At 40.4% G+C, this 72,089-nt stretch overlaps 2 protein-coding genes across 3 annotated transcripts in view; one reads left to right on the forward strand and one right to left on the reverse strand.

Annotated features, from left to right (window-relative positions):
• AKAP3 (A-kinase anchoring protein 3) overlaps positions 1 to 15,593 on the reverse strand; it is a 26,483-nt gene extending 10,890 nt beyond the window's left edge. Inside the window, exons 1-2 of the mRNA XM_008704890.2 lie at positions 15,478 to 15,593; positions 7,476 to 9,800 (exon numbers count right to left, since the gene is read on the reverse strand). Coding sequence (XP_008703112.1) covers positions 7,476 to 9,800; positions 15,478 to 15,573 — 2,421 coding nt within the window. The 5' untranslated portion in view covers positions 15,574 to 15,593. The remainder of the gene's footprint in view (positions 1 to 7,475; positions 9,801 to 15,477) is intronic.
• An 8,388-nt stretch (positions 15,594 to 23,981) lies between these two features.
• NDUFA9 (NADH:ubiquinone oxidoreductase subunit A9) lies at positions 23,982 to 58,612 on the forward strand. Of its 2 annotated transcripts, XM_008704892.2 has the most exons (12): positions 24,049 to 24,130; positions 27,022 to 27,093; positions 31,293 to 31,463; positions 31,825 to 31,922; positions 35,740 to 35,831; positions 36,963 to 37,104; positions 42,273 to 42,375; positions 46,611 to 46,678; positions 47,859 to 47,935; positions 53,048 to 53,143; positions 55,464 to 55,530; positions 58,319 to 58,612. In XM_008704892.2, the coding sequence occupies exons 1-12, from the start codon at positions 24,082 to 24,084 to the stop codon at positions 58,487 to 58,489; spliced, it is 1,206 nt and encodes a 401-aa protein (XP_008703114.2). In that variant the 5' UTR covers positions 24,049 to 24,081; the 3' UTR covers positions 58,490 to 58,612. The 2 variants fall into 2 exon arrangements, with proteins under 2 accessions (XP_008703115.2, XP_008703114.2); XM_008704893.2 differs by lacking the exon at positions 27,022 to 27,093 and having other exon boundaries at positions 23,982 to 24,130.
• Positions 58,613 to 72,089: the final 13,477 nt, after the last annotated feature.

The following is a 72,089-nucleotide window of genomic DNA, read 5'->3' on the forward strand; positions in this document are numbered from 1 at the left end:
AACTTTACTAACCTGGGGAAGGAAACAGACATCCAGCTCCAGGAAGCAAGGAAAGTTCCATATAAAATAAACCCAGAGAGATAATTTAATTTATAATTAAAATGTTAAAATTTAAAGATAAAGAGAGAATATTAAAACAGCAAGAAAAAAAACAAACCACTTTTCTCTTAGAAAAGAAAATAGAAGGGAGCCCCCATAAGACTATTGGTAGATTTTTCAGCAAAAACTTTTCAGGCCAGAAGGGAATGGTATGATATATTCAAAGTGCTGGAGGAAAAATCTTCCAATGGAGAAGAGTCTACCTTGTAAGGTTATCAATCAAAATTGAAGGGGAGATAGAGAGTTTCCCAGAAAAGCAAAAAACTAAAAAAGTTCATTACCACTAAACTAGCCTTATAAGAAATGTTAAAGGAACTTCTTTAAGCTAAAAACAAAAGGCACTAACTAGTAACAAGAAAACATATGAAAGTAAAACTCTCACTGGTAAATGCAAATGTAAGTAAAGGTAGTGTATTAACTACTTATAAAGGTAATATAAAAGTTAAAAGATGTCTTGAGGAACCTCCATACTGTTTTCCAGAGTGGCTGTACCAGCTTGCATTCCCACCAACAGTGGAAGAGGGTGGAACATAAGGAATAGTGAAGAGGACCACAGGGGAAGGGAGGGAAAACCAAATGGCAAGAAATCAGAGAGGGAGACTAACCATGAAAGACTCTGGACTCTGGGAAACAAACTGAGGGTTACGGAGGGGAGGGAGGGGGATGGGGTAACAGGGTGATGGGTATTAAGGAGGGCAGGTGTGGGGATGAGCACTGGTTGTTATACCCAACTAATGAATTGTTGAACATTACATCAAAAACTAATGATGTACTGTATGGTGACTAACATCACCATACAGTACATCCTGGTTTTTGATGTAAAGTTCGATGATTCATTAGTTGTGTATAACACCCAGTGCACCATGCAACACGTGCCCTCCTCCCTACCCATCATAAAAAAATTTTTAAAAAACACAAAAGTAGCAAAATTAACTGTAACTATAATAATAGTTAAGGGACATACAAAATAAAATGATGCAAAATAGGACATCAAAAATAAATTGAACATGGTGGAGAGTAAAAGTGTAGAATTTTGAAAATGCAGAATTTTATTTTATTTTAATTTTTTAAAGATTTTATTTATCTATGTGACAGAGAGACAGCCAGCGAGAGAGGGAACACATCAGGGGAGAGGGAGAGGAAGAAGCAGGCTCCCAGCCGAGGAGCCCGATATGGGACTTGATCCCGTAACACCGGGATCACGCCCTGAGCCGAAGGCAGACACTCAACGACTGCACTACCCAGGTGGCCCTGAAAATGCAGAATTTTAAAAAGGTGCGCAAACTTAAGATGCTATCAACTTAAAATAGACTGTTGTATATATAGGATTTTACATGCAAACCTCATGGTAACCATAATGCAAAAATCTATAATAGATGCATATAAGACAATGAGAAAGAAATCTAAACATAACACTAAAGAAAATCACTAAACCACAAGAGAAGAAAGCAAGAGAAGAAAGGAACAGAGAAGAAGTTCAAAAACAGAAAGTAATCAACAAAATGGATAAGAAAATCAAGACCCATCTCTTTGTTGCCTACAAGAGATTCACTTCTTCTAAGGACTCACACATGGGGCTCAAATAAAATCAGAAATGAAAGAGGAGAAGTTTCAATTGATACCACAGAAATAAAAAGGATCATAAGAGACTACTTTGAATAATTACATGCCAACAAACTGAACAATCTAGAAGGAATGGACAAATTCCTAGAAACATATAATCTTTCAAGGCCGGATCATGAAGAAAATCTGAATAGACCGATTACGAGCAAGGAGATTGAGTCAGTAATTAAAAACTTCTCAAAAAACAAAAGTCTAGGACCAGATGGCTTCACTGATGAATTCTACCAGACATTCAAAAAGATTTAATACCTATCTTTCTCAAACTCTTCCAAAAAATTGAAGAGAACACTCCAAACTCATTTTACAAGGCCAGCATTATCCTGATGCCAAAACCAGATAAGGCACCAGAAAAAAGGAAAATCAGAGGCCAATATCCCTAATGAACAAAGATGCAAAATCCTCAACAAAATATTAGTAAACCAAATTCAACAGTACAATAAAAGAATCATATACCATGCTCAAGTTTATTCCAAGGATGCTAGGATGGCTCAACATTTGCAAATCCATCAATATGATATACCACACTAACAAAATGAAGTATAAAAATTATATGATCTCAATAGATGCAGAAAAAAACATGTGACCAAATTTAATATCCAGTTATGAAAAAAAAACACTCAACAAAGTGGGTGTATGAGGAACCTACCCCAATATAATGAAGGCTATATATGACAAGCCCACAGCTAATACCATACTCAATGTTGAACAGCTGAAAGCTTTTCCTCTAAGATCAGAAACAAGATAAAGCAGCCCACACTTGGACCTTTTTCAACATATTATTGGAAGTCCTAGCCACAGCAGTTAGGCAAGAAAAAGAAATGAAGGGCATCCAAATCAGAAAAGAAGAAACAAAATTGTCTCTAATTACAGATGACATGGTAATATGTATAGAAAACCCTAAAGACTCCAACAAAAACCTGTTAGAACTAATATACGAATTCAGTAAAGTTGCAGGAAAAAAAAATCAATATACAGAAATCTGTTTTGTTTTTATACAATAATAACAAACTATCAAAAAAAGAAATTAAAATTCTTTAAAAGAATTTAAAGAATTAAAAATCCCATTTACAATTGCATCAAGAAGAATAAAATACCTAGAAATAAATTTAACCAAGAAAGTGAAAAAACTGTGAAATGAAAATTATAAGACACTGATAAAAGAAATTGAAGATGACACAAATAAATGTAAAGATATTCTGTGCTCATGGATTGGAAGACCTAACATTGTTAAAAATGTCCATACTACCCAAAACAACTACAGATTAAATACAATATATCAAAACCCCAGTGGTATTTTTCACAAAACTAGAATAATTCTAAAATTTGTACAGAACCATAAAAGACTCCAAATAGCCAAAGCAGTCTTGAGAAAGAAAAAAACAAATCTGGATGTATCATGTTCCCTGATTTTAAACTACAAAGCTATAGTAATTAAAAGAGTATGGCATTGCCATTAAAAACAGACATATACACCAATGGAACAGAATAGAGAGCCCATAAATAAACCTGTGTGTATATATATATATATCTATATATATAGTCAATTTATAAAAAGAAGCCTGGAATATGCAGCAGGGAAAGGACAGTTTTATTTAATAAATGGTGCTGAGAAAATTGGACAGCCACATGTAAAAGTATGAACCTAGACCACTATCTTACACCATGTAAAAAATTAACTCAAAATGGATTAAATACTTGAATGTAAGACCTGAAACCATAAAATTCCTAGGAGAAAACATAGGCAGTAAGCTCCATGACATTGGTCTTAGCAATTTTTTTTTGAGTCTGACTCCAAAGGCAAGGCAAACAAAAGCAAAAATAAACAAATAGGACTACATCAAACAAACTTCTGCAGAGCAATGGAAACCATCAATAAAATGAAAAGGCTGAATGGGAGAAGGTATTTACAAATTTACAAATTACACATCTGATAAGGGTGTAATTCCAAAACATATGAAGAGCTTATACAACTCAACAACAAAAAACAAGCAACCTGATTAAAAATAAGTCATACTTCAAGCTATATTACAAAGCTGTGATCATCAAGACATCATGGTATTGGCACAAAAACAGATACATAGATCAATGCAACAGAATAGGGAGCCCATAAATGGACCCTCAACTCTATGGTCAACTAATATTCGACAAAGCAGGAAAGAATATCCAATGGAAAAAAGACAGTCTCTTCAATAAATGGTGATGGGAAAATTGGACAGTCACATGCAGAAGAATGAAACTGGACCATTCTCTTAAACCATACACAAAGATAAACTCAAAATGGATGAAAGACTTCCATGTGAGACAGGAATCCATCAAAATCCTAGAAAAGAACATAGGCAGTAACCTCCTTGCCATCAGCCACAACAACTTCTTTCAAGGCGTGTTTCTAAAGGCAAGGGAAACAAAAACAAAAATGAACTTTTGGGACTTTATCAAGATAAAAAGCTTCTGCATAGCAAAGGAAACAGTCAACAAAGCTAAGAGGCAACCCATGGAATGGGAGAAGATATTTACAAATGACATTTCAGATGAAGGACTGGTATCCAAGATCTAAAAAGAACTTATCAAACTCAACACCCCCAAAAAACAAATAATCTAGTCAAGAAATGGGCAGAAGACATGAACAGACACTTCTCCAAAGAAGACATACAAATGGCTAACAGACAGATGAAAAAATGCTTAACATCATTAGCCTTCAGTGAAATACAAATCAAAACCACAATGAGATACCACCTTACACCAGTTAGAAGGTCAAAAATTAACAAGACAGGAAACAACAAATGTTGGCGAGGATGTGGAGAAAGGGGAACACTCTTACACTCTTGGTGGGAATACAAACTGGTACAGCCACTCTGCAAAACAGTATGGAGTTTCCTCAAGATGTTAAAAATAGAGCTACCCTATGGCCCAGCAACTGGACTACTAGGTATTCACCCCAAAGATACAAATGTAATTAAAAGAATGGGCACATGCACCCAAATGTTCATAGCAGCAATGTCTACAATAGCCTAACTGTGGAAGAAGCCAAGATGCCCTTCAAGAGATGAATGGATAAAGAAGATGTGGTTCATGTATACAATGGAATATTAGGGCATCAGAATGGATGAATATCCACTCCGGGAAATAAACTGAGGGTTACAGAGGGGAGGGGGTGGAGGGATGTAACAAGGTGATGGGTATTAAGGAGGGCATGTATTATGATGAGCATGGGGTGTTATACCCAACTAATGAATCACTGAATATTACATCAAAAACTAATGACATACTATATGTTGGCTAACTGAACATAATAAAAAAAATAAGTCAGACAGAGAAAGATAAATATTACATGATTTCATTTATATGTGGAGTCAAAAAAACCAAAACAAATGAATAAGCAAACAAACAAAAACTAAACAGATGCTTAAATACAGAGAAAAAACTGAGTATTGCCAGAGGGAAAGAAGTTGGAGGATGGACAAAATTGGTGAAAGAGATTAAAAGGTACAAATTCCAGTTATAAATTCATGGAGATGAAAAGTCCAGCATGGGGAATGTAGTCAATAACACTGTGATAACCTTGCATGTGAAAGATGCTGACTATACTTACTATGGTGAGCACTGAGTAATGTATAGAATTGTAAAATTACTACTTTGTACACCTGAAACTAATACACTGTGTGTCAACTATATTCAATAATAATACATTTAAAAATACTGTAACAAAAAATGGGCAGAAGATCTGAATAGACCTTTTTTTTGAAAGAAGACAGATTGCCAACAGGCACATGAAAAGATGCTCAATATTACTAATTATCGGGAAAAAGCAAATCAAAACCACAATAAAATATCACCTCACAACTGTCAGATGGCTATTACAAAAAAAAAAAGGTAAGAAATAACAAATGCTGGAGAAGATGTGGAGAAAAAGAAGTCCTCATACACTGTTGGTGGAAATGTAAATTGGTGCAGCCACTGTGGCAAATAGTATGGAGATTCTTCAAAAAATTAAAAGTAGAACTACCATATGATCCAGCAATTCCACTTCTGGGTATTTATCTGTAGAATACAAACACACAAATTTGAAAAGCTATATGTACCTCTATGTTTATTGCAACATTTTTTACAGAAGCCAAGATGTGGAAATACCCCAAGTGTCCTTTGATGGATAAGTGGATAAAGAAGGTGTGGGCCCTGTGTGTGTGTGTGTGTGTGTGTGTGTGTGTGTGTGTGTAATGGAATACCACTCAGCCATAAAAAAATGAGAAAATCTTGCCAGTTGTGACAACTTGTGGGTGGCCCTTGGGGGTGTTATGCTAAGTGAAATAAGTCAGACAGAGAAAGATAAATGCTGTATGATTTCACTTATGTGTGGAATCTAGAAGACAAAACAAACGAATAAAACAAAACAAAACAAACTCATAAATACAGAGAACAGCCTGGTGGTTACCAGAGGGAAATTGGATTGGGGTGGGTGAAATGGGTCAAGATCTGAATTGTGGGGTGATGAACTAGACCTATGGTGATGATCACTTTGTAGTATATACAGATATTGAATTATAATGTACACCTGAAACTGATATACAGGCATAAACTTGTTTCATTGTGTTTTGCTTTATTGCACTTTGCAGATACTGCGTTTTTTACAAAGTGAGGGTTTGTGACAACCCTGCACCAAGTGAGTCTATTGGTGCTATTTTTCCAAGAGCATTTGCTCACTCTGGGTCTCTGGGTCATATTTTGACAATTCTTGCAATATTTCAAACATTTTCATTCTTATTATATTTGTTGTAGTGACCTTGACTAGTGATTATATTTGCTAAAAGCTCAGATGATTGTTAACATTTTTAGCAATAAAGCACTTTTCAGTTTAAGTATGCACTTAAAGAAATAATTCATTGCACACTGGGAAACCAAAACATTCATTTGACTTTGCCTTATTGCAGTGGTCTGGAACAGAATCCTCAATGCCTTTGAGGCCTGCCTGTAAAGTTATATACCAATTTTACCAGACACACGCACAATTCTCTTCAGTAAGCAGTTCCAAGGCCTCACTGGGAAGAACAAGGAGTTAGAAGGCATGCACTTACCTTTATCAGTAATAACAGTGATAAATTGATTTTCCATCTGCCTTATTCTTTAGTCTTACTTCTCAATTGACAGAACTTAGAGTAAGGGGAAGAGGGATGTTATTTATTGAATCCTGTCAAATCCCCAACCCTTCCTAGACAACCAGCTGAGAGAATAATGACAAGTTTGAAAGGGTGTAAACCTAGATTCTTTACCCTAACCTCCCACCCCCTCAGTACATTCCCGGGATGCCTCCAGCAGCTCCTTCTGATTCTTAAGACAACATGCTGTTCTACCCAAATTTCAGCCTGAGGCTCACACTTTTGTTTGACTCGTTTGCTAAATCTCTTAGAGGTTTTTCATCTGTGCATTCCTATCAATATATGCAGAAAAAATCAGATTTGATTTATCACATATCATACACATGATAAATCAATATCACATTACACATATATACAAACATATCCATCCATATATATACACATATATAAACATATCCTTCTTTTTTCCTTTTGATATGCCTCTTATTGGGCAAAATCCAATTTTACTTTATCCATTATCTCTGCTAAGAGCCATCTTCAAATTCTCACTGTCCTCCTCCTCCTCTTCTGGTAGCTATCTTCCCATTCAGAAAGCAACAGAACTTAAAACCCTAATTAACCCCTAATAAATCGTCCCAAATTCCTCTGACTCTACTTGCTTACCTTCTCTTGGATTCCTTCATCGTCACCAGCAAAGTACAAAATAGGGACATTGAGTTCAGAGGCGGCTACCCACTGAAGTACGGCTTGGAGTTGCTTGTTCTGAACTGTATCACTTAGGCTATGATTGCTGACAATCACTTTGGGTGCTGCACATCCTTCAGGAGGCTGCCCTGATATACCTCTCAATTCATTATGGATAGCTTGATAGGCATTCTGCAGGAGAGTCTCTGCTGTCCCTGTGCCCTTCACTGGCAAGCACTCATATAAACTATCTGGGAAGGCAGAAGTTGGCCTGCTCGCATCCCCAGACTTATCATCTCCCAGCTCTGCCAAAGGAGAGTCACAGGATTTGGCTATAATGAGACATAACTTCATCACTGAGTCCATAAGATGTTCTACCATTTGTCCATTCATGTGGCCATCTAGCTGGCTAGCAACCATCTTGGTCAACCCAGCAAAGGTACCACCAGCCTCATCGCCTTCACTTAATTTGACGGGAGAAGGGGTTACAGGTCTTTCACACTGGTGGCTATATTCTTCCTTAATTGGCTGTTCTGGCACCTTGGGTTCAGAGCTATGGTCATTCTTGAAAATGGTCTCACCTAGTAAATTCCGGATGAAGTTAAAGAAAACACTCATTAGATCCTTCTTTTCTGCTTCTTCTTGGTCACCTCCCATTTGAGGAGATTTAGGGCTGGGCTCATCAGAAACTGTAGGGGACTTGTTGGCAGGCAAGTTGGTGCTGCCAGCAGCTTCAAGGAAGCTCTGTGCATCCATGCTTCCTCCCTGGGCCAGGTGATATTGAATCAGAAGTAAGGCAGATACAATCAGGTCCTTGGCCCAGGAGTCTGAATCACACATAAAATTCTCAGGTTTCTCTTGGTGGTGCATAGGGGGGGTGAGGTTGCAAGTATCCAGAGGATATCCCAGAGGAATGTCTGGTACAGGCTTGTACTGTTTGTTGGGAGCTGCAAATGTTGCCCTTTGGAAACCTGGAGATTTTCCTTCTTTTTGTTGATTTTTGTGCCAAAAGGTCAATCCCTCTTTGATAATGTGTTCACCCAGAGTTTCGGCACAAGACTTCTCCTTCTCTGGTTTGGATGCAGGAGAGTACATTTTTTCCCTCAATTTACCTTCAGATTTCATGGTTGCAAAGTTTACATTTTGGTTTTTAGGGTCACCCATTCCTTTCATCGACACAAGGGAGTAACTCTCAGACTTGTCCTTAGTTTTCCTTATATTTTCAGGAGGTTTCTTTGCAAACATTACAGTGTATAGCTTTCCCAGCATGGCATCCATGATATCTGTGGCCTTCTGGCTTCCGTGAGAGAATAAACTTCTTTTTACAGCTGAGACAAAGTCTGAATCAGTCATGAGGGTCCCTGTGACATTGTGGAGGTTCTTCATGAAGGAGTCAATAAGATCTGAGACGACCTCTTTTGCATGCTTGAGCAGTACCTTCTTTAGCAAAATGGTGGCAATGGTTGTATCCTTCACTTGGATTCTCAGTGTCTTCATGATGGAAACCATCATATCAGATACCACACTGTTAGCATAGGTCATGATCCCTTGACTAACAGAAGCTGTAAAGTCATCAGGTCTTTCTTGCCCTCTAAACATCCTTCTCTCCCCAGGTAAGGACCTTCCACCCTCTTTGGCATCACCTGCATTACGAGATTCAAACACCTCCTTGTAGAAGAAAGACTTCTTAGAAGCAGGCTTGTCATCTGGACCCTTGCTTTCCTTGGTGCTCTCCTTGATCTTCAGAGTGGTCTTATATTTCAAATTTGGGGGACTCTGTAATAATCCTGAGGCTCTGTCACCAGAGCCTGGAGCCTTATCTGAGGTAGCATTCTTGGAACATGCAGAGACAGTCTCGTTCACTAGTTCTGATGCCACCATACTCAAGCTTTTCTTGGGTGTGTGTTCATCTCCCATGTACAATGACTGATGGACACATTTGTTTTCAGAGCCATCTATCCTCTCATTGATCTCCTTGCGGGCCATGGCTATGACTAGATTTGTGAGGCGATTAGCATAGAAGGAAACTTCATCTACTGAACTCCCATTACCAAGTTGGACACTGCGGCCCTGAATGGGGTTCTCTCTGTGAGTCATCTCGAAATGCAATCTTCCTGGACTGCCCTTGGTGGTGGTATTGTAATAGTCCACAGAGAAACCCTTGCGGGGGTCTCCTAAGTCACTCATTTCCCTGCTCAGTGAGGATTCTCCAGGCTTGAACTTAATATCTTGGAACCCTGCTGTACTTTTTTCCAGGTCTCTGCGGAGCCAGCTGAGCACTCTGATAGGATCAGTTGACGCTTCCTTAAAAACAGACAAGGATTCATCCGACTATAACAAAGTAAAGATATGGAACATTCAGGACAACCTCAAAGATTAGTTACAAAAATGGTCACCTTTCTCAAGGCTTAACTGCTTTATCACCACAATAAAAGTAATCAACATTTATTAGGTACTTAGTATGTATCAGGCACTGTTCCAGTATTTTAAGACTATTATTTCACTTAGCAGTATTCTTTTTATTAAAAAAAGATTTTATGTGTTTATTAGAGAGAGAGAGTATGAGTGACAGAGAGGGGCAGATGGAGAGGGAGAAGCAGACTCCCCACAGAGCAGGGCTCCATCTCCATTTTCTGATTCTAATTCTCTTGGAGCTATGTTACAACTTTGTAGATAACTGATAGCAATGCAATATAATTCTTGTTTATACATGTTAATTCTGACCAGAGAAGGTTGTACTGTAGAAAAGGTCAGTTTTGCCCCCATTTGTACATTCACTTCAATATTTCTAATCTATATATGTGGTTCTTCTCTTTGATTCTCCTTTGAACCTCACCAGTTCCTTGTTAATGATTACAACGTTTACCATGAGTTTATTTTAATTTGATTAATTTGAGAGAGAAATTTAACTAATTAAATTAACTATAAGAAAATTAGAGAAATAGAAAAATTAGAAAAATAGAGAAAATTAATTAATTAACTAATTAATTTGAAGTAGGCTCCACATCCAGCATCGAGTCCAACGCAGGGCTTCAACTCTCAACTGTGAAATCACGACCTGAGCTAAGATCAAGAGTCCAATACTTTATGGACTGAGCCATCCAGTCTGAAAACCACCATGAGTTTATTTTTATACATATATGAAAGTCATTATTTCACCTTCTCTGAAAATGATCTTTTAACAGTTTTGGAAGTCTTTGCCAAGATGTCCAGCAGATTCACCTAACAGAGATAAAAATCATCTTGAGGGAAGTGTACCAGGTGCATCTTTTCTTTGACCCCAGAGGTGAATCCAAGGTGGCAATAGAACTTTGCAGACATTGTTTTTTCTAGTTTTAATTTTTCTCTGTACTAATTATGCTTTTGGTTTTCATTTTGGTTCCTGATGGCCAATAACCATTGGTGGCAGTAGTGACCAAGAATTTGGTTTTATTGTGGGGCGCCTGGGTGGCTCAATCATTAAGCGTCTGCCTTTGGCTCAGGGGGTGATCCCAGAGTCCTGGGATCGAGCCCCACATCAGGTTCCCTGCTCCTCTAGGAGCCTGCTTCTTCCTCTCCCACTCTCCCTGCTTGTGTTCCCTCTCTCGAAGGCTGTCTCTCTCTCTGTCAAATAAATAAATAAAATCTTTAAAAAAAAAAGAATTTGATTTTATTATTTGACCATTTGGTGATCTCTTTAATGGATTGTTTATAGAGATCTATTCTCTGTTGGGTAGGAGACAATGGACAATTTGTTTTGCTAGTATTTTTTGCCCATCTCAAAGCAATTAAGAATTTCGTGCCCACTTGGAAGTTAGAAGAGCTCTTTGATTTCTGGACAGGCGAGTCTTGTGTCTCTGTCTTTTGATGCATGGCTGAAAGTTTACTTTTTTACGGAGATTTAATTGATATACAACATTATATTAGTTTCAGGTACACAATAAAATGATTCAATATTTGTATATATTGCAAAATGATCACCATAAGTCTAGTTAACATCGCTCACCACACCATAGTTCAAAGTTATTTTTTTTTGTAATGAGAACTTATAATATCTACTTTCTTTGCAACCTTTCAAATATACAATATGGTATTAACAACTACTGTCACTATGCTGTACATTAAATCTCCAGTACTTATTTATTTTAGAGCTTGAAGTTTATACCTTTTCACTCTGTCACCCACTTTGCTCACTCTCACACCACCCACCCCTGGCAACCACTTATCTATTCTCTGTATCTAGTAGTTTTGTTTTTTAAGACTCTACATGTAAGTGAGATCATACAGTATTTGTCTTTCTCTGTCTGACTTATTTCACTTAACTTAATACCCTTTAGGTCCATCCATGTTGTTGCAAATGGCAAGATTTCCTTCTTTTTATGGTTGGATAATGTTCTATTGTGTATATATACCACATTTTCTTTATTCATTCATCCATGGATGGACACTTAGGTTGCTTCCATGTCTTGGCTATTGTGAATAATGCTGCATGAAACATAGGGTGCAGGTATCATTTTGAAATAGTGATTTTGTTTCCTTCAGATATACACTTGGAAGTGGAATTGCTGGATCATATGGTAATTATTGTTAATCTTAATAATTTCCTCAGGTGATTGCAATTAATATTAAATGAGATAATATGCACAAGATTTGTACTCTTATAGTGATGTATATAAGATAATACTACTTAAACATTTCAAATTAAGATTAGATTTCAGAAGAGGTAAGAGTAGAGAAGTCAATAAGCTAGATTTTTAGAAAATGCAGTGGAACACAGTTAACCATCTGTGGGAATACTAGGGAATAAAACTTGACCATATATGTATGGGGAAGTAGTGCTCTTGGTGAAAAGAGACATCCACGTCTCCACATCCATGAAGGAGAATTTAAAAAGGATTAAGGGGCTTAATTTTCTCTCCTCAGCTATCTTCTGCTCCAGTACCTTAGCTTGAAGTCAACATATGTACCTACCATCTTATTCTTCACCTCTAGCTCTGCTAAAAATACTTTATGAAATTTTCTTTGACCACTTCCCACTTTGACCTGTTCTTTAAACACCTTTAGCAATTGTTGTCAGAAAATCCATTTGGCAAATTATCATGAACTTCTTATATTTAGGATCTACTGGTTATTTAGAACTTTTCAATAATTTTTTTATTTTCACACGTATATTTTTTATTTTCCCAAATTAATAGTAAGGTCTATGAGGGCAGAAATTGTTTTTTTCTTTCTTAAAGATTTTATTTATTTATTTGAGAGAGAGTGAGAGAACGAGCAGTGGAGAGGGTCAGAGGGAGAAAGAGAGACAGAAGCAGACTACCCACCGAGCAGGGAACCCAATGCAGGGATCGATCCCAGGACCCTGAGATCATGACCTGAGCTGAAGGCAGACACTCAACCGACTGAGCCACCCAGGTGCCCTTTCTTTCTTTCTTTTTCTTTCTTTCTTTTTCTTTCTTTTCTTCCTTCCTTTCTTTCTTTCTTTCTTTCTTTCTTTCTTTCTTTCTTTCTTTCTTTCTTTCTTTCTTTCCATCCCCCAGAGTGCTCCTCCTTTTATGAAAAATTATGACTTTTTAAATTTGATTTAGTATTGGAATTCATCTATCTTTTGTTTTTCTACATGAAAGAGCAGAGGTAAATAAAAGATCTAATAGACACAGTTTTGGTTGGCATTTACTCTATAGTAATTGGATATTTATTATCTACATGTCTTAATGTCTTAGATTTGTTAGTGTTTTCTCTCTTAGGCTACGTAAGATATACCAAATAGATTTTGGGTAAATAGAGGATGAATCATATAACATAACATGCAAATAGGTGTTTGATAAATATTAATACTAAGGATGAGAATTGCCATATGATTCCATTGGATTGTGAGATCCTTAAAAAGAATTCTTTCTAATTTGTTTTTTTATCTCTGACCCTAGGACTCAGTACAGAGTCTATGCCAGTTATCCATGACTGTCTCTCAACTCCAAGCCTACCCTTCTTTGCCTTGCTCTGTGACACTGGAACAGGACCCCTCTAAACATTTCTTCTTTGGCAGCTGGCTTTGTTAGTAGAGGGCACTGGGGAGACACTGCACTTCTGGCCCACTTGAACCCTCTGGCAAGTGTCTTCTTCTTCTTCTTCTTTTTTTTTTTTTTTGATTTTTTAAAATGATTTTTTATTGTATTATGTTAGTCACCATACAGTACATCCCCGGTTTCCGATGTAAGGCTCGATGATTCATTAGTTGTGTATAACACCCAGTGCACCATGCAAATGTGCCCTCCTTACTACCCATCACCAGCCTATCCCATTCCCCCCCCTCCCCTCTGTAGCCCTCAGTTTGTTTCTCATAGTCCATAGTCTCTCATGTTTCATTCCCCCTTCTGATTACCCCCCCTTTTCTTTATCCCTTTCTTCCCCTACCGATCATCCTAGTTCTTATGTTCCATAGATGAGAGAAATCATATGATAGTTGTCTTTCTCTGCTTGACTTATTTCACTTAGCATTATCTCCTCCAGTGCCGGTCCATGTTGTAGCAAATGTTGAGAACTCGTTCTTTCTGATAGCTGAGTAATATTCCATTGTATATATGGACCACAACTTCTTAATCCAGTCATCTGTTGAAGGGCATCTCGGCTCCTTCCACGATTTAGCTATTATGGACACCGCTGCTATGAACATTGGGGTGCATATGGCCTTTCTCTTCACTACGTCTGTATCTTTGGGGTAAACACCCAGTAGTGCAATGGCTGGATCATAGGGTAGCTCAATTTTTAACTTTTAAGGACCTACACTGTTTTCCAGAGTGGCTGTACCAACTTGCATTCCTACCAACAATGTAGGAGGGATCCCCTTTCTCCACATCCTCTCCAACAATTGTTGTTTCTTGCCTTGTCTATTTTTGCCATTCTAACTGGCGTAAGGTGGTCTCTCAGTGTGGTTTTGATTTGAATTTCCTTGATGGCTAATGATTTTGAACATTTTTTCATGTGTCTGTTAGCCATTTGTATGTCTTCATTGGAAAACTGTCTGTTCATATCTTCTGCCCATTTTTTGATTTGTTTATTTGTTTCTCGTGTTTTGAGTTTGAGAAGCTCTTTGTAGATCTTGGATACCAGTCCTTTATCTGTAGTGTCATTTGCAAATATATTCTCCCATTCCGTGGGCTGCCTCTTAGTTTTTCTGACTGTTTCCTTGGCTGTGCAGAAACTTTTAATCTTGATGAAGTCCCATAAATTCATTTTATCTTTTGTTTCTCTTGGCAAGTGTCTTCTGCCCCAGCAGGCTAGTGCTCCTGTGGCAGCCACACTCTCTCCAAAGATATCTGAAGCCGCCTTGGCTGAAGGAGAAGAGAGCTTCTGTGGGTTCTTAGTCTCTTCCTGTTCACTCTCTGGCAGCCTAGGGGTAGGGGCTGCTCTCTATACTTGCTAATTCTGGAATTCTTAGAGTCCTCTTTTACAGCTTTTAGTAGTTAACTTGTTAACTATCTTTCACCAAGTTTTTTAATATCACATTATTTGCTATGGTTTCCATCTTCTGACAGGACCCTGACTTACAGTGCCTTATACTAAGTACTTAATAAATGTTTGTTGAATGATGACAGCAGAATGATAATGTTACTTAAATAAGAGCTTACAGTGCTAAGAATTTTGAGGCATCCTACATTTCAGAAAATAGTTTCTATGAACTTTGTAGACATTTGTTTGAAGTACAATCCCTTTCTGTTTGAAAATTAAGGAAAATTTTAAAACTGTAAAATATAGGTTTTGCATTAATTATACTATACTTCTTCTATGAAAATACCATATATAGGATTTCCCCCCAAAAAACGGTATGGATAAGAATTTTTTGTTCTAAAGCAGTTCATGTTTTCCCCCCAAAATTTCAGGTTAGTAGTAAGTTAAAGTAGTAAGTAAAAGAGGTGGGTAGTGGTGGTGGAGTTCATAAGTCTATTCTTAATGGTATTCCACTTTTTCCTAAATTAGTATTTATAAAGAGGTAGACCCTTACCATTTTCCAGTCCTCGGGTTGGCTGTCTCCAGGTGAATAGACATCAACTTTGCATACTCCATTTTGGCTTTGTAACCAGTCAACCCTATCTGACATCTGGAAATAGAAAAAAAAATGAGAAAGGGTCATGAAAAGACATGTTACATGAAATTAAGGAGAAATAAGACAAATGGCCCAGGTGTGGAAAATAGGAGCAATGCTTTCAATAGAGACCTGTCTCAAGAGTTACTTCAACCCACGGAATTCTAGATCTCTTCATTCTCATTCTCAGTTCTCAATTGCAGGAAGATTTCTTAAATATATGTATCTCTAGTACTGAGGCCAGTGCCTGGTATATGCTAGAGATTCTTAATACAGATTTGTTCACGAATGAACCTATGTAGCCTTGTCCTGCTCTATGTGTCCTTGCTTGACAGCCTTTCCACATCCTGGATTTTCATTAGACACTTAAAACTCAATGTGATCAAAATAGAATTAATTTATGTTTTCCCTGTCTATTCTTGTCCCACCAACTTATTATTTTTTGCCCCACCAACTTATTTTTAAAGTAATATATACTTCATTTTCATTAATTTCTAGAGCACTAACTTAACTTATATTAGCAGTAAGTCTAATAGCTCCTCAAGACCAATCCCTCCTCCAAATAGCTAAGGGTGGGGAAATTCTTAGTCTCCATGGTTCCGCCAAACTTCTGCATGCCAAGAGAAAAGAGATGCCATGTGCACCATCCAATGGACCTTTGTGTGGATGCCCTTGCTGATGTTGATTTTTCCATAACCCTCCCAATACTTTGCTCTACTCCCTAATCTCAGTAATGGCACTGCCATCTAGCTGGTCTTCCAAACCAGAAAACTGATAATCATTTTAGCTGTTTTCCCACCCCAAGCCTCCCTCTAGCTGCTACCACTTTCTTCTTTCATTTATTGCCACTTTTCATGAAAGAATTGCTTATACTTGCTTTTTGCTAACCTCAAAATCTAGCATAACAGCCCCTATTTCTTTGGCCTTAGTCTTGTCCACTTTCCTTATCATCGCATCTTATTTGAGTCTTTGAAAATATGGTTAATTATCATAATATTTGTCCACTGATAATCTGCAAGTATGAGAAGCTTCTCTTTGACCTCTTTTTCCATGCCAGACTTCCATTACCAGGGTTCCACACTGAAGTTCCCTTTTTTCATTATAAATTTTGCTTACATCTATACTTCTCAACAAGATGGAAAAAGATGGACAATTTTCCTCTCTCATGTAAATACCTTTAAGAAGTATGTATATATACGTATGTATATGCACATATATATTCATATTTGGTTTAAACAAAATAAAACATTTATTTAAAATTGTTATAGAGGCGCCTGTGTGGCTCAGTCAGTTAAGTGGGTAAACGTCTGCCTTCAGCTCAGGTCATGATCCCGAGGTCCTGGGATGGAGCCCCATCAGGCTCCCTGCTCTGTGTGGATGCTTCTCCCTCTGCCCCTTCCCCCTGCTCCTGCGTGCGCGCACGCTCTCTCTCTCTCAAATAAATAAATAAAATCTTAAAAAAAGATAAAATTGTTATAAGTTGTTTTAAACTGTTACAATAGAGTCCAAAAGCTTATCCTAATATTTTTACAGTGAAATTTAATTTTATAAAAAATTGCTTGAAATAAGTTAAACATTATTAAGGGTTGAATATCTGGTTAATTGGAAATGTTTGTTTTAAAGAACTTTGGGCAGTGGTGGGGGTTGACATCCTCCCTCAAAATAAAACCAACACAAATCAAATACAGATTACACATGATTTAAGCTTATTTATAAATGGATTTATTATTTTTCTCATATCGAGTATTACAAGTAATTATTTAAAAAAATAGAAGACCTTTTAAGAGCTACTTGTCCTTTGCTCCCACAAGGATCTGTACCTGTTTTCACACCCTAATCACTAACTCAGATTAGCGACACTGTTTCTCTTACTGTTCCTGACACTGTAATACAATATTTTCCTTGGGTACACAGTGGGTTTACCTCCCTGATTAGATGTTAGAATCACCCAGAGAATTGCTTAAAGATACTGAATCTGAGGTACTACCTCCCAAAGAATCTTATTTCAATGGTTTTGGGGTGGGGGAATTTAGGCAGTGAAATTCTTAAAAGCATCCTGGGTGATGCTAGGGTAACTCTACATAAGAAGTCTGGGGATTCTCGCTGAGAAAGTCTGGCCAGCTCCAGATTTATTTTGATTTATTTTTTTTCTTCAAAAATTTTCTAAGATTTCCTAACATTCTTTGGTATCTTATTTTAATGTTTTTTTTTTTACAACCATAACAAGGGAGTTCTTAATGTCTATGAAGTTAAGCCTTGTATTGTCTCTCAGCAACTATTTTATGCTAATATTCCTATGCTTGAGTAAGCATAGTGCCACAAATAAAGGAACGGATGTTACTATTACTTGGACAAAGAATGAGAAGACTTGGAAACAGGTTGCTCTGAACTGCTGATAGAACAGGTGAGAGCCAGAAGCTTACCTTTCAAACTCCAGTTGATATTTTATCTTAATGAATTACTTCTAATAGAAAATGACAAAATCAATAGGGGCTCCTGACTTATTTAAGCTCTATATTGCAATTAAAAAGCAAGAATGAAAATTAAGTACAAAAATAAGGAAATTATATGATCACTTACTCTTACTGAGGACAGGTTCTGAGATATGAGGAAAGCTCGTGATTAATTTGTTGTTGTCTTCACTATCCCTAAATTTACCCACCTCTCCTGCCATGAAATATAAGGGATCTGCAATGGAAAGACACAAATAAAAATGACTAATTTTACATATGAACCGTATTGCACTTATTACCAAATAATGATTTTGACTTACTCATTATTTTTCACATGCAGTAGACAAGTCATGAGCGCAAAATAACATTCAAATTTAAAGTCTAGGTCTTATTCTGGGTGCAGTCTGATGGTTCCCAGAGGACAAAAAAAAAGTTCCATCTTCTGGACAACACTTTCCGAAATGGCTATTGTTATTCTCCACTTTCAAATCAGTAATATATAGGCTTATTTAACAATGACAAAACTACAGGTTTTTAGCTTAGTCTCAAACTTCTTGATTAGGAAGTCAGAAAACAAGTAGCTAGAATGAAGAGTAAGTGTCCTGAATTCATGGATCTCAAAGCACTTTGTAAAGATTCTTTTGAGGACTTGAGAGAAATATACATCTTCATGTTGTAAGGGGAATTTATAGTTAATGTTAGATCTAGCTTCCAGGTCAAAGATCTTCCTTGTACTTCCCCTTCTAAGATTTTTAAGTAGAAGACATTAGGGCATTGTACTCTCATATTGGAATATCCACCCCCCCCCCCCCCCCCCCGTGATGTCTCTCTAAATCCCACCCTTACGTGACAGCTCGGGACAAACTTACCACATCTATGAAATATTTTCTAAATACCTAACTGAATGTGATTGATTCTCCATCAAAGTTTCCATCATATTTTGCTTCAACCTTTACATTCCATCTAGTCCTTCAATTGCTCACACATATATTTCATCTCTTTTATTATATGGCTTTCTGAGGACAGATGCATTTTCTTACTCATCTCTGTATCCCTCATAGTAACTAGTGTGTTGAAGTTGGTGCTTAATAATCATCTGCTGAAAGAATGAATATAGGAATACTGCCTATTTTGAATTCCAGATAGTGTAATCTTTTCTTTCTTTCTTATGTACGAGAATCTGAGAACAAAAAAAAAAAATGGTTTGCTCAAGATTGCTATGGTGATAAGCCACACATTCAGGCTTTCTTGAAGCTTGATTGCTTTTGGGGATAAGTTCATCCTGGAGACATATCCAAGGTATAAGTATTTACCCAGTGATTTATTAACAGAACTTCCTATCCCAATAATGCAAATAAATCAACAACATTTTAGTCATATATATCCAGCAAACACTTCCACTTACACTTATTAATATTTTTATTCTATTTTCTATGTCTTCTGCAATTTTATCTGCCTCTGTGAAGCTTCTTTTAGACTTTAAATTCCCTAAATTGTCCTGGCTAATTGTATTTATATGAGGTACTTAAATATCTTTTGATGACAATGATATTCAGACTTCTAAATCTGTATACATTTCCCATAATGAAATGAAAAAGAGGGAAGGAAAATCTAGAGTTTAAGGGAGCCAATGAACAGATTCATAAATATCCTAAGTTCCAAGTTGGCAAATAATATCCTGGAGTTAGAGTAGAAAACAAAAGAGGAAAAAGATGCTTTGTATTATCTAGCAAATTTGATGAGGAAAGAAAGCTAACTCTATACAATGTATAGATAAATGGACCCTAGAAACCATTTATTCTAACACTCTCATTTTACAGATTAAGAAACTGAGGCCCAGAAAGGGAATGTTAAAAACGCTGGATATATTCCTTTAAATATTACATCTTTGCAGGTTAACATCCCAGAAGCTAGGAAATTTTTCTATAGCCAATAGAGGGACCCTGTGGCCCATAGAAGGGATACCCCTTAAAAGTGCCAATGTGGTTACTACCTCAGTAATAATTGAGAAGGAGTGCAAATTGTGAATGCCAGCCAGAGAGGGCATAACACAGGGATCTGGTTATGGTTCCTGTACTTCAGACTATAGTTCTATCTCAAGACATTTTTCTCCTACATCCATCATAAGCAAGAGGCTCCTTGTTTACTCAAGGTTCTTAAAGTCACAGAAAAGCCCAAATTACAGGCAACATAAATGAAGTTTTGGAGGGTTGATACATATCTGATTAGGTTTTAAAGTTTATTCAACCAAGTTTTATTACTAGTTTTAAAAAGGAAGAATATATTCGATTATATCCATTCTCCTTTTCTCGCTCATTCCCTTCTTCTAAGTGCCTGGCACATTGTACACAATAAATTTGGTTATTGCTGACATCAGTTACAATTGATTTTGTTTAAATAAGGATTAGAAGTGTGTGCCTGTCTTTTCCCTTGGTGATACCATTCACTGTTAGGCTTCTCTGTGGATCTCCTCCGTTTTTACTTTCCCTTAGCTTCTTCCTCTGGTGCCCCATAAATACAGACACTTCCTCCACATGTAGGGATATATATAGATATATATCTATATAGATATCTAGATATATATCTATATATATCTCCCGCCTTTTCCAAGTTCTCTATTGTCAAGCCAAGGCTTCAGAAACAACAGTAGAGAGGAGGAAAGTAAGTAAGAATATAATAGGAGGAATATATATTTTATATATATATATATGTGTGTGTGTGTGTGTGTGTGTATATGTGGAGGAAGGACAAGTTCTCTATTGTCTAGCCAAACAACAGTAGAGAGGAGGAAAGTAAGTAAGAATCAGGACTCAGAGCTACACCAGTCTGATTTTGCTATTAGAGCACTGGGAGAAGAAAAAAAAAAACTTTTGGAATAGCTACACAATGAAGAGAAGTCAGCAGGTAGTTAAGCTTCCAGTCTCATTGTCAAATTGGGAAGTGAGGAGTAAGACCCCCTCATGATCCCAAAAGGATGGCCAAGGAGATCTGGTTAAATCTGCAACAAAATTAAAATTTCAGCAGCAAAGATGATAGGTTTAGGCTGTAATGCTACTGAGGGAGAAGCTCATTTATTTCCAGAAAACTCTGATGTAAAATTAAAATTGACGGTGCAAAGAGGAAGGCTGGGTTATACGTATAAAGTTAACCATCACTTGTCACTGAATTCTCCTTTTTTACTACAGAGGCTCAGAAAATGGGCTGTTTTATCAGTCCAGTGGAATTTCCTACCTCTGTAGTACTGGAATAGTGAACCACAGAAGACTCCAGACTATACTGTGAAAGTCAGTGAAGATGCTGGGATGTTCTTGCTCAGCTCAAGATCTTGTTTCCTCCCCCAGCCTTCCATGTACCTCCCCCTTGTTGGGACTGAAGAGTGACATCAGAATCGCAACTGGTGATATCACTGTCACTATAGCAACGGTAGGGAGGCTATCAGAAACTGAGTTGTCAAAGGACAAGGGGGATAGGTTAAGATACACTCCATGTCTCTGTAGCTTAGTTTGGAAGGAATGGGCTGGCTTTCCCCTAATTGATTTTCTCCTTTAGGTATCTAATTTAGGCAGGGAATATGGGAGGGGAAAATTTTGCCAATGGATTGCACTTAAAACAACAGAATATTATGTATGAACAAATTCAGATGGGTACAGAGAGGAAGAAATAAAAATTGAGAAACTACTAAATTTTTTTATGCAAAGCCCATGGAATCACTTCATTTTGTGGACCCAGCCTTGACTCTGAGTTATAAGCATCTTGCCTTTTGTAAACATACATACATACATACATAAATTTGCAGATATTTTGCCCAAACTGACCATCTCTGGTTTATAATTTATCTTCAGTGCTTAAAGTAGCACTAATCCATTGTCTGCAATGCCTCAATCTGAGGCAATGTACTGGGACAAATCAGACTTAGAGGGATTTGGTTGACAATTTCTATCCTTAAGGAGGACTTTATTCATAGTTCATTCTCCTTGGAAATATTGCCCTATGTACTCTAAATTAATGATTAAGTATAGGACTAGTACGTAGTTTCCATGAAACAAAAATAATCTTGATCAAGGCCACAATATAAAGATTAAAATTGTTAACAAATTCCAAAGTGACTGACTGGTTTGTTACAGGTTTCCTTCAACAAGGTTATTTATCTACTGATGATCTTTTACACTATCTCAGTTTCTTCAACTTTAAAATAAAGAAATTGGGCTTACTCATCTCTTAAGATCCCTTCCAGCTCTAATAGTCTAGAATTTTGATACTTCAGTGGTATTTAAATAGGACTTCACATACATGCATATAGTATTTTGCAGTTGACAATGCACCTTCACACCCATTATGTCATCTTATCCTCACAATAATCTTTTGAGGTAACAGGGCAGGTATTACTTTCCCTGTTTGATAGATGTAGAAACCTGCCCAGATTACAACTACTAACTGGTAGAGCTAGGAGAGGGATCTAATATTCTGAGTTTTAAGTCAGTGCTCTTTCAACAATATGCCATCTTGAAATTAGTATTGAGAACATGAGTCAGTGTTTGACTTCGAGATGTAAAAGAGCAGACTTGCCACGTTACACAGGTGTTAGGAGACTGCTGATGATAATGGGGTCTGTCAATTTATCAGAACCAGTTAAGAATTTTATATTCATATTGACCCCAAAATCAAACATTAGAGAATTTTAAGTCCTGGGTGAACACCAGATGAGGCCAAGAAATATAAGACTGTGTAGCATTATTAAACCTCTCTGATAAAATTTCTTCAAGAACTTCTTTTCTCTTCCAATTCAATTTGGTATATGACACTGCAAGAAATAGTGGGGGTGGGATGGAGTGGGAAACAACCTATTTTACAAGTGCAACAACAGGCAACCTCTACTCAGTAGCAACTCACACTACTTTCTTCCTGATAAAAACAAAGCACTGAAAGAATTACCAAATCTAGAAAGATCCCCCAAACTAGTTTGTTTTCTGATAAGCCCAAGGCAGATGTCTCAGGACAGGTTGCTGTTTGCTGTCTCCCACCCACACATTGTAAGCAACCAGAATAAACTATTTAAAAATCCAAGTGTTTAATCTTTCTGCAATATCCTCAGGCTCTAGAAATCTCTTTCTAGAACTGTGCAGATTCTCAAAGAGGTCCACAGTTAAGAAAATAAAAATTATGAACTGTTGTTCTAGAGTCCTCTTGAGTTTCCTTCTAGAAAAATGTGCAGTGGCATACATAACCACAAAATTTTACGTAACATTTCAGGAGGTTCACAGACTTCCTTGAGCCCACTCATGAATCACACCCCAGATTAAGAATCCCTGGAACAATATGTCAGGTGGTGATAAATCGTTTCATATTAAGTAAAAACAACAGAGACGAAGGAATGATGACCACCTTGGGTGTCAGACAAGTTTTCTTCGAGCAAAAACTTGAGCTGGTGTAGACATCTGAGTGAGCATGCCAGGTAAAGGGTACAGCAAGAGCTAAGGCTCCGAGGAGAGATTGTGCTTGGCGAGTTCGACGTGCACATCCTCATTTCTATTCTCTTCCTTCCTTTCTCTGAGCCCCGCCTCACTCCTTTCTTGTCCAACCTCTCCGCTGGACCCTAGTTCTCTCCTTAGAGAACTTCCCTAGTGCAGGGACCACGCCTCTATTTCCCCCTAGTCTCACCAAAGCTGCTCTACCTGACATTTTCAGGGAATAATGAACTGAACTGAGAGCCAGGAAAATTGGTCTCCCTGCAGCTCGGGCTCTGCCATTTTGCATGCCCTTCAGTCCGTCAGTGTTTGACTCTTAACTTCACGTTCTGTGGCAATGAGATTATCTTTACAGTCCACTCCAGATCTGAGATTCTAACCCCAAGATTCTTCTTTATTTCCCTTCTTTGCCCTCTCCTTTACGTTTCCTCCCTTGCGCCTTGCTCTCTCCCCAGCTCTCTTCTCTCTACACCCTATCCCAATCTCTGACCCACCCCTTCTCTTCCCGATTAGCGCCTGCGCAGACAGGCGTGGAAGATCACTTTTGGCCCAACTCAGTAGCCGTAGTGGGTCGGAGCGCCGACCGTGGGGGATTGTGGGAGAAGATGGCGGCCGCCGCTCACCCCCGGGTTGTCCGGGCCCTGCCAATGTCACGTAAGTGTCACCGGGAACAGCGACCCCCGATCGGGATTCCGAGACGGGGATCCGAAGTGTTGAGAGTGGCGCCGTGCTGCAGCGGTCACTCTGACTGCCCAATCACCTTGGTCTTTTTAGGTCCGGGACTGCCTGTAGTTTCTTCTTTCCTTTTCCCCTCTTCGGCTCACATTAAATTGTACACTGAGAAGGGGTCTGTGCTGAGCAAGCGTGAGCACCGGGAAGGGAAAAGGAGAAAGTGGGGGACGTGTAAAGGATCGAAAGAATCGGTTCTGATAGGGTTGTAAAGGTTTGAGGTTATGGAAAATTTGTGTGGCCGGCGGCGGGACGTTCGGGGGTTTGGGGGGAGGAATCTGAAAAGAATGGGAGAAAAAAAAAAGGATAGTGAGAGAAGTTTCTTAATGGATTGACTGTATGACCTTGTGCAAGCCCTTAATCTGTCTCAATTTCAGATTCTTCATGTTACAGTGGGGTTGATAATACCACAACGTCAGGGAGTTTCTGAAAAGACTAAATAAAGTAATATTTATAAAAGCACTTTCTAACTCAGAAGCATCCCTGCATATGTAGAGTGTGTTAGGTCTAGGCACTAGGGTCTGGGGGAGCGAGGGATGCTGGAGAGAGAACAATCAGGAGCTTGGTGGAAAGGAAAGTGAAGAAGAGTAAAGGATACCTTAAAGTTTGTCTAGCATTGCCCATTTTTCCTTCTATTCTGATTGGATCTGCTGTCATGGTCCTCAATTTGAAAATACACATTTTTTGCTTACACTCACAAAATGAGGCAAGAAAAGCAAGGAAATTGGAAATACAGTTACACTTCATTATCATTCTTCCCCCTCAACCCTTTCACAAATTTGCCCCAATCGACCTCCAAAAGTTGTATTTTTCCATAGTGTATTCAAGTCACTATCAAATATCGTTTGCTCTCAAAATTATCTGCATGTCAGAACCATTTTTAGTGCTTTAGAAAAAATAGAAATGGGGACTCATTGCAGAGGTATAGAATCAGAATTTTTGAGACTGGCTCCTTGCACCTTAGGTTTAAAAAAGCTCCACAAGTCGTTCTGATGTTTAGGCTGAGGAGCAAGTCCGGAGTATTTGGAGGACACTTTTCTATTTTCCATCTTGGATAGAGTTCCTGCATACCACTGGGAAGGTGATTGGTTCACATCGTTTAAAGTGGATGGTTTTGTAGCCATGACTTCTTTGCAAAGACATTTGTTAGTTCTTGTGGAAGTATTACATTGGTGTGACATAATGTAGATCATGAATGATAATTGCTATTTGTTGTGTATCAGCTATCTGCTAATCACTGTCCTAATATTTTCATAAATATTTTCACTTTAACATCTTTTTAATTGTAACCATAGCTTGTGCTCTTAACCTCTATGCTTTATCATCTCTGGTAAGGTAAGCTTTTGCGTGAACTCTAGAGAGGCAAGTCTAGTGTGTAACATAATCAAAAAGCTATAGAACGTAACTGTGTAAAACAATTATATATGGTGAGATGTGGAGAGACTGTTAAGTACCATAGGAAATTAGAAAAGGGAAAGATTAGTGTCATTTGAGGTAGTGAGGGAACATTGAAAGACCAGTGGAGAATTGCAGTGCTTCCACTGATTTTTTTTTTTTTAAGGGTTGTTATATTTGGGAAAGTCAGAGAAGGTGGGCATTTTCCTGGCATGGGCAAGGACAAGGTGGTGAGAATGGAATCACAAAGTACTTAGGAGGCAGTGAATACCTGTAGATATGGGAATAGTAGGAAAGAAAGTCGAGTATGTTAGATGGGATCAAATAATGGAGGACTTTGGAAGTCAAGCAGTTTAGTCCAGTAGTCTCCAAAGTGGGTTTTGCAAGGGGAATCAGTGGAATACAAAAATACAGTATTAGACCTTAAAAACCATTTTTAGAAATAATAACAACAATAACTAACACTTACATAGTTCGAACTATATACCAGACACTATTCTAAGTGCTTTAATATGTTTTGTATTTAATGTCTTATAGTGTATATGATGTGTTGGTACTACACAGAATGTATATGTGATTTATAAGTAAATGTTTAGAACTAATGCAGTGTGCAAGCAATTATGTTCGGAGAAGATTGGTTTATATATTACAGTAAGAAACCAACAGAGGTTTTTTTTTTTTTTTTAAGATTTTATTTATTCATTTGACAGAGATAGAGACAGCCAGCGAGAGAGGGAACATAAGCAGGGGGAGTGGGAGAGGAAGAAGCAGGCTCATAGCAGAGGAGCCTGATGTGGGGCTTGATCCCACAACGCCGGGATCACGCCCTGAGCCGAAGGCAGACGCTTAACCGCTGTGCCACCCAGGCGCCCCCCAACAGAGGTTTTTGACGAGAGGAATTTAATGAATAAAGAATATTACTCTCCTAATGGTGTTCGTAACATATGGAAGAAAATAGAGAGGTTGGAGCCAAAGAAGGTAACAACTTAGATTTATTGAGCACTGTGACAGCTACCTACCCATACATTAATTTTCAAGTCAACTCTCTAAAATGTAAGCTCCCTGAGGGCAGGGACTTTGTCTTTTTTATTGTGCTAGTCACAGTTTCTAGAATAGTCCTTGGCCTATAATTGTTGGGGAAAAATAAACAAATCTCATGAGGTTAGTGTAACATCACCTGAGAGATTTTGAAGTAATAACAAACGAAAGCATCTGTTACTCATGGAGTGCCTAACATGCGCTAGATAATATGTTAAATGCTTTATATACATTTACTGTAATCCTCCTAACAATCATTTGAGGTATTAATTCCTTGACTTCAGTCATTCTTCCTGTTTTATTTACTGTCCTTTGTCCAGTGTCTTTATTTCCTTCCTTACTGATCATTCTAATCATTCCCTCATACATTCTTAACTCCCCAGCCCATCTGCCTGTGGCAACCAAAACGCTGATTAAACCAAGCTTTCCACATATTTCCTGCGTACCTCTGAGCGGTAAGAGAACTGAGCTACGGAAAACTCCAAACTGACTGACCTTGTTTTAAATTCATGAATACAAATATCAAGTAGATTTTCAGCAGTATATTTTTCAAAGAAATTTGCTTTCCCTTTTCCATGCTGATTATTTAACATTGTCAGTCTCCTAAAACTTTTAACATGTGCTTGTGTCTCATGCTCACCTTCACCTAGAAATCAGAGGAATCAGATGAGAATGATCTTTTTCCTACCATAAAAATCTAATAGCTGAGCTGTGATAATTCTCAGCTTTCCGTCCTGTGACAGTGGATGAGCTCCTCCTGCTTTGATCTAAAGCCAGTTCCTTTGTTTTGCATTCCATCCCATCTTCAGTTCCCTGGGCATTCCCTCTCCGGAATCGTTCATTTTTCCCCTCTACTGGGTCATTTCTGTCAGTGTACAAATATGTTATAATAGCTTATATTAAAAAAAAAAATCCTTCCTTGTTCTCATGTTCCTCCAGTCCCTTTTACCCCTTTACATCATGTCTCCTCAGAAGAATCGATACTCCTTTTCCCACTTCTTTGCCTCACATTCTCTCTTGCCTGCTTGAGTCATGCTGTCGTTCCCACAGCAATAAAATTGCTCTTATTAAGGCCATTCAAAACCAGCCTCTTCTAGGTCTATGATCCTCTGTCCCCATCCCACCTCACTTTTCAGCAGCCTCTGATAGAGTTAACTCTTACCTCTGTCAGTCCCTTTCTTCATTTGCCTTCTGGGTACCATTTCCTTTTGTTTTCCCCTTTTCTTACTGGGCTGCTTTTCAGTCTCCTTTGCTGGGTTTTCAGGCAAGTCACTTAAACTCTCTGAGCCTGAGTTTCCTCATCTGCAAAATGACAGTAAGAATAATATTAAATAAGATAATACCTACTGAGCACTTAGAACAATGCCCGGCATCTGCTAACGGCTTTGTAAGTTTAGCTGTTATTGTGATAACAGTTTGTTGTTATGTGTGCGATCTGCAATGTTTGTTTTTAATCTTTGCAGTTTCAGTCACTTTCAGTAAGCTAGGCTATTTCTCTCTAATTTCGTTTTGGATAGGGAAAAGCCATGGTTTCTGGGCAGAAACCCAGAAACCTTTCCTTTTCTTTTCTTTTTTCTTTCTTTCTTTCTTTCTTTCTTCCTTCCTTCCTTCCTTCCTTCCTTCCTTCCTTCCTTCCTCCTTTCCTTTCCTTTCCTTTCCTTTCCTTTCCTTTCCTTTCTTTTTCAAACACAGGTTTTCTAAAGCGATTCCTGTTTTTTTCTTTCAGCTTTCCCCAAGTTTACAAAGCACCAATGCTGATGGTAAACAGTTTGTTGATTGTAGCAGAAGTTTATTAGTACTTTAAACATTTTATTTTTTATTTATTCCCTGAAAGTTATGTAACTTGCTCTAAAACTCTGCCCTAGGGGGTGCCTGGCTGGCTCAGTTGGTAGAGCATGCGACTCTTGATCTCAGGGTTGTGAGTTCAAGCCCCATGTTGGGGGTAGAGATTACTGAAAAAGCAAAAATCTTAAAAAAAAAAAAAAAAAAAAGATCGCTCTAAAACTCTGCCCTAATATGTTTCAAGGGACTTGAAAATGGGAGTGTGATTCTGAAGGAATTTCACACCTCTGCTGAATGAAGAATAATTGATGGAACTGGGGATGTGTAACCTGGAGAAGACTTAGTAGAGATATAATTGCTGCACTTAAATTCAGGAGAGGGAATAGATTTGTTCTTTGTTATTCCAGAGGAACAAAAGGATCAAAGCTGCTGGGAAACAGTCATTGATCTCCCATGTGGTGGAACCCTCTGTTAGAATGGCTCAAATGAGAATGGTCTGCAATGGGAAGTTGTGTTTCCCCACCTTGCAGATGCCCAGGCTAAGGCCACATGGTCTCCTTGCACATATAGTATGGAGATGTATAGTGAGAGGTTTGACAAATTAACCTTTCTAAAGGTCAGAAAATCTTTTTTCAAACACTCCTTTTGTCATTACTTTTGATGATTTTCAATAGCTTTATATTATCTGAAGTGTACTCTTTTTTAAAAAATGTTCTTTACTAATAGTCCTCTACCTCCAGCATGTATCATCAACTTCATTTTTTTATTCATTATCTGTTTCAGAGTCTGTTCCAGGCAAATCTTCTGTTCCCTGCACTGGCTTATTCATTCCCACTTCTACACTGTTGTATGTGTTATGTGTTTCACACGGAAATCTATTCTTCTGTTGTTCCTCTTTAAACCTTACTCAAACTAGTTTATTGCTCAATAGCAAAAAACTCACCAATAACCCAATTAAAAAATGGGCAGAGAAGATATGTGAAGACCAACAGGTACATGAAAAGATTCTCAAGATCACTTGTCATCAGGGAAATGCAAATTAAAACCACAATGAGATACCACCTTTCACATTAGAATCACCATCATGAAAAGACAAGAGATAACAAATGTTAGCGAGGATGTGGAGAAAAGGGAATGGCCACTATGGGAAACAGCATGGAGGTTCCTCAAAAAATTAAAAATACAACTACTGTGTGATCCAGCAATTCCACTTCTGCTAATATGTTCAAAGGAAATGAAAATACTAATTCAAAAAAGGTATCTGCACTCTCACGTTTATTGCAGTATTATTTACAATAGCTGGGACATGAAAACAACCTAAGTGTCCATCGGGGGATGAACAGATAAAGAAGTTGTGGTGTTATATATGATGGCACATTTTTCGGCCATAAAAAACTAGGATATCCAAACATTTGCTGCAACATGGATGGACCCTGAAGGCATGATGTTAAGTGAAATATGTCAGAGAAAGACAAATACTGTATGATCTCAACTTTGTATGATCTCACTTACATGTGGGATTAAAAAGAAACCCAAACTCCGGGGGCGCCTGGGTGGCACAGCGGTTAAGCTTCTGCCTTCGGCTCAGGGCGTGATCCCGGCGTTACGGGATCGAGCCCCACATCAGGCTCCTCTGCTGGGAGCCTGCTTCTTCCTCTCCCACTCCCCCTGCTTGTGTTCCCTCTCTCGCTGGCTGTCTCTCTCTCTGTCAAATAAATAAATTAAAAAAAAAACAAACAAACCCAAACTCCAAAAAAGAACTCAGACTTGTGGTTCCTAGAGTCAGAGGGTTGCAGGAGGGGGGATTGGAGGAAGGTGATCAAAAGTACAAATCTGCAGTTATAAGTAAGACTCGTGATGTCATGTTCAACATGGTGACTAGAGCTAGTGCTGCAGTAGGATGCATAGAAACATTAAGGTAGTTAGGCTAAGAGTTCTCATCACAAGGAGGAAATTGTTTTTTTCTTCTTTCCTTTTTATTATATCTCTATGAGATGATGAACATAAGCTGAACGTGTTGTGATCATTTTATAATATATGTACGTCAAACCATCATGCTCTACACCTTAAACTTACACAGTGATGTATGTCGATTATTTCTCAGTAAAACTGGAAATCCACGTTATCCAGGAATCCTTCCTCATAACCTTCTAATTTATTGCTTCCTTCCTTTGCGTTCTCTCAGTTCCTTTTACTGTGGAGGATTATACTCTCCTAATATGTAACTTTTTATTTTTGAAATGTGATTTAGCTTCCTAGGTATATTGTATCCCACAGGGCAGGGAGTTTACAGTTGACTCTTGAACAATGCAGTAGTTAGGGACACTGAGCACCCCCCCATCCCTGTAGTCAAAAATTCATGTGCAGTTTTTGGTTCCCCTAAAACTTAACTACTAATAGCCTCCTGTTGACCAGAAACCTTACTGGTCATGTAAATAGTTGATTAACATATTCTGTATATTTTATGTGTATGTATTATATACCGTGTTCTTATGATCAAGTGAGAGAAAAGAAAATGTTATTAAAGAAAATCATAACAGAGAAAATATAGTACTGTGCTGCTTTTATTGAAAAAATCTGCATATAACTGGACCCGTGCAGTTCAAACCTGTGTTGTTGAAGGATCAGCTGTCCTTTCTGATTTTTATATGTATTTCTTTATGACACATGGATTCTTCGTTGCAGCAGTTCGTGTTTATTATTGCTGTCAGCACTTCAATGACAACTGTTGATTTAAAAGTTCATTTTAAACTTAAGTAAATGAAAGTACTGATAGCAAAACAACGTTACCAGTTTCTAGGAAAAGAGGTTATTCATACTCACTTTTATATTAACATTTGCCGTTTTTGTATACTCTGGGGTTTTGTTTAAGGTTCTTCTATTGCTGCAAGAGCTGCAGCTGTGTTTGCTGGCCCACCCCGGCGCCAGCTTCATCATGCAGTCATACCTCATGGCAAAGGTGGGCGTTCCTCAGTCAGTGGGATTGTGGCCACTGTGTTTGGAGCAACTGGATTCCTGGGCCGATATGTTGTCAACCACCTCGGTAAGTAAAGTTCCTTGGGTTCCGTATGCTCCAGTGCCATTTATTAGGGTTGCCTCGTGAGAAGCCACGAACCACGTTTCTTTTCAATGTAACAGTGTTACAAATCACTCCTGTCTCGGACTTCTGTAATTTTGATCTGCTATACATTAGGAAGCATTATCCTGCTTCCTGTATAGGATGTAGAAACAGGAATGTGGTCTCTGAAGAGTTACGGCATCTCTAGCGCAGCAAAATAGGCTTTTTGTTAAACCTCGTATCCGTTCACTTATCATACTAGAAGTTAAATATTTACCAAATCACTGTTCTGTAAGTATCCATATTATGTTAATGTTGATCCTTGTTTCAATTCTTTCTTTTTTAGGACGTATGGGGTCACAGATGATCGTACCCTATCGGTGTGATCCATATGACACCATGCACCTTCGTCCCATGGGTGACCTGGGCCAGATTATCTTTCTGGTAAGAGCCTATGTGACTGATTATTGGAATTGACAGATGTAAATTACTGAGGTTGTTTTTAGGAGAGAGAGGCAGTGTAATAAAGCAGCAATTTCATCCCAGAGTGAACCAAGGGCATCCTTCATTCACCCCATTCTTACAAACTCTTGCCCAGCAGTTGACAAACATTTTCTGTGAAGGGCCAGATAGTAAATATTTTAGCTTTTGTAGGTCACAGGGTCTTTTCATGATTACTCTGCTCTGCCCTTCTAGCCTTAAGTGGCCATAGATAATATATAAATGAATGGAAGTAGCTGTGTTCTAATAAAACTTTATTTACAATGTTAGACTATGGGCTAGATTTGTCTTTGGGGCATGGTTTGCTGACCCCTGCTCTAGGCCTGTGCCATCCAGTGCGGTAGCCACTAGCCACGTGTGGCCTTTGAACACTTGACATGTGGCTAATCTTAATTAAGATGTGCTGTAAGTAAAAAACACACACCAGATTTCAAAGACGTAGTACAAAGAAAATGATATATATCGTTAATAATTTTTTACACTTATTACACATGAAAATAATACTTTGGATATATTGGGTTAAATAAAGTATATTATTAAAATGAATTTCACCTGTTTCTTTTTACTCTTTTAAATGTGACTGGTGGAAAATTCGAATGGCCTGTGCCTGCCTCATGTTCTATTTGTGTTGGACAGTGCTTCTGTCGATGGTGAAAATCACAAATAGGGTGTTTCATAACTTGGTTTCCTTGGCACAGACAGAGCAGTGCTTGCTGTGCTTCCCTATTGTTATTCTATAATCTGTAGGTTCTTCTGTTGGCCAAGAGTTGCCAGTGGGGCGAGGTGGTGGGGAACGGGGTAAGGGGGACCTTTCAGGGAGGTGATTAAAAAATGTGTGGGCCTTTTTGGTTGCCACAGTGACTGGAGACCACGCTGGTTTATTAGCTAGGGACCAGGGATGCTAAATATCATACAGCTCCCAGGGTGGTCCCTTCCCACAATGAGTTACACTGCCCCTAGTGCATATTATCCTATTGAGAAACACTGTAGGCCTTGATGCTTGGTCTCCTATTCTTCTGGCTAAAGTGTCCTGCTTTTGTCATTCTGTATGGAGTTGAGCTCTTCCATGTACACACTTCCCCTTTTAAAAAATAATGTGGTAAACATCCTGAAGATCTGTGATCTATTCATGCAGATTATTTGTGATCTCTTTTAAATTTTTACTTATTTTTAATAGCATTTTCTTTTTTTTTTTTTTAAAGATTTTATTTATTTATTCGACAGAGATAGAGACAGCCGGCGAGAGAGGGAACACAAGCAGGGGGAGTGGGAGAGGAAGAAGCAGGCTCATAGCGGAGGAGCCTGATGTGGGGCTAGATCCCGTAACGCCGGGATCACACCCTGAGCCGAAGGCAGACGCTTAACCGCTGTGCCACCCAGGCGCCCCAATAGCATTTTCATTTATTCCTTACTGAACATTCACAAGCCAAGTATAATACTGTGTTGGAAATTTCTTGTTTCTAAATTGTTTTTCTTCTCTAAAATCTTATTCTCAAATATCTTCTTGGTCTTACAGTTAGAGGAGCTTAGCTTTTTTCCTGTTTCTTTGTGACTTGAGATTATTATTTTGTCAATCCTCAAAATTAAAGTATTTCACAAATAATAGGTGAAAACTTTGACTGGCTTGCAGATGTGGAGTCATTGGAATTGAGCTATATGATGTATATTCCATTCTTTCCACAGGTATTTATAGAGTGCCTGGCATTGAGCTAAACTCTAAGCATGTCTTAATGAGCAAGACCACAGGGAACTCTCAGTGTTAATGGAGAATACAGAGACTAAACATATAACTTTTTTTAAGAGAGAGAGCGAAAGTGCATATGAGAGTAGGGGGTCTGGGAGGAAGGGGCAGAGGGAGAGAGAATCTTAAGCAGGCTCAGTGCCCAGCATGGAGCCTAACATGGGGCTTGATCCACAACCCTGAGATCATGACCTGAGCCGAAATCAAGAGTCGGACGCTTAACCAACTGAGCCACCCAGGCTCCCCAAACATAACTTTGAATATAATAATGTTTACAAAAGGGGAAGTACAAGAAAGATAAAATTCACCATATTATTGTTTATTTCTGAGAAGGGTGGACCATACTAAGTGTGAGGTACTGATTTCCCTGCTTTAGTCTCTTTTGGAAACTGCTGTCTGAATGGCCAGTTGGCTTGCTAACCTGACTGTGCCCCCTGGGCCTTATCCCTGGGAATTTAGTTTCCTTTTAATTCTTTCTCTCCTGCGCCATTCCTACAGTTATGCCCCAAACTCTTCCACTCTGAGTCTTGGATTCTTTTTCCTCACCCTTGCCATCTTTTCTAAAAAAAAAAAAAAAAAAAAAAAAAAAAAAAAGGCCTTTTTTAGCTCTTTATGTGTAGAACTGCTTTTTTTTTGTTGGCTGTGTCACCCAGCTGTGCTGTAGATCGTGTATCTGTTTTACTTAATCTTCATAGCAAAGCCCTGAGATAGGTTGTATTTTCAAATTTTATGTGGAGGTTGGAGAGATAACTTTGTACACAGTTCAGAAAAGGCAAGTGGAATTTGCATTCCTGTCTGACTCCCCAGCTGTCACTCTGTACGTCTCATGTACCCCCTCCCCTTCATCAGTTGTAACTAGTTCCTCCTGCTGAGGAGGAACTTCATCCTTTGCTCTTGAGTTTGGTTTCTGGAGCCCTGTCTCTCTTTTCTTTTCTTTTTTTTTTAAAGATTTTATTTATTTATTTGACAGAGATAGAGACAGCCAGCGAGAGAGGGAACACAAGCAGGGGGAGTGGGAGAGGAAGAAGCAGGCTCACAGCGGAGGAGCCTGATGTGGGGCTCGATCCCATAACGCTGAGATCACGCCCTGAGCCAAAGGCAGACGCTTAACCGCTGTGCCACCCAGGCGCCCCTGTCTCTCTTTTCTAAATTGCACAGGTGTGTTAGTGGGCCCAGTGGGCCCCACCTGCTCACTTCCCCGCCATTGTTCCTTTCTCACTCTCTCTCCACTCACTCATACATACCCCTTAGCATTTGACCCTGAGAACTTCTTACTACTTATTATTTCCCTTTGAAATGTTTAAAAAATCTAATTTCATTTTAACATATAAAATGCTGTACCTTTGTCTGGGATTATTTAATCCTGGGTCTCCATTTTGGATAAGAATCATCAACCTGACTGTAGGCCTGAATCATTCAGACATTTAGTTCTACACTGAAATCTGCCATTGGCTCACCCTGTGCTTTTAGGCAGGTCACTCCTCCCTGAGTGTTGTTTTCATGTCTTTAAAGTAGAAATGACTAGATCTGGGATTATAAAGAGGAAAGGGTTAAGAAGAAATAAGAAAGTAGTCATGAATGCTCCCGATTTAATGTTAGCCTTTAAGAGATACTCTGCCTGTCTTCAGTCTGTAGCTGGTTGCTGCCAAAAGGGAAAGTCAGTTTTCCTCCCAAATGATCCTTGGCTGTTTGGCTCTATTTCGGGAAGGAAGATTTGGTAACCAGAATCGCTTACAAACTTGCAGGGGGCAGTTGGGTGGCCAGCAATGGACATGCCCCACTAAAAACGAATATCATTTTTTCTAATTCTATCATTTCATTACCTGAATAAAGTAGATATACTGTGACCTCTTTGTCTCCAGAAGAGTCAGAGAATCAGCAGGGAGTTTGAGACCTCATGACCATTTCTCTTATAATAAATGGAACCTGTATGAAATGATACCGTATTATGACTACAGCAGATGGCCTGTTTTGAAACTTGCCCTTATGTTTGCATCTGACTGGCTGTTGTTCTTATAGGAATGGGACGGGAGAAACAAAGATTCTATCCGGAGAGCAGTGAAGCACAGTAATGTGGTCATTAATCTTGTTGGGCGAGAATGGGAAACCAAGTAAGTCTTCGGCTGTTTTTTCTTTGCATATGCTATCTTCAGGTTCAGTAGACATTCATTGGGTACCTTCTAATGTCAGGCATTGTAGTTGTCACATTTTTAATTAGTCCATCATTAAGCATTGATTGAACACCTGTTTACATACCCCACAAGACCCCCTTGCAGGAGACTTGGTTGGCTGTAAGTCTGGGATCAGCGAGCAATGTGACACGCGGCCCATCAGAAGCCAGCAGGGATTATGTCAGTGCGGTTGGTGCCACCGCCTTGACGGAATGACCAGCTGCTTCATGAGCGGCTGATCCTGTGTTTGGATTTGTCCAGCTGGGGTGGATTAGGCAGGACCATTTTGTCCATCCTGCCGTTCATCAAGCTGACCATTGGTTTTTCTTGTGTAGACAGTGTTCTGGATCTGGTATGCACATGGTTAAAGATGACACGAGTACTGGTTTGAACCATTCCTTTTAGCTTTTGTGTGGGATGTTTATCAACAGATAGTGTTTTAATCTTGTAGTTCACAACACTTTGTTCACACCATTTTCTTAACATTTATTAAAGTTTGAAAATCTGTGTCTGCCTTATCACGTAGATTTCTAAGTTCTTTGGTGACTTGGAGAGTCTCATTCAACTTTAAATCTCCTGTGGTGACTAATAACAGCGCCTTGTACGGTGTAAGCCTTAATGTTATTGTGTAATGTTAATGTTTTGGGATTCAACTGGTGACTGATTTTTTTAGTTTTTTTTTCCCCTGGGGGAAACAAAGGCCCAGGGATGAGAAGTGGGTCCATTTTCAGCTCCCAACACTTCCCCCCCCGCCCTACCCAACCAGCGCAGCCAGATGTTCTCAAAAGGTCTCAGCCTTGGGATTCCTTGAGGACAGAGAATATTATGTGTGCTGATTTATAACTTACTTTCGTAAGGTTTAAATTATGTACAGTAATGATGGTGAGCAGTAAAATTTATATGTATACAAAAAATACATATATATTAATTTTGACTTGGAGTTAAATCGTTGTCCTTTAAATTTTAATTCTTATGAATTCCAGCAATAGTATGAAAACCAGCTTATCACGGAAAGCTTTGGAATCCTGAATCAAGTGTTCTTAACTCCCCCCCTTTTTTTTCTTCTTCCAGAAACTTTGATTTTGAGGATATTTTCGTGAAGATTCCCCAGGCAATTGCTCAAGTGTCCAAGGAAGCTGGAGTCGAAAAATTCATTCATGTTTCACATCTGAATGCTGATATTAAAAGCTCTTCTAGATATCTGAGAAATAAGGTAAGTGCCAAGTTGACTTGGGAAGTGGTTCCCAGAGCTGGAGTTTCTTGACCCCTTCGAAACATGAGTTAAGTGAGAAGGGTTTCTCACTGACATATCCAGAAATAAAAGGGGTTTCTAATTCTCCACATCCACGATTAGATTGACGTGTGTGGTGTGTGTGTTGTGTTCTGACATTTTGGTTGAGTGCCTTCTGTGTACAGGGAACTATGGTAAGGGGCTTTGGAAATGGGTAAATCATTCTTACCTGTTTTCAAATGCTGGAAGTTGCTTGGGACATAATAGAATTATATAGTAAACCTCATAAAAGATAAAATATTATTCCTGTCAAAAACATCCTACCCATGTCACCTACGGGTTAAAAGACCATCTTTTTTCCTCAAACCTTGTGCCTAGTCACGGTCATATGCTGCTCTTAATGAGGGTAATGTAAAGGCTGAGGATGACAGGGATAAATATTTGCCAAGGAAATCTAGTATTTAGGCTTTTTATATGTCCAGAAACCACATTGTCATCCAGATTGTACCTAGGGATTGACGATTCTGATTTGGGGTCATTCTATAGCCTGAAATGTCTTTATGATCAAGGACTCAGAGGAATTGCAGCATCTGGGGCTGTCTTTAGCATTTTTTTCTGCTATCATGAGCCTGCTTTGGGTCAGATTGATAAGGACCACAGAGTTCTTTGCCAGTGACTCCAACTTTTTGACCCACTGCATTCTTTTTATTGAACAAATGATTTATTAAGTACCTACTGTCTGGTGTATATTGTATTAGGTGGTGGGGATACAGTAGTGAATAAAACAGACATGGTCTTAGCCCCTGTATAGTTTCTCATCTATTGAGGAAAATAATTCCACTTGCGCCTGGTGTTGCAAAGTAGAGAACTGTTCCATAGGAGCATGTAATGGGGGAGAGAGGGCATCTATCAGTTCGGAGCATTTAATTGCTAGCATCTGAAAATTCAGTGTAAACTGGCTCAAACATAAAGGGTGTTTATAGGCCCCTGGATCTGAAAAATCCAGCAAGAAGGAAACTCAGCCACATTGGTGCCAAGGTTGATCAGGGTTTCAGCTTTGTTTCTGTGTGATTCTTTCAGTTCCTCCTTCTTGGGTAAGCTCTGTTTCTCATAGTCGTGGCACTGGCTAGCAGCACATCCAAGCCTCACCGTTTTTATACTGCATGGATGAGGGCAAATGAGCGTAGGCACTCTGTGCCTGCCTCCACCCTGGCATTCACAGAATCCTCCGAATCCATGCTTGTTTGGAAGAAGTAGCAGAGCACCAATCGTTAGTATTCCTCTGAGCCCCTGGCTTGGGTGAGGCTGGGGGCTGGAGTCAGTGGTGGGAGAAGACTCAGCGATGTCCAGCCCTGTGGCTTACCCCATGAGGTGGATGGTGGTGCTGGTGAATAGGGGAGAAACACCTGAGAAGGACAAGGCTTTCGGGCAGTGGTTCTTAGCCTTAGCTGCCCAATGGAAGCACTGAGGGAACTTTGAAAAATCCTGCACCCTGACCAATGAAAATAGAATCCCTGGAGATATCTATCCCAAGATAGAACTTGGGCACTGATATTTTTAACTCTCCTTAGGGAATTCCAAAGCACAGCAAAGATAGAAAAACAGTATTTACAGAGAAGGAAAAGGATGATCCAGTTTTGGACTCAGGTTGCATTTCAGGTGTGTGTCAATCATCCAAGTAACAATGGTGAATGGGGTTTATGATCCTGGAGCTCAGAAGTGAGGCCTGGTTTGGAGATATAAAACCAGTTAATTAGGAGCACGTGGGTGACTCAGTCAGTTGGTCGTCTGCCTTCGGCTCGGGCCATGATCCTGGGGTCCTGGGATCAAGCCCCTTCAGCGGGCTCCCTGCTCAGCGGGGAGCCTGCTTCTCCATCTGTCCTTCCCCCTGCTCGTGCTCTCTCTCTCTCTCTCTCTCTCTTGCTCTGCCCTTCTCTATCTCTCCCAAATAAATAAATAAAATCTTAAAAAAAAATAAAACCAGTTAATTGAAGCAGTGTTTGGGAATAAGATTGCCTAGTGAGGAAGCGTAGATTGAGAGACCTTCAGACAGGGCTCAGAGGAATACCAACGATTAGTGCTCCGGTAGACGAGGAGGCACCTGCAAAAACCCAGACAAACAAAGACTGAGAAGGAGTAGATGTGGTGAGGTAGGACGGAAACCAGGAGAGCACAAGATCATGAAAGCCAAGGGAAGACAGTGTCGCAAGGGGGAGTAGTTGCTTATGAATGCCAGTGAGAAGCCGAGTGAGGTGAGAACTGGAAAGTCACCTTGGATCTACCGATATGGAGGTCATCTGTGATCTGATCAAGAATGGTTTGGGTGCAAGTGTTGGGGCAGAATCTAGAGCACAGGTGAGCAAAGCATGAGCAGGAGCTGAGGTAGTGGGGACAGTAAGAGCAGGTGGCATTTTTAAGTGGTTTGGTAAGAAGAGGGAGGGGGCAAGAAGCTGGAGGGGCACGTGGAGTTGGGGATTGTTCTTTTAAGGTGGAAGGTCTTGACATTGTGTAAGTGCTGGTGAGAAGGCGCTGGTAAAGAGTGGGACTGAGGATAAAGGAGAGAGTCAATTGGGCAGGTTCCTGAGAAAGTGGAAGTAAGTAAGTCATGGAGCAGGGGAGGTAAGAAAGGAGGAGAGTTGTGGATTTTCTGGTGGGAACTTGAGGTGGTTGTTGTCTGCTGCTGTATCTTCTCTTTGAATGAGAAGGTGAAGTCATTTACTGGAAGGAAAAGACTAGTAAGGGAGGAATTTGAATAGAATAGAGAATGTTTGAAATTGTCATAGGAGAGAACATAGGAGAGAACATTAGAAGAAAATAGTACTTGGGAAATGTTGAGGGCCCAGTTAAAATTGATGACATGAGTGTATAGTGGTACCAGTTTATGATTTTTTAAATTCAGGTGTAACCGACATACATTATATTAGTTTCAGGTGTATAACGTAATTATTTGACGTATGTGTATATTGTGAAGTGATCTCCACAGTAAATCTGGTTAACATTACCACACATAGTTACAGATTTTTTTTTTGTGGCGAGAACTTTTTTTTTTAAGATTATATTTATTAGAGAGAGAGAGAGAACATGAGTGGGGAGAGGAGCAGAGGGAGAGGGACAGAGTGCCTGCTGAGCACAGAGCCCGACATGGGGCTTGATCCCATGACCCTGAGATCATGACCTGAGCCGAAATCAAGAGTCCGAAGCTTAACCGACTGAGCTACCCAGGCGCGGCTTGTGATGAGAACGTTTGTGATCTGTTCTCTTATTAGCAACTTTCAAATACAGCCTTATTACCTGTAGTCACCATGCTGTATGTTACATCCTGAGACTTACTTATTTTATAACTGGAAGTTTGTTCATTTTGATTCCCTTCACCCCTGCCTCTGGCCATCTGTTCTCTGTTATCTGTGAGTTTGGTGGGGTTTTTGGTTGCTTTTTTTTTTTTTTTTAATTCCATGTATAAGTGAGATCATATGGTATTTGTCTTTCTCTATATGAATACTTTGCTCAGCATAATTCCTTCAGGGTCCATCCATGTTGTTGCAAATGGCAAGATTCCCTTCTTTTTTTAATGGCTGAGTAATATTGCATTGTATGTGTGTGTGCCTGTTTATGACATCTTCTTTATCCCTTCATCTCCCGATGGACAGTTAGATTGCTTCCATGCCTTGGTGATTGTGAATAGTGCTGCACTGAATATGGGAATGCAGATATCTTTCAAGTTAGTGTTTTCATTGCCTTTGGACATATTGGCAGAAGTGGAATTGCTGGATCATATGGTAGTTGTATTTTTAAGTTTTTGAGGAACCTCATGTTGTTTTCCATAGTGGCTGCACTAATTTACATTCCCACCAACAGTGCGCAAGGGTTCCCTTTTGTCCACGTCCTCACTAACATTTGTTATTTCTTGTCTTTATGGTAATTGCCGTGCTAATAGGTGTGAGTTGATATCTCATTGTGGTTTTGGTTTGCATTTCCCTGATTGTTACTGATTCTGGGCACCTTTTCATGTACCTGTTGGTCATCTGTGTGTCTTCTTTGGAAAAAAAAAAATCTATTCAGATCCTCTGCCCGTTTTTTAATCAAATTGGGTTTTTTGGGGTTTTTTTGGCTTTTGAGTTATCCAATTTATGATTTTTATGTATTTATTTTCCTCCCACTCTGAAGGCATTGGGAGTGCGTGGGTCAAAGAAGGATGTTAATGAGGTTCTTGAAGAATTGGGATTTGCCTGGTGGGTGGAAGAGTAAAGACAAAGGGAAGAGGTAGTTTACAATATTGGTAAGAGAGTGACTGAAAACTTGGGCCATGGAGTCTAGTCTGAGGCAAGTTAGGGCTTGATGTGGAGGAAAGCAGCATCAGAGGACCAGCGCTCCTGAGAAGGTGATGACCAGACATCTCAGGAACAGGTGATGAAGAAGCAGCGGCTGGATGCATGGGAGATTGCCATCTGAGAGCAGGATGTCTTCATGGAATGTTTCAGAAGAGTAATTATAGTTGTTGATAAGGTCCATGGCCCGAATGAGTTGAAGGGGACAGAAATGGAGAGAAGAGGAGGTCTTTGGAGTTGAGAAGCTTAAGAAACAGAGAGGTTCAAGTCCACCTGGACATACAGGTCACTTGCAGTGACTGTGCAGGTGGAGAGGAAGGCTGGACAAGGTGCTGATACCTGCATGGAAAGAGGCCTCGTCTAGGAGGTAGATGGTAACGAGCAAGGGTGTTGAGGTTAGGAAGGTTCGTGGCCTGTCCCCACTCCTCTGGGTAGGTATATGTGCTGCCACTTCCATATCGTGGCTTCCAACCACATCGCCTTTCTCTGCAGGCTGCTAGATTGTCGATACCATCCAGAGAACCTGTGGTTAGAAAGAAAATGGAGGCTGGAAGAATTCTACTCTGCTTTTTCTCCTTTCTTCTCCTGCATAAGCTTCCTTAGGATAAATATAGGAAGAAACCCAACGAGTGCCGTTAGGGCCAAGGCATTTTTATATGTTATTTAAAAAAAAATTCTGTGTAACTGACTTTTATGAATCCTACCTTAATCTGGAGAAACTGACCTCTGAAATACAAATAACGTCCTGATAGTGGAAGGAATGAAGGAATGCAAGCTCTGTTCACTCATCTCAGAACTCTATTTTTTGTTTGGTTGGTTGTTTAGGCCGTTGGAGAGAAGGAAGTGAGAGATGCTTTTCCAGAAGCCATTATCATAAAGCCATCGGACATCTTCGGAAGAGAGGATAGATTCCTCAATCATTTTGCAAGTAGGTATTCTTTCTTGTAGTTTTTCTTAGTAGTAGAAAAGAGGATACCAGTTAACCAGGTTGAAGTTAAGCGCCAGCTAACAGTGTTCTCTGACTCGACAGACTTACGTATATTTTCTCTCTCCCAGTTGCCTTTTTCCCCCCAAAGGTTCTATGTACCTAGTGTGGTCTTCGTTACCGTCTATGAAAAGAAGCACCTTAGATTCACAGAAGAGTGCAGCCTTGGGAGGCAGAGCCTGACTAGCTCTGTGACTGTGGCAGGTGCACGCGGGGCAGCTTCCTTGTATGTTGAAACGGAGATGAAAATGTCTGTGTTGAGAGTGGCGAGTTACTGAAATGAAGTAGCCCGTGTCACTGTAGTCAGTGCCTCCCCCATAGTCAATGCTTAAGTGTTGGCCTTATTTATATTTTTCATATGAAGCCTCTCAACTAATTTTTTACAAGTTCCCTGGATGTTGATTTTGAAAGACAAAGAGGCAGCATCGTAATTTTTCAGGTGCATGTAATCAGTCTTCCTTGTTTGTTTAAAGATTTTATTTATTTATTTGATAGAAAATGGAAGTGCGCAAGCGGTAGGGAGGGGCAGAGGGAGAGAGAGAATCTCAAGCCGACTCTGCGCTGAACGCAGAGCCCAACACGGGGCTCGACCTCATGATCCTGAGATCATGTCAGTCTTCCTTATTAATAGCAATTTCTGTGGAATGGGATTAGGGACTAATAGGAATTCGGCCATTGCTAAACTGGTATGTAAACTGCTTTCATGGGCTAGGCATCATGTTATGCTTGCTCTCAGGCTTTGTTTGTTTAATAATCAGACTTGTCTTGGCAGGGAAATCAGTCTCCTTGACTCAGTGGTGAGATTTTGAGATTTTTACAGGTAAAAAAAGAAAGACTTCCCTGTACATTTGTGGGGGTGGGAAGGGAGAATACATTTTTTTTAACAATAATTTTTTATTGTATTATGTTAGGATGCACCAGTGCATCCCTAGTTTTTGCTGTAAAGTTCCATGATTCATTACTTGTGTATAACACCCAGTGCACCATGCAATACGTGCCCTCCTTAATACCCATCACTGGCCTATCCCAATCCCCTCTGAAGCCCTCAGTTTGTTTCCCAGAGTCCATAGTCTCTCATGATTCATTCCCCCTTCTGTTTACCCCCGCTTTCTTCTTCCCTTTCTTCTCCTACCGATCTTCCTACTTCATATGTTCCATAAATGAATGGAACCATATGATAATTGTCTTTCTCTGCTTGACTTATTTTGCTTAGCATAGCATACATTTTTAAAGTCTGTGATAAGAACCCAGCTTTAATTTCTGATTCAATCGAATTACCAGTTACCCCTCAATTTATTCACTTATGTATTGGGAGAGGATTCTGACCCTCCTGGGAAGTACTAGGATGGTTGGTGAGGTACAGTTTTATCAGTAGCTTTCGGTTTCTCCTTGTTAGCTATTCATATTTTTTCTTTCAGTTTTCTTTGTATGTCTTTTGCCTATGTGTATTTGTTTTTTTGAGAGATGTTTTTCTTAGCAATTTATTTAGTCTCTTTATATATTAAGGGTGTACATCTGTTGTTATATTTACTTTTACTGTTTATTTTTTGTTGTTATTGGCTTATTTGCTTAAATTGTTTTAAAATTAATAGACTTTATTTTTTTAGAGTAGTTTTAGGTTTACAGGAAAGTTGAGTGGAATGCAAAGTTCTCACATACCCTTTAACCCCTTGATTTCTGCCCATAACAGTTTTCTCTATTTTTTTTTTAAGATTTTATTTATTTATTTGACAGAGAGCACAAGCAGGGGGAGCAGCAGAGGGAGAAGAGGAAGCAGACTCCCCGCTGAACGGGGAACCCAGTGTGGGGCTTGATTCCAGGACTCCGAGATCATGACCTGAGCCAAAGGCAGACACTTAGCCAACTGAGCCACCCAAGCAACCAGTTTTCTCTATTATTAACACCTGGCGTTAGTGTGGTACATTTGTTAAATTGATGAGCCAATATTGATACATTATTATTAAGTCCATAATTTACATTAGGATTCATTCTTAATGTTGTACATTCTGTGGATTTTGACAAAGGTATAATGACATCTACCTACCATTAGAGTATCATAGAGAATAGTTCCATTGCCTTAAAAATCTCCTGTGCTCAACCTACTTATCCTTTCCTCCTCACCCTGCTACCCTCACCCCTAATCTTTTTCCGACAACCTCTCATCTTTTTCCGTCTCCATGGTTTTGCCTTCCCTTGAATATCGCATAGTTGGAATCATATGCTACGTTGCCTTTTCAGATTGGCTTCCTTCACTTAGCCTCGCATTTAAGTTTCCTTCATGCCTTTCCATGGCTGATAGCTCATTTCATTTTCATAGCTGAATGATATTCCATTGTATGTATGGGCCACAGTTCATTTATCCAATTTAGATATTTTCATGCTGTGTTTTTCCACCCTGATTGCTCATGTCTTTTCACATTCTGTATTAATTTCCAATTAAAAAAAAACTGTGGTAAAAAACATGTAATATAAAAATAATTCGGATGTCTGGGTGGCTCAGTCAGTTAATCTTCTGACTCTTGATCTCATCTCAGGTCTTGATGTCAGAGTTGTGAGTTCAGGCCCCATGTTGGGCTCTGCACTGGGCATGGAGCCTACTTACTTACTTAATTAATTAAAATAAAATAAAATTTATTATCTGCTTTGGACTGAATTATGTCACTGTCTTCCCTCCCTTCCCCAAATTCATTTATCTGTTTTTACTTTTGTTTCCTATGTTTTAGTATCATAGCCAAGAAGTCATTGCTAAATCCAGTGTCATGACACTTTCCCCCATATTTTCTTACAAGGGTTTTGTAGCTGTAACTCTTACGTTTAAGTCTTTGATCCATTGTGAGTTAGTTTTTGTATATGGTGTAAGGTAAAGGTCTAACTTTATTCTTTCATATGGGGATATTCAGGTCTCCCAGCATCATTGAAACTGATGTCATTGAAAACACTGTCATTTCCCCTTGAATTATCTTGGCACCGTGTCAAAAAAATCATTTAACCATACATACAAAAGTTATTTCTGTTCTGTTCCACCGGTTTATATGTCTATTTATGCCACTGTTTTGATCTTGATTACTGTAGCTTTGTAGTAAGTTTTGAAATATCCTATATGATCTATGTTTTTCTTTCTTAAAATAGTTTTGGCTGTTTGGGGTCCCTGAAGATTCCATATGAATTTTAAGATGGAGTTTTCTATACTTCTGCAGAATATGCCATTGGGATTTTGATAGGGATTGCATTACCTGTAGATTCTTTGGGTAGTTTGACATCTTAACAGTGTTGTCTTCCACCATGAACATGAGATGTATTTCTGTTTATTTGTATCTCACTAAATTTCTTTCAGCGGGGGCGCCTGGGTGGTTCAGTTGGTTAAGCATCCAACTCTTGGTTTTGGCTCAGGTTATGATCTCAGGGTTGTGGAAAAAGGCCACATTGGGCTCTACCCTCAGCTTGGAGTCTGCTTGACATTCTCTGTCTCCCTCTCTGTCTGCCCCTCTCCCTACTCTCTTTCTTACTCTCTCTCAAATAAATAAATACATCTTATAGTGGTATTTTATAGTTTCCAGTGTGCAAGTCTTTAGCCAACTTGGTTACGTTTATTTCTGAGTGTTCTATTCTTTTCGATGCTCTTCTAAATAATGTCCACTTTAAAAAATTTTTGGTAAGGCTTTTTTTACCTTTATATTCAATCCACTTGGGATTTGCTTTGGTTTATGGTGAGATATGAACCTTTTCTCCCTTCCTCCCTTCCTCTCTTTTTTCCTCATTTTAGTAAAATGATTGTTTCAGCACCATCAATTAAATAATCTTTTCATTTCCCACGTATTTGTGGTAATGCATTCATCATATCCTAAATTCCCATTTTTTACCGGAGTCTTTTTCTGAGTTGCCCATGTTATATTGCTGATCTGTTGATTCCTATGTTCCTCCTCAGAATGGGGTGCACCAAGTGGCCAAGCCATTTGACCATTTTCCCTTGCTCTCCACATCCTCGAAGATTTGGCCTTTTTACTTCCCGTATTTTTTATCTGACAAACAAGTGGCTGCCCATTAGCTTCCTCAGTGTCTGATACATTTATTCCATTATTTCAGTTATGCAAAATGATTCTGCTAACCTGGAGCACGCGGAGTTTGGCGAGGCTTCTAGTAGTCGAGGCCTTCTAAGTATACTTCTCTTTTTCTGCCAGATACTCGCTGGTTTGGTGGTGTACCCCTTATTTCCTTGGGCAAGGAGACAGTGAAACAACCAGTATACGTAAGTACCCCGGATGAAGGGGCTTTGGCTGGATTCAGAGTCAGGTGATCAGTTTTCTGGTTTTATCCTAATCTTGTAACTCCATCATTGTCCTCTTTTCAACTTGCTCCAACTGCTTGCCTCTCAGTTACCTAAGAGGTACGTGTACTCTGTTCAATGTTCGCTCACTTAACAAAAGTAAATTGAATGTGCCAGGCACACTGTACATGTCACTGGGAATATAGAGATATGAACTAGACAGAAATTGCTCTCCTCACGTTGGCCTCCGTCAGGGGCAGGCTAGCAAAGCAATTGTCATGTGGTGTGGTAAGTGCTGTGATAGGGAGAGGATTTATGTAATTACAGCAGAGGGACACTGAGTCCAGACTTGAGGGTCAGGGACAGCCTCCCACAGGTGAGACCTTAAAGATGACTAGAGCAAGTCAGATGAAGGGGGTTAGGGAAGAGCATGCCAAGCAGAAGGAACAGTATATACAGGGGTCCAGAGGTAAGAGCGCGTTGAGTTCCATGTTATGTTGAAACCAGGGTTTCCCATTTGTGGCACTGTTGACATTTTGGGCCAGATAATTCTTTGTTGGAGGGGCTGTTGTAGAATGTTTAGCAGCATTTCTGGCTGCTAGCCACCAGATGGCAGTAGCACTACCTCCCCAACTGTGACATCTACAAGTACCTCCAGGCATTTTGCGAAAAGGGCCTTCCAGGGGAGGCCAAAATCGCCCCCAGTTGAAAACCACGGGGTCTAAAATCATATAAAATTATTATTTGGGAAAGTCACAATGGTAGGATATTGGCAGTTGTATAGGATTCCGCCTACTAATTGGTAACAGGTGGTAACAGCATTAGGACAAGTGGTAAGGGGTGAGATTGCAGAGATAATGGGCAGAGTCCAATCACAAGGCCTCCACAGCTGTCTGAGCATGAACATGTTCTGACTAGGAAAAATATTTAGGTGAGCCTTCCAGTATGCAGACCATCAGAGCCCTGGAGGAGTGGGTTCTTTAAGGAGCTTTCTCAAAACAGACAATGCCATTATTTTAATTTATTTTTTTTATGTTTAGGTTGTGATTGATGTGGCCCTCTTTCCTTCCTCCCTTCCTTTCTCCCTCCCACCCTCCCTCTCCCCGTCCCTGTGTTTTTCTCTTTCAACAATTACTTAAACATGTGTTACGATTTCTTATAGGTTGTAGATGTATCAAAAGGAATTATTAATGCAATTAAGGATCCAGATTCCAGAGGGAAGTCTTTTGCCTTCGTTGGGTAGGTGACTAGCATTTGACTTTAAAATTGTGCTGCCTGTTAAAATGAACAGTATGTAATGATTTATAAGACCAATAACTTCTGAACATGTCACTACAGATTTATTTGTTGCATTTTTAGTGTTTTTCTTTAACTGTATTTATTCCAGAAATTTTATTCCCTTAGCCCTGAGGTCAGTGTGTCTCAAAGAGCTGTCCAAAGGCTGCTATTGTCACAAATCTCCTGAATGGTTCTATTAAATCAGAATTTTGAGCAAACTGGGGGAATCTAATTTAATAAGTGATTTTTCTGTCACCAAAGTCAGAGAGAACCAGACTATTACATATACTTAGTCCAGTGATCACCAAGGATGATTTTGTACTACTCCACTGTTATTTTTAACGTATAAAAGGATGTTACTATAGATTCAGAAACACGAACAGAATACTTTCAGGGAGTATATGCAGTTGCAAAATTAAATTGCTTTTGATGGAGTATCGCAATGCCCCCAAAAGGTTGGAGAGGGCTGGTTTGGGGTACAGTTGCTATGAAGCAAACTAAGGACACCTAACGTTTCCTGAAAGGTGAGGATCTGATTCAACAGTTGATAGCTTAATTCCTAAGAAATATTTGCTTCCAGAGAAAAGACGCTTTTCTCTCTAAGCCAGGAAGTAAAGGATATATTGCCAGGATTATGAATTCATACATTGTCATGTTTTTCACTATTATTATAGACTTAGTTTAGTAAAATTTTTGTCAGTGCAAAAAACCATATTGTGTTTCCATATCTAGCGGCTGCAAGATGTATGCCTCTCTCTGAGTTCCTAAGTTCACTCTGTTAGTACAGAGTGATATACTCCAGGAGAATTAGTCACAAAAAGTGTGTTCAGCTCAGGGTCCATAAATCACTAGACTCAAAAACATCTGAGCCTAGTCAAACGGTAGTTAGACTAGGATTCTGAAGAAAAGAAGACCAGAAATGGCTTCCCAGACTTTGCTTACTACTTAGTGGAAGAAGCTCTGGGAGGAGTTAGCTGTTTCACACCTCTTCACCTTTTCCCAGTCCCCTCGAGTCTCTTTGCTGGGTGGTGGTGCGCCATACTTGTTTGGCACGTTGGCGGGAAAGGTAGTGCTGGGCATGGCAGCATATGCATTTTGTGTGTGCAAAACTAGATAGGCATCTGTGTTTCTTTTTTTGTCTCTTTAGCCCAGGGGGAAACTTTGCTTATTTCTCAAATACTTAGAGGTGAAGGCAGAAGCATAAGAACTTAATTTTGCTCCTAGTTTTTTCATAGTTATTAATTAACTATAGGACATTGGTCCATTCTATCATTCATTCATTACATATTGGTAGACACACATATACATAAAACTCTGAAAACTAATAAAGTCAGCAAGGTCACAAGGTACAGGACCAGTATATAAAACTCAGTTTCCATATATTCGCAAATGAACAATCTGAAAATAAAATTAAGAAAATCATTTTATTCACAACAGCATCAAAAGAATAAAGTACTTAGGTATAAATTTAACAAATACAAGACTTGTAGCTGGAAAATTGCAAAACACTGCTGAGGGAAATTAAAGAGTCAAGTAAACGGACGTCTCATGGTCATAGACTAAAAGAACCAATATTGTTAAAATGGCAGTTTTCCCCAAATTCATCTATGTATTCAACCCAATCCTATCCATGTTCCAGCAGGTTTTTTTTTTTTTGCAAAAATTGACAAATTAATTCTAAATTTATTTGGAAATGCAGAGATCCACGATAGCCAAAACCATTTTGACAAAGAAAAATAAAGCTGGAGCACTTAGATTTCCTGATTTAAAAACTTACTCTAAAACCACTGTTCTAAAGACAGTGTGATACTGGCATGAGAATAGAAAATAGAAGAATTAAGTAGAATTGTGTTTATGGGTGATTGATTTTTGACAAAAGTGCTGTGACACTTCAGTAGGGAAAGAATAATCTTTTCCACAAATGGTCCTGGGAAATCCATATGCAAAAAGATGAACCTAGGCTCTTAACTTCACACAATACATGAAAAAATTAACTCAAAATATATTAGAGACCTAAATGTAAGAGTTAACACTATAAAACTTTTGGAAGAAAAATAATGTTCTAGACCTTGGGCTAGGTAGAGATTTTGTATTTCATTTTATTTTTTAAGATTTTATTTATTTATTTTAGAGTGTGAGTGGGGGGAGGAGCAGAGGGGGAGGGAGAGGGGGTGTGAAAGACTCTCAAGCAGACTTGTCATTGAGGGTGGAACTGGACTCGGGACTTGATCTCACGACCCGGAGATATGACCAGAACCAAAACCAAGAGTTGGACGTTTAACCACCTGAGCCACCCAGTTGCCCCTAGGCAGAGATGTTTTTAGATGTGATATCAATAGCATACTTCATAAAGGAAAAACTGATCGATTAGACTCTACCAAAATGGAAAACTTATGTACTTCGGAAGGCACCATTAAGAAAATGATGACGAGTGGGGAGATCAGCAGCTAAAAGGCAGGGTGGGGTGGGTCGGAGAGGTATGTGGAAACCTTGAGGACTGAGGAGAAGATAGGAAGTATTCCCTGGGAGCAGAGAAGAACACCTCTTAGAGTATAGTAGGGTAGTAACGCAGAACAGAGTCTTCCATTTGAAGTTAGTGATCAGAAATAGAGGAGAAGCCAAGTAGCCCAGTTGTATTTTCTCTCCAACTCCATCTTGCTGGGGTTCTGGCCCAAGAAGGCAGATACGTGCGTGAACCAGAGGAGGGACTTGGCTACGCTAGTATAGTGGAGAGGCGGCTGGGGGACAAGGTTTTGCTGAGGCTATTTGCAAAGGAATGACTACAATGCTGAACCATGAAACCTAAGCTGGGAAGGACACAGGCTTCAGTGTGCCTTTCTCTGCAAGCCGAGGCACTTAAACGGGTCTTTGAGTCACAGTTAAAAGAACACAAAGTGCTTCAGAGCAGCTGAAGAGCTAGTATATTACATATAATTAGTTTACCCATGATACCAGTATTGCTTGTCATTGTGAAGATTACAGATTGTTCTTTGGCCATAGCACATATGCCCTGCAGTGATCCTTACACATCCTTCTGGAACTTGAAGGAAGCTAATTGAGGCCTTTGTCTGATCGTTCCCCTCGCTGACATTTTCATGTTTTTTGTTTTTGTTTTTGTTTGTTAAAATGTCAGAATGAGGAGTTTCTCACTGAATTACATTCATTCAACTCTGGAGATCTCCCAGGGTTTTTGAGGCAAAGAGACTAGGCAAACAGGTGAAGAGATACTAAAATGTATTATAAGCAATACTAATTATTAAAGCTAGGTTGTACCAGTACAAAACTGTTCAGATCTATGAAATAGAAATTCTAGAAGCAGGGGCGCCTGGGTGGCACAGCGGTTAAGCGTCTGCCTTCGGCTCAGGGCGTGATCCGGCGTGATGGGATCGAGCCCCACATCAGGCTCTTCCGCTATGAGCCTGCTTCTTCCTCTCCCACTCCCCCTTCTTGTGTTCCCTATCTCGCTGGCTGTCTCTCTCTCTGTCGAATAAATAAATAAAATCTTAAAAAAAAAAAAAAAGAAATTCTAGAAGCAGCCTCAAATATATGTAAGAATATAGTATGTGACATTTCAAAATACGGGGAAGGGGTCATTCATTCAGTAAATGGTATTATATCTTTACCTTATATTAATACAAAAATACTTTGCAGAAGTAATGTATGTTATGGGTTGAAGAACCCCAAAGCATTAGAAAAAATGTGTGGGGTGGGGGGCACCTGGGTTGTTCAAGTCAGTTAAGCATCTGTTTTGGCTCAGGTCATGATCTCAGAGTCCCAGGATTGAGCCCCACATCAGGCTCCCCAATCAGCAGGGAGTCTGCTTCTCCCTCTGACCCTCCCCCTTCTTGTGCCCTCTCTGTCTCTCTCTCAAATAAATAAAATCCTTAAAAAAAAAAAAAAAAAAAAAATGTGGGAATTTATGTCACTGGTTACTGTAGAGGATTTTCTAAATACAAAATCCTCAAATCATAAAATAAATCAGAAGTTTTGCTTAAATGAAATGTTTAAACTTGTGTATGCCACAAAACACTTGAACATTAAAAAGCAAAGTACAAACAGTAAAAAATATTTCCAACTATATCTCTAAAATATAAAGAATTCTGGGGCACCTGGGTAGTTCAGTGGGCTGAGCATCTGTCTTTGGCTCAGGTTGTGGTCCTAGGGTCCTGGAATCGAGCCCCGCATCGGGCTCCCTGCTTGGTGGGGAGTCTACCTCTCCCTTTCCCTCTGCTCTTGTGCACCTGTGTGCATGCTCGCTCTCCCTCTCTCTCACAAATTCTTACAAATCATTCTTTATAGATGGGACCTTCAGGAGGAAAGAGAGAAAAGAAAGAAGTGTATGTAGCCAAAACTATGTAAAGAAAAAAATTAACCTCTTTCATTAAGGTAGTACAAATTAGAATGTTGGGATACCTTTTTTACCTAGCAGATTGGCACAGTTTTATAACTAAACTCATTTTTGGTGAGGGGGCTGCTAGCATTTTATGTGAATTGATATGACCTTTTTGGAAGGCAGTATGGGAGTAGTCAGTAAAAGCCTTAAAGTTTCCAAGCATAGCTTGATCCAGTTCTACTTCTAGAATATGTTCTAAGTACTTAATTATGGATAAGTACAAATGTTTAATGTAAGAATGTTCATGAAAGCATTATCTTTTAAAGGAAAAATATATTTTAATAGCTTAAATATTTTCCAAGTTGGGAATTTATCAAAGAGTTATGATACACGCAGTGCAATTTATATGATCATTAAACATGCACTAGAATATTGAGTGACACAGAAAGGTGATTGGGATTTAATGTTGAATGAAAGACATTACAGAATAGGATGGGCTGTATAATCTTACATTTATAAAAGCAAAAAAATGTGAATATGTAAGGGGATGAGAAGGCTATGTTAAATATAGTAACTTTATCTTTGATGGGATTATGGGTGAGTTTTCTTTGTGCCAGTCTGTATTTACTGCAGTGCATATGTGTTTCCTCTTTCAAAAGGAAAATGTTATTTTGTTAAATTTAAAAAGAAAATGTGTAAGGAGCACATAATTTGGAGAACTATAAATGTTCTTTTCGTAGGCCCAGTCGATACCTCCTTTTTGACCTGGTGCAGTATGTCTTTGCTATGGCTCACAGATCCTTCCTGCCGTACCGTGTGCCGCATTTTGCCTATCGGTAAGTAAAGTGCTTCTTTTTGTGTCTTCTAAAATAGAGCTAATGCCATACAGTTGTTTGTCATGCTCTCATTTATGGTTATAGGGAGTATGTTCATTACAGTAGAGCCTCTGATTCTCTAACTAGGAGGTGCTCCTGATGTCTTGATGTTAAGTCTAGAACAGAACCAGAGGTGTCTAAGAGAGGGAAATGTGGATCAGTGTGGATGAGAAAAACAACGTGTCTTGAGAGATTAAATCTGCAGTTCTTCAAATTCCCTCATTAGAAACCACTGAGTTTTAATTTGGAGAAGTGTCTTGCTCGGCAGGTTGTATAAAGGAGCAGTCAGGTTTCCCTCTGTTTCGTACCACTCACCCAGACATGGGAAAGGGATCCTTCTTTACTAAACCAGTCTGATCATGTAGTTGGGGAAAGGAGCCGGGTTGATTCAGACTTGACCTTGTGGTTGCCTTATCCTTTCTTCTTGCCCTGCTTCTTGGTTCACTTCTTCCCTTTGCAGGTTTAGAATCTCAGAACAATCATGTCACATGCTAGTGAACTGGTCGGGGAGACTTTGACATCCAGTTTGCCAGGGATTGGCTTATAAACCAACATGGCACTTCACTCCTGCATTCATTCAACAAATATTTCTCGAATGCCTCCTATGTCTGAGGCAAGGCAGTAGGGACTCAAGACATTATACTAAACCCTTAGGAAGCTTGTGATCTAACACAGGTGTCAGAAAAATGGGCAGAATGCAGCATGGTGATACTATTTATTGGGGTGTTCTGTTTTTCAAACCATCTACTTCATCCTCAATACTCCGTGACTGATATAGGTAGGGAAGAGCACGTAGTATACGTGAAAGAGGAGGGTTGGGGGCCAAGCACAAGGAATACCTCCATTTAAAGGACCTGTAGAGTCTGCGAAATTTATCAAGAGACTCAAAGTGAGTCATCAGACATGTACGTGAAAAAAGTGGAGCATTTGGAAGCCTAGGTATCAAAGGGATAGGGGCTGTTTTAGGGAGGAAATGCCTGTTTCAAGCAGGGGATCCCAGCTGTTTGTTCACTTCTGTATCTCCCGCACCTGGAACGGTGCTTGGCACACAGTAGGCACTCTGTCAGTATTTGTGAATTGGAAGGCTAGAAAAAAGTCAGATAAGGCGAAGGACTTAAAAGTATCCCTTGGAGTCGGTAGTGAGGTCATTTTGATAGCGGCTTTGGTGCCACGCAGGGGGCGTAACCAGACTGCAGGGAGCTGCTTCCTTGGCTGTGCATGAAGTTGAGAGTTACGGTGTAGTGGAGTTGGCATGTGCACACGGAGTGGCTCGCCGAGGACACGGAAATGGACAGCGGAAGTCCTCTCTTAACACACAACCAGAGCACAGAGTTGGAGGTTTGTCAGGGGTGTTTTCATTACGCTATAATAGCCCAGTAAAGTGCCATCTGCACAGGTGGTCTGGAATCTGAGACTTTTATATGTTCCTGGAGAAATTTTGACCGATCTTCAGCTTCCTTTTTCATTTTTTTATGCACACTGGAATGATGATTTTGAGTTTTTAGAAAGCTGTGGAACCCCGCGTTCAGTGACCCACTGAAGACCTAGTAGGTAAATCAGATAGAAGCAGAGGTGCTCTAGCTGTGGTGACGGGCAGTCCTCTGAGCACGGGGGGGTCTGGGGGGACGCCAGGAATTCCCAGGGTACCCTGGACACAGGCTGAAACCCCCTGCCCCGAGGATGCTTAACAGGAACTCGGTGGCAGATAAGGAAACCCTGTTTTCAGTAAGGGTGGAGAGATGGCATTAATTGAGGCAGGCGGCTCTCTTGTCCTGGGTTTTATGTTTGCTTCCTGATTTGAATCATCCATCTTAGGCTTCTCCTTACTTTTGAATTTTTTTGGTTCCCTTGGGGTCCCTGCTTTTAAGGATTACAGTTTGCATCTTGCATACTACTTGGCTCGCCCCGCGCCCTTCACAGAAGCATATCTGCATGTCTGAGGTTTAAATTAGATTAGATGGCACTGACTTCTCTGCATGTTGGATATTTTTTGTTTTGTTTCTACTAAGGGCTTTATTTTAATTTTCAGTCGTTCAGATTTGTTGTGTCTTCCGTGGAGAACAGGACTGCCACCAGTTAGGGCAGGCAGGTTGGGTTAGCTTGAGCGGACAGGTAACCTCACAGGTCGTGGTGCCAGGATATTAGTTATTTTCTTAAAAACAAAGCAAAACACATCAGTGAGCTCCTGCCTCTACCGCAGCCTTTCTCCTTGTGCTTCCGCAGCTTGAGTGTTGGGTGTGGAGACACTTACCACACGTGCCACATTTATTCCTTTTTCCAGGTGGGTGGCACGACTCTTTGAAATGAGTCCATTTGAGCCGTGGACGACAAGGGATAAAGTGGAGCGGGTGAGTATGGGATGAACATCTGCTTGGCCACGTACTGGGCAGAGAGCTACAGAGGTGGGGAAGTTAGAATTGATTTTTGTTCGCTTGCTGGCTTGGGTTATTTGTGTGCTCTTGTCCATTATCTTTCTATCTGAGGTGAGCCCCGCGGCTTGGGCCCTGAAACTCCCCCCCCCCCCCCCGCAGCCTGCTCCAGCTGTGGGGGTGCTCCCTTAGCTTCTCTCAGACATGATCTGTTTTCCTTCTCTGCTGGATCGTCCCCAACAACACACAGACATGCCTTTAAGGCTCTGTTTTTTAAAGGCGAAACCCTCCCTTCCCCCTTGTCCCTTCTGGCCACCACCCTGTCTGTCTGGGTTCCTTTGAGTCATAACTCTTCAGAAGAGCTGTCTANNTGTTAACCTCAGTCTTTCTAACCCACTCCATTCAGGCTCTTCTTCCCATTTCTCCCCACAAGCTGCTCTCTTCCAGATTACCTATGATCACCCCTTCTCTCCCTGAACCCTCACTTGCCAGTCTGTTTTCTGGCCATCTCTGTATTCCCTTTTTTTCCTCCTCTTACTTGGCCATGCTTTTCAGTTTCCCTTCCTGGTTTACCCTCTTCTCCCTGATCTGTAAATGTTGGGGGACCCACGAGCTCTGTCCTCAGCCCTTTTGTATATTTGCTCATTCTCTGAACAACCCTCCCCTCGTCCCATGCCCCAGCTGCTGTCTGTGAGCCCACAACTGCATTTGTATCTCCAGCCTTGAATCACCCCCCACCTTCCCCAGCTGCAGACTCTCCCATCTATTTGGGTCTAATAGAGTTTTCTGGAACTTAACATCTCCACAAATAGAACTGCAAACCTGCTTCTCTCCTGGCCTCTCTCATCTTAATTAATGAGATCACTGTTCTCTCTTTTGCTCAAGTCAAAAATCTAGGAATTCTCCCCTGATTGATTCCTTTCTCTTACCAGTCTAAACCAGCATTGTCCAGTATAATTTTCTGCAGTGATGGAAATGTTCTGTAATCTACAATGTTCAAAACATAGCAACTAGCAACATATGACTGTCGAACATTTGAAATATGGCTAGTGTAACTGCAGAAATAAGATTTGAAGTTTATTTAATTTTAATTAATTTAAATTTAAATTACATTTGGCCAGTGGCTACTCTATTGGGCAGCACAGCCGTTGACCATCAGCAGTATTATTCAGGCAACCCTCAAAATATATGCCGGCTCTTACTCCTCCTGCCTCTCCTGGCCCTTTGTTTTTTTTTTCAACTTTTTATTCTGAAAGTGTATATAATAGTATTGAACATTTTGGGCTTAAAGAAAGGCCTTGAGGGGTGCCTGGGTGGCTCAGTCGTTAAGTGTCTGCCTTCGGCTCAGGGTGTGATCCCAGGGTCCTGGGATCGGCCCCGCATCGGGCTCCCTGCTCTGCTGGGAGCCTGCCTCTTCCTCTCCCACTCCTCCTGCTTGTGTTCCCTCTCTCGCTGGCTGTCTCTCGCTCTGTCAAATAAATAAATAAAATCTTTTAAAGAAAAAAAAAAAAAGAAAGGTCTTGAGTCTGCCCACCCTAATCCAAGTAGGTTGATTATTCCTTTCTCATTCTCTTGATCACTCTCAGGCTGCCTGTCTTGTCCCTTTACAGTGTGCTGGGTTTCAGAGCTCTGGTTCTTTCTGTCTTGCTGTCTCCCATGCTAGTCTCCCACACTGTGTAGAAGTGTTTCGAGGAAGAACACAAAATAAAAATTCTTTATTGTCTCTACCTTTGAAGACCTATTGACCTTTTCTCAACAAGAATAACCAAATGATCCTCTGAATGTTCCCTAAAAGTTAAAACATAGAGAAGATGAGAAAGTAGTCCTCGGGGAACAGATGTGAATGGGCTGGGCATGATCTTCCCCTCTGACAGGCTGTGTCTGGAAAGCTGAGACCATGTTCAAGATAGCCTTCTACGTTCATGAAAGATCAGACAGGAGGACTGACTGTCCGAACACTAGCGTGTATCTTGTGAAAATGTGCTTCTTACACTAATAATGGAGCGGGCGTGGATGCAGTAGGCCAGGGCTTTGGATTTGGAGGCTGCCTTATAGCACTCCAGTAAAAATTGCAGACTTTGTCAGGTGGGGAGGATGAAGGAGCGAGCTGCTCTATATGCACATTGATTCTCTTCATGTGCCTGTGGCTGGTCTGGGATCTTGAAAGTCTTCCAGCTCATTCTCCTCCTGCACAAACAAGATGGGTTTGGTGTTTTAGGTCTATGGTGAGCGTCGATCAACCAGGTGAGGTATAGCAGGAACACAAAGGTTAATGGATCATCTCTTAATGAGCAAGGAACAGACGCCAATTATCTCCTTAGTTCAGCAGTACGAATGGAGGCAGGAGGCCCGTGCACAAGGGAGAATTGGGGAATGGGCTGGTTCTGCATTAGCCCCTGTTTTACTTTCTTCCTGGACCTCCTGTGAAGCCACCCTGAGCGTGGTGAGCGGTGCTTCTCCATTGCACATTGATTGGTTCAGTCTGGGGAATGGCTCATCAGGAGCCAGTGTTCCGTGCTCGTGGGTGGTGCTGGGGACCTTTGCGCTGATACTTGGTGACCTTTCCTGTTTCCTTCCCTTAAGCTCTTTTTCTGTGGTCTACTTTTAGTGAGGTTCAGGAATCGAAACCAGCCACGTGTCCCTTGGAGACGACAAGTCTCGGTGATGGGACGCAGGCCAGCTTGAGTGCTTCTTCAGGGCTCGGTGAGATAGCACTTTGTGTTCTTGGTCCGTTCTCAGAGTTCTCCGTGGTTCTGTGTGTCCACAGCTTCACGTCACAGACATGCTGTTTCCTCACCTGCCCGGCTTGGAAGACCTTGGAATTCAAGCCACACCCCTGGAGCTCAAGGCCATTGAGGTGCTGCGGCGCCATCGTACTTACCGCTGGCTCTCGTCTGAAATTGAAGACGTGAAGCCGGCCAAGACTGTCGACTTTTAGCGGCCTGCGCTGCCCTGGATTTTCCGTGTTGGTCACGTCACCTGGCTGGCGACCAGCCCCCTGTCGTCAGAAAGTCCTGTATATAGTGAATAAGATCCCTCTATTAAATCATCTGAGGTGAAATTCTGCTGCAGCTTTTTCTTTCCTCATTTATAAAATGAGAAATTCAGTCATTTAGAATTTGAACATAATTTCTTTAAATATATATTTAATAATGACATATATATTATTTATTCTCTGAAATATTGAAGGATTTGTGTCAGGCTATTTCTGGCATATGTTTTGGAAGACAAGGACCCCTTTTTAATGTCCAAATATTGTGATGACCCCGATATGCAGTATGTAATTGTCTTTTAATATCCATTAGTTGAGAAAATAGTGTCCCATAACTAACCTGAACTTATCACACTTAAGGTATTTTCAAAAATTTATCTTAATGACATCTACATACACTTAAAAAACTAGTCCGTACATGTAGAAACATTGTCCATAGACACGGGCTCTTAAACAGCTTGCAGTAATTCCGCAGTCCTCTGCTTGGATCTGAACTCCCCGAGGCCTTTGTCCCACTGCTGCCTGGACAACGTCTAGATGATTTCAGATCCGTGGTTGCGGGTGGATTCTCTCCTGTGCAGAGTTGGGCCACGGCCTCTCGTCAGTAATGCTGCTGCTTAGGAATTAGAACTTTTTATATAAGTTGTTAACATCACAGCCAAGATCCATGTGAATGGTGGGTGTGGTGTGGGCAAATCCCTCAGTGCAGGGATATGATTAAAAACTCCCATAATTTGCGGTGAAGCCAACACACCGCCATTTGAGGTGACCCAAGGTTGGTCACTGCATTCCACTGCAGTGCAGCCCTTTGATCTGCAGGATGAGAATGTCCGGGAAAACCCTGTTCCATTCTGGCAATGTCCATCTCGTCCTCACAGAGTAAGGTACAGGAATATGGAGGGTGAGTTCTCTACCTGTGCTGTCTGCAGGCTCCAGAGTCTTTTGTCCGCAAATGGACAGAAGTGTGCTATTCAGGTGTGGTCATGGACCAACACCATCCGTATCACCTGGGAACTTGTTAGAAATGCAGAATGCCAGGGGCGCCCGGGTGGCTCCATCAGTCAGGCCTCCAACTCTTGATTTCAGCTCAGGTCATGATCACAGATCGTAGGATCCAGCCTTGCATCAAGGCTCTGTGCTCAGCGGGGAGTCCGCTTGTCCCTCTTTCTCTCCACCTCCCCCCCCACTCATGCTCTTTCTCTCTCTCTCTCTCTCTCAAATAAATCTTAAAAAAAAATAGAAGAAGTGCAGAATGCTAGCCTCACCTGTTGGATCAGGATCTGCATTTTTTTTTAAAGATTTTATTTATTTATTTGACAGAGAGAGACAGCCAGCGAGAGAGGGAACACAAGCAGGGGGAGTGGGAGAGAAAGAAGCAGGCTCCTAGCGGAGGAGCCTGACATGGGGCTCGATCCCATAACGCCGGGATCACACCCTGAGCCAAAGGCAGACGCTTAATGACTGCACCACCCAGGCGCCCCAGGATCTGCATTTTAGAAAGGCCCCTGGAAGATGTGGATGCACATGAGTGGAAAAGCACCGATGTGCAGAAATGCTGCATCTGGGTGGGACCACTCCTGTTACTCATGTGGCTGAGGCCCACCCAGGCCTACTAAATCAATCTCTAGAAAAAAGGCCCAACAGTTTTATTTTTATTAAACATGCCAGTTTATTCTCCTGCATAGTCAGATGTGAGGATCATGTTCTAGGGAAAGGAGCCCAATTCCAGCTTTACTTTTTGTCTCCAGCGAAGATAACTTATTTTGGATGATACCCTGGTTGGTCACAAGCCAGCCAGTAGGCACACATACGGGCAGGTGCAATCTGAAAAGAAATCATAATTCTATAATGTACGGCATTTTTTTACAGAACTTTTACAGAATCTGCAAGTTCAGACAGTGCTGTTCCTCATTTGTATCAGAACTCATGGTGCCACATGCTTACTTTCTGTAAAAACCATGATTCAATCAGGGTGGTTTTTCTTTCCTGTCATGGCCGACTCCTTTTATGTTTTCTAATGCGTCCTTTATTATCCTGATATGAAAGTCATGGCTTCTATAACATGTAATCAAGATCCAATGTCCTATTAATACAGACAAGAAATGAAGGTGGTACATAATAAAACAGCATGTACTCCGGTATATCCATGTGTGCACAGCATACAGAAGGCACGAGGAAGTTGTTGCTTGCTCGCCTCTGCTGTGCAGTCACGATGGGCACAGATGTAAACTGGCCTGACATCACAGGGGAGGGGCTGTGTTGGTCACTGAAATGCTGTGAGCACCCCCACTATTCATGATACCAGCTTCTGTATTTAGTGAGCAACTAACTTCTTATAAAGTTCGGAACAAAACAAAATATAATCCTTCCTAGGTTTATAGTACTTGCATTCTTAGAAAATGAAGCATGGGGGACCTGAGTGGACCTGAGTGGCTCAGTGGGTTAAGCATCTGCCTTCGGCTCAGGTCATGATCTCAGGGTCCTAGGATTGAGCCCCACGTCAGGCTCCCTGCTCAGCGGGAAGTCTGCTTCTCCCTTTCCCTCTGCCCTTCCCCCCCCCCCCCACTGGTGCTCACTTGCTCTCTCTCATGCTCTCTCTCTCAAAGAAGTAAATAAAATCTTAAAAAAGAGAAGATGCAGCATATATTAAACCCATACCAGATGTCCCTTGTATCTGTAAAACAGAGTTAGATTCTAGTGTGTTTCAACTCCTCATTGGTTGTGTTCTGACTCACTGTGGTAAGCTTACCACACCTGGTTTGCACCTGCTAAATGCTCCTGGTGCCCCTAAGTCATTGTAATAACCAAAGGTACCCACAGGTTTTCCAGATGCCTCTAGGGGCCTTTACCACTCCTGTTAAGAACTATTGCTGTGATCCATGCAACATACTTTGAAAAGTATGTTGAAATCTTGTCTTGGGGGGATGGGTTTAGGCAAGCTGACAGTGGTTGAATTTAAAAATCTGCAACACCATTGAGCAGAAGTAGTGTTTCCCTCCCTTGCCTGCCAGTTGTACAACACAAGCACCTAACATTGTTGGCTCTTCTGCCGGCAGGTGCAGGGCACACCATGGTTCAGCCTCTGAGTTGACCTCTGATTTCTTCCCCGCAGTACACTTAGTGGAGTGCACATTTGAAGTTCAGAATGCAAAAAAGCTACCATACTACCTCTGGTGCTAACTTTAGTTAGGTAAGTTATTCTTCATTATTCATGGTTTGCCATGAATTAGCACAATAACCGAAACTCTATAGGTGATTTTGCTGGCTGGGTTGCACCTCCTGGCTTGTGCTCTCATACTTCTTCCATAGTCCAGTGCCAGAGATTTTCTCTTTCATTTTCCTTGGCTCCTGAGGAATCCTGTTAGCTTAATCTAGGTTACCTGGCATCGTGCCTCAGCTCCAAATCAAAATGCCACGACAGTCAACTGTTCATGGAGGAAATGTCCCCTGGGCCTCCATTGAATAAATCATGAACCAGACAGTACTTTTCTTGATCCTTCTAAATGAAGTCAAAACTGTTTTCTTCACTGCCCATCTCCTTCTCTCCAGACTCTTCATATTTCCTGTCTCTCAGGGAAGACAGCTTTCTACTTTTCTCGAATTGTTCCCAGGAAGCTCCACTTGGATCCTCTATCTCTGTCCTGGTCACTTGTCCACAGGGGACAATTTATGTCCATGTCTACCACATGCATATTGTCTCCTCAGCTCAAATAATACTGCCCAAAGTCCCAGCATCAAAGATTTTCATCCATTCAACTAGTAACGTAAACATTAAGGCAAGATGTAGCCCTTGAAGTCAGCCTGGGTTCAGCCTGGACTCCGACTCTCCCCAGCCGTTCCCTCCCTCCACTGTGTAAATAGGTTGTGGTGAAGATTTCTTGAGAGTCTATGGATAAATCACACAACACAGTCCTGGCAGATAGCAGATGATATCTGCTGGATGACTTACCCTTCAGGCCATTCTTGTGCTGGATGATGGGGATACAAGGATGCTTTCCACTCAATGAATTCAGAGTTCAGTGGCAGGAAACAGAGAAGTAGTAGTTACTGTACTTCAATATCCATTTTTAGGTTTCCAGGAGGGCAGTTTATCAGTATAGAAATTTTCAAGTTATGTAATTTATTGAAATAATCAACTAATTTTTAAACTTTTATATTCAACCTACAATTCTAATTATACATTTATTGAATTGAGCAATTGGCTTTGAGGGGTTCTTATGATTAGTTACTTATATTTCCTGAGATAGTTAAATTCATTTTTAAAAATAATTTATTAAATTATCAGTAAAAATTTAATAAATTATTTTTTTCTGTTAAGTTTTGCAACATTAAGTTTTGCAATATACAAAACCTTCCCGTATACTTGAACAAGTCCAGTAAAGCTAATAAATTAATTATATAAATACTAATATTAAAGTCTGGTAATCATGACACTATTTACAAACTTTGCAAAATTCTCCTTTCAACTTAAAAACCAAAGTCTAAATAAATAAAATACACATTTGAAACCGGAATCACTAGATGAATCTGTTAGACTCTAAAATTCTTAAATATTAAATCCTTAATCTAAATTCTTAAATATTACAAATACTTTCAGTACCAAATATGCAGACGCTATTCCCAAATTTGACGTGAAATATCAATCAAGGTTTGAATTACTTCATTCTGTATATTTAGTTTTAAGTCTTAGTTTAGTCTTTAGTTTTAAGACCTTTACCAACTAAGGAGGCAATTGTCCCATCCCAAGCATTCTGGAATTCCCTTCTCAGTTCCTGGAGATTGTGAGTGACCAGGGACACTACCCCGGGCACAAGATCTGGGACACTCATATCCGGGGTGTTCTTTTCATGGTAAAGAGGGACGAGCTGAGCGTTCATTTATAGGGCCTTTTTTTGTTTGAGACTTCAAATCATGCTCTCATAGGGGAGCTACTTAGAGCCTGTGTTCTCTGGATTCAAGTTGCACGTGACCTGATCACAGCTGATATCAGCCTTCAAGACTATAAAGTCACCCCATTTATCATTACATTGTCATTTATTATTTACCTACATTTATCATTACACCTCTGTAGTCCAAAAAATCTATTTACTTTCTGATCCTCCTCTAAATTCCTTTCATTTTCTTCCTGGCCTTCCTGTACACCTCCCTCAGCTTTGCTTGATTCTAAGGTCACCTCACATACTTTATCTTAATGACAAATATAAATTCTGTAATGGAAGCAAATATGGAGATATATGTGAAGAGCTCTGAGAGTATTGAAGGAAAGGCTATTTCTAAAAGGGTTGGGAAAATTCCACAGAAAATGGATTTTAAAGCTGTCTTGAGGATAACTTGGAGAAACGTGAGTGTACTTATGGGTTTGTTGTTTTTGTGTTTGGGTGAAGAGGAAGCAGTCACTGGGCATGAAGAGAACAGCATGAGCAAATGCACTGGGGCATAGAGAGTAGGCGGTTATCTGTGGGAGGTAGTGTCCGTGTGTTGGGAGAGGGAAGTGTGGGGAGTATGACCTTTACCTTGGAGGTTTAGCAGGTAAGCTCTATACAGACTTGGGGTCCAAGGTGAACTCCAACACTTCTCAGCTGGAGATTTGGACAGATCACCCCACCGCTTTCTCAGCCTCAATTTCCTTATCTGTAAAATGGAGATGATGATGGTAATACCCACAAATACCTAAATCATAGGACTGTGGTGAGACATTGAGATATGTATGTAAAATGCTGAGTCTGGCACATAGTAAGCACACAGTAAACATTAGCAATCATCACTTAAGTAGGGAATACCATGACTGAGTCCATGCATTTGTTTCCTGACCCCATAAGTAATGGCTGCCTTTCCTGAGGGAGGGAGTAATCCCTGTTTTCCAAATGATGGAAACAGGGCCTTAGAGAAGGTGATTTGCCACATTAGTAAGTAGCTGAGCTGGTTTTTTCACCTGGATCTATCTGGCTACAAAACGGGAGCCTTGTTCCAGGAAGGGTTTAAGGATGCTCAGGAGAAAGACAAGGACAGATTTACATTCTAGAAGGTTATGGAGTAACTGGGAGCTGTAGGGAATGGAAGGCATATTTGAAGAAATCTCTCTGGTGAAGGAAAGACCTAAGAGAGAATGAGCGAGAGCAGGGCAGAAGTTTGAAGGGTGTCAAATAAAAGCAAATTTAGACTTAGGGAGAGGTTTTATTTGAAAAGATTATTGCAAGGGAGGGAGAGACTATTGCAATCAAAGAGAGAGACCAGAACTAAGTCTGACCTCAACTCTGCTAAGGCGGAGCATGGGAGGATTCTGAAAGGGCTGGGGGTGAGCTGGAAGAGAAATCCGGGCGGGGGGACATTAGGCCATTTGGATTCCGTAAGGCACAGGATGAAAGGAGATCATAGGTCATCTGTGTTTGTTCACTGGCTTTATCCAAAGGGAAAATAAACTGTTCTTAACTGTATGACAGATTGGAGCAAGGTGCCCAAGTTAGGCTCCTACCCCTCTATAGAGACTGGGACATAGGGGTGCTATCTCCTTGATGATTACATTTCAAAGGGATGGTCCTTGAGGAAGACATTCATGGGTTGCAAAATTGACAAAAGGCTTTTAAAAATATTTACATACATCTCTAAGGGGCAGAGAAAGACTTCACACGTTTTCTAAAGGAAATGCTCGAAGGGGGGTCGGGGACCTAGAAACAGGAAGAAGCCTGTCCAAAGTTTAGTCAGGCTGAGGAGTGGCAAGGCCCTCTTGATCAGGGGGTACAGAGACGCAAGCACCTCGATGTGCTGGGAGGATGCCCGCGTAGTCTGTGGTGTCTGGTTCTGGGGTAGGAGTCAGACCAGAGATGGAGGAGGAGCTTCAAGCACCAGGATAGTGTAGGCTGATAGTTAATAGCAGTATGAAAGCATATTTTAAACAAAAAAATTCCCAATGTATCCAAAGGGCAATGTCAATTTTTGTCTCTCAACTTTTCTTTAAAATCTCAACACTAGAATGTGACCACATAAGACCAGGACTTTTTATTTGTCATATTCACTGCTATGTGCCCAACACCTAAAACAGTGCTAGAAATCTAGTCATCACTCAACAAGTATTTGCTGAATGAATGAGGTAGGGAGAGTCTCACCTTATTCTTAGGTGAAAACTTCATCTGACCCCAAATTGTTCTGGTCTTGGTCACATAATAACAATTTTAATTCTGTAATAAAATCCCAAGGCTCAATTTTCTCATGAGGATGCCCAGTCTCAGCTAATAATTAAAATCCTAGCTTGGCGGATGCCTGTGTGGCTCAGTTAGTTGAACATCTGCCTTCAGCTTAGCTCATGATCAGGGTCTTGGGATCAAGTCTCCCATCGGGCTCCTTGCTCAGCCCGCTTCTCCCTCTCCCTCTGCCACTCCCCCTGCTTGTGCTCTCTCTGTCTCATGCTCTCTCTCTCTCTCTCTCGAATAAATAAATAAATAATAAATAAATAAAATCCTAGCTTAGTAACATAAATCTCCTCTCTGCTCCTCAGCTGGGGTCCAGGAAGATGGTGTGGTTGGCCTTCACTCACCTTCATCCTCACTTAGCCAACAGAGGTTTTCTTTCCTCCAGGATGGGGCCGAGGGGGAGGGAGTATGGGGCAAGGGTCTTCACTGGCAGGCAGGTGTGTGGGCCTTCTCGGCAGCAGATGTTTAAAACGGAATGTTGTGGGGTGCTTTCCTGAAGGTGATGGTGGTTTGCAATGGTAATTGAAGCCATGGAAGCAGATGCTGCAGAAGATAAAGTATCACAGAATTAAAACATCACCTTAGCACAAACTGAAGTGGCTACAGCTCACTGATAAGGACCTGAACGGCTGAATGAGGATGAATAATTTACGGAGTGATATGTGTGTGGAGTGGGGCGTCAGATGGGAGCAGTATTAAGAATGTGATTAAGGCGTTGTAAGGGAATGTAGACATGACTGGGTCTAATCTCTACACGTTGCAACCAAAGAAACCGAAGAATAACAAGAAAGATGACAGCTCTATAGGATCTGGGTGAACAAACACTTCAGGGGCCAGGCAGTCCATAAATAGGATGACAGGAAATGGGAGTGTAGGGGAAAATGTGTACTTCCACGGAAAACCGTGCATCATCTGGAGTCTAGACTGTAGAAGAGAGCTCACCCCACCCGGCTATCTGGTTCAGATTCTGTGGGGGCTGTTTCACAACTCTGTAAGCTGGAAATAACTGCTAGCGATGTAAAAATAAGTCTTGTCCACAGACACGTGAAATCTGCCCAGGAGAGGCTCGGCGGACCTCCCTCCCTAGTTTCGCCTTCAATGGCCCCTTTATTTCAATATTCCTGATCTTCGGATTCTCCTTTGAACTGGTTGTAACATCTCACCACTTGACTCATTAATGAATTAAATACAGTCTTTAACGTGTTCACTTTTACATCTGTATGAGAGTTGTGATTGTTATCTTTGTTTCAAAATTATCCTTTAACTCAAGGGATGGGAGCAAACTGGGGCAGTAAGCCACTTGCTTTCTCCAGATGATTATTTCCAGATGGGGATGTTGGTCGGTGTTACCAGCTCTCCGTAGATTTTCAAGGGAAGATGAAAATCTAATTGTTGTACATGTGTGAAACCTCTTTATTTTTAAATATTGATGACTGAATTTTTAAAACAACAACAACAACAAAAAATCTGTGTATGTCCCCAAATCTCGGTGGCCCAAGCCCTCCCCAGTGGCCACCGTGTTGGATCAGGACAGCAGGGGAACCTGTATCCAAGGACGATCATAAGCTGACCTGAAGTAGACCCTGGGTTCCCTCACGTACTTGCTTGGCCCCACCACCAACCTGTGAAGGAGATACCACTCCATGGTACAGGGCAGCAGCCAGTCCAGGTCCAGCTTTTCTGCCTAGTGCTATTTTCCCTACGACCAGGAACAGTGGGTGTTGGAGGAGGAAAGGAAATGTGGGCATGTTTTACAGTTTTGCTGGGGCCAGCATAAGCCTGAGCTGTGAGATCTTCAGGTTCACAAGAAATGTCAGTCCCGAGATCCTTTAACAGAGTGGGCGTAGGGGGGAGGTGTTTCAGAGAAGCTTTCATAACCTACCACCTTCTCCAAATGATTTGTTTCAGTGCCAGCTGAAGAAATATTCTTAGGTTCTTCAAACCTAATACCTAGATACTTCATTGAGAACGGTACTAATCTGATGGCTGTAAATCGGAATGAAAACAACAGCAAGGATGCATTTTTAGGAGAACTGGCAGGATCATAGGATGGATAAAAATAAAGCTTCTTCACTTGAGTTTCTGTAAGAAGTTTCATGACCAGAGTGCACAAAGCATTCATTCATTCACCTAAAAAATTACTGACCTCCTACCGCATATGCCTAACACTGTACTAGAGTCCACTTGGCATATCACGTACATGTAAGACTGTCTCTGCCCCTCCTTGTTTCACTTACCCCAATAACAGGGGCAGGCAAGACCCTGAGTTAGGCTCATAACCACTCTATGAGGAAAGCATTATCGCTATTTTACAGATAAGGGGAAGCAAGGTAGATTCACCTAAACATGCACAGCTGATATCGTAAAACAAATGAATGATATCATAAAACATCATGTGACTGTAAATCCAGAGCTCTAAACTTGGATTATATCATTTCTGTGGGGCTCATAATCAGACACTTTGAAATAAAAACAAAAAAGCGAAATATATGAATAGCTGACCATTGATAAAAATAAAACAAACCTTTTGATGACCCTGGTTCGATTGCCTTCGTTGAGTATCACAAAGTTTTCTATTCAATTCAATTCAACAGAACTCTCATGATATTTCAGACATTGTGCTAGGTACTGGGGAGTCCAAGATAAACTGACACTACTCTAAAAGGGACCCTCTAGCTGGTCTTTTTTTTTTTAACCACCCCTCCTCTTAAAAGAACTTTCCCCCTATTTGGTCAGTTCCCCTCTGTATTCATTCCAAATTTCACCATTGTCAGAGTTTTCCTCTTAACATAGAGACTTGAATTTTTATTCCCTTGCTTATAAAGCTAAATGGTGGGGGAGTCAATCCTAGTTTGAGAAGGACAATGCTGTTCTTTTAAGGTGTGTGGACTCTGATGTGATTGTGAAGAATCAGACAGGAAGGGGTTCAAAATTCATTACTGGCATTTTGGCTAATATCAGGACAAGAAGGCATAGATTTGGAAGCTATCAGTACCAAAGGAAAGCCAGGAGAGAGAGAAGAGGCCTTGAAACCAGACAGAATCAGGAGACATGATAGGGGTGCTGGAAGCCTAATCTAGAGAGAAATTTGCAGAGCACTGGGGGCTTGGCATGGCCATCTTGAGTCTTTCTGCAGAAACCACTTGATTCCTTTGCTCTTAGTGAAAATGACTAAGTTAATATTGAAACCAAGTCCCTATCATTAAAACTCCAGAAGTCAAGTTGAGGCATAAGTTGTCCCATTTCCAGGAAAACCGTTCCAGAAATGCAGGGAATTTACCATGATGTGAATCTTCAAATCCCATGTGTCCAGTTTGGAGATGAGAGTCCATTATGGTGTGACTAAGGATGCTATTTCATAAATGTCTTCAACATTGTAAGTAATTCTGCAAAGAACGTTTTTACATACATTGCCCACATTTCTGATGGTCTTGTCAGGAAATGGAATTACTGGGCTGAGGGAAGTGAACATCTTGATAACCACTGAGAACACATGATTAACTGCTATGTGCATGTTAGTTATTATCATATACCAAATTCTGTCACTATTAGGTCTGTTTTGGAGTTCTACTGTTTTATCAGTATACCATATTTTATGCCAAATTGGATTCTATTTTAATTATTGTAGTTCTATGGTACTCTTTTTTTTTTTTAAGATTTTATTTATTTATTTGACAGAGAGAGAGAGACAGCCGGCAAGAGAGGGAACACAAGCAGGGGGAGTGGGAGAGGAAGAAGCAGGCTCCCAGCGGAGGAGCCTGACGTGGGGCTCGATCCCAGAACGCCGGGATCACGCCCTGAGCCGAAGGCAGACACTTAACGACTGCGCCACCCAGGCGCCCCATATGGTACTCTTGATATCTAATGAAGTACACTTGAAGTTCACCTTGGTATTTGAGGGATCAAGACCTTGGGTGAAATGAGGAATTGTGTTTAGAAAGGAATAACTCAGGTATTTTGAAACCCTAGCCAAGGAGGGTGTGCTCCCAGGGCAATCTCAAATGCATGAGTTGTTCCTCAATAAGAATTGAATATTTATGTTCAAAACTAAGTAAAGTTTTTTTAAATAAGAGAAGAAACACATATGGTCGGGGAGATATGCTGTAGTTCTGGAAATAGAATTTTCTTCACAAGGCTTCTAGGAAGATTACCTTGAAACATTGGAAGATTTTTGGTTTTGATTATTTTGTTTGATCAGCCTACCACTTTCTTCAATTAAAACCTTTCTTGTCTAACACATTTTATATGAAACAGATAAAAGCAAGATACTCTGTGGAAGCAGAAAGCATTGAGGAAGACTGAAGGTCTAGTGCTCTGCTGGCCTTTATATCAGCCCCAGATGCATCTGATGGAGTCTCTAGACTTCTCAGGGGATGTTGAAAAACTCTTGGCTTAGAACTATAGGGGTAAAAATCCAAGCTCCCTTGCAATATAGAACTAGTCTTAATAGCTGGCCAGGGGAATGTCCTGATGGCAAACTGCCCAGAATAGGGAAGCATAGACCAGGAAGCCTTCATCTCCAGCTATGTGGAGTGGGAGAAAAAACAGAGGGGAGAAGAGCTGAGTTCTTTCCCAAGATCTACCTCAGCCCCGAAGCACAGACAGAGCCTTTAGTAGATCCACTATACCAGTTTGAAAGTCATGCTATTACTTGCTTGAATTAATCAGCCAGATTTAGAATCAAGCTGAGGTCTCTCTCTCTCTCTCCCCCCCCCTCTCTCTCCCTCTCTCTCCCCCCCCCCACACACCTAAAACATATACATAATAGGCTGTTTCCTACTTTGGTTCATACTGCCTTCCTGAGCAGGTATGAGAACATTTATGGGTTGTAGCTCTGGAGGGAAGGAGGAGGAGTCTATTCCCTGAGAGCTTAGAATTATGACAAAATCCCTAGTTAAGTTTTTGCAAACATTGTTCCTCCATCCAAATAATTCCACTGTGGCAACATTGAAAATGGCTAAGAGAAGTCACAACAGTAATAATAGCTGCCCCAGAAGCATCCCACAGCCCAGGCTGCCTCCAACCCTTCGTGGAAAAAGCAATCTCTACTCATCCTATCACACAGAAACACATGTACACCATTACCACCACCACACATGTGTAGAGCCCTTCCATTACCTGTGGCTGTTTATCTCACCATCTCTTTTACCTTCACAATGTCGTGCACCATCCCAACTTTGGATAAAACAAGAGATCTTTCTGGCTACTGCTAGACCAAAGTCTGTACCTAAGAACTCCCAAGGAAGAAGAAAAGAAAGAATGTTAGAACATCATTTCAAATATTTATTTAGCAATGTCTCTGATTCTCTCATATGTCTTCAGTGATTTCAGAAAAAAAATTGCTGGAGTTCCTAATTGCCTTTATTTTTATTATGAGGAACCATATGCTTCATTTGTATTATTAAAACTTTCTATTTTGTTAATTATACAATATCATGAGTATTTACATAAAAGTCTTTTTTATGGACATAAGTTTTCATTTTTCTTGGGTTGGTACCTCGGAGTGGAAAAGTCGAATCATAACGTAGGTCTATAATTAACTTCCTAAGTGAGTGTTCTGTAAATGCCAGTTAGGTCATGTTGATTGTGTTGTTCAGATCTTCCATATCATTAATGTGGTAGGAAAAGTTCTAAGATGGGCCCTATTGATGTAGGAAACAACATTAGGGTTTGAAGCCGGCGGCCAAGAAAGAATTCTTAATATGTCTTTGGTGCAAAAAAGTGATTTTATTAAAGCGTGGGGACAGAACCTGTGGGCAGAAAGAGCTGCACTGGGGTCATGAGGAATGGCCCATTATATAATTTCGAGTTGGGAGGGGTTAGGGATAGCGTAAGTCTCTAAGGAATTTTGGAAGCAAGGTTTCCAGGACCTTGAAGGGGCTAGCTATTGTTGGGAAAATGTCATATATTACTGTAATAAAATCTTAGTCATGAGACCCTTCAGATGTATTTCGGTGGGCCACATGCTTGGGGGATGATTGCCAACATGTATCTTGGGGGGTTAGAGACAAAGGAAGTTTCCAAGGGAATTTTTATATGTTAAAGTAGACTTACGGGATCCTGGGGCGGGGGGTCGGGGTGGGGGCAGTGAGGGGGCGGGGCAGTGAGGGGGCAGGGCAGTGAGGGAGCAGGGCATTGAGGGAGGGTTGGTCTAGTATTGCTTTTTGCCCTTAGCAAACTGTTAACATAGGAGACAGTTGAGTCCCTAGAGGAATGTCACTCTGGTGCTTGTTTCAAGAACTTGTCAGTGGGCTGTAGGTAGTAAGGAAATTTAATAATTTTTCTTTTGCCTTTGTTTCCCACATCACTATGATCTCCATTCCCTAATGTTACTTCCATGATTAAATTATGTTATATGG

Source organism: Ursus maritimus, unplaced genomic scaffold (genome assembly GCF_017311325.1).
Source record: "Ursus maritimus isolate PB19 unplaced genomic scaffold, ASM1731132v1 scaffold_26, whole genome shotgun sequence".
Taxonomy (NCBI): Eukaryota; Metazoa; Chordata; class Mammalia; order Carnivora; family Ursidae; genus Ursus; species Ursus maritimus.

Coding starts and splice junctions, on each gene's coding strand:
- NDUFA9 (XM_008704892.2), top strand. CDS start 24,082: ATGGCGGCCGCCGCTCACCCCCGGGTTGTCCGGGCCCTGCCAATGTCA. Junction 31,464..31,824: donor ATATGTTGTCAACCACCTCG/GTAAGTAAAGTT, acceptor TTTCTTTTTTAG/GACGTATGGGGTCACAGATG. Junction 53,144..55,463: donor GTGCCGCATTTTGCCTATCG/GTAAGTAAAGTG, acceptor TCCTTTTTCCAG/GTGGGTGGCACGACTCTTTG.